Genomic DNA, 70,872 nt, shown 5'->3' on the forward strand with positions numbered 1-70,872 from the left:
TCTAGGTAATAGGTTAGCCCCAAAAATCATATAAAATAGCATATAAATGCATATAAAACATCCAAGGTTGATAATATAATAGCATGGAACAATCAAAATTATAGATACGTTGGAGACGTATCAGCATCCCCAAGCTTAATTCCTGCTCGTCCTTGAGTAGGTAAATGATAAAAACAGAATTTTTTGATGTGGAATGCTACCTAACATATTCATCATGTATTTCTCTTTATTGTAGCAAGAATATTCAGATCCATAAGATTCAAGACAAAAGTTTAATATTGACATAAAAACAATAATACTTCAAGCATACTAACAAAGCAATTATGTCTTCTCAAAATAACATGGCCAAATAAAGCTATCCCTACAAAATTATATAGTCTGGCTATGCTCCATCTTCACCACACAAAATATTTAAATCATGCACAACCCCGGTGACAAGCCAATCAATTGTTTCATACTTTTGATGTTCTCAAACTTTTTCAATCTTCACGCAATACATGAGCGTGAGCCATGGACATAGCACTATAGGTGGAATAGAATGGTGGTTGCGGAGAAGACAAAAAGGGAGAAGATAGTCTCACATCAACTAGGCGTATCAACGGGCTATGGAGATGCCCATCAATAGATATCAATGTGAGTGAGTAGGGATTGCCATGCAACGGATGCACTAGAGCTATAAATGTATGAAAGCTCAAAGTTAAACTAAGTGGGTGTGCATCCAACTTTCTTGCTCACGAAGACCTAGGGCATTTTGAGGAAGCCCATCATTGGAATATACAAGCCAAGTTCTATAATGAAAGATTCCCACTAGTATATGAAAGTGACAACATAGGAGACTCTCTATCATGAAGATCATGGTGCTACTTTGAAGCACAAGTGTGGTAAAAGGATAGTAGCATTGCCCCTTCTCTCTCTCTTTTTTATTTGGGCCTTCTCTTTTTTTATTTGGGCTTCTTTGGCCTCTTTTATTTATTTATTTTCGTCCGGAGTCTCATCCCGACTTGTGGGAGAATCATAGTCTCCATCATCCTTTCCTCACTGGGACAATGCTCTAATAATGATGATCATCACACTTTTATTTTCTTACAACTCAAGAATTACAACTCGATACTTAGAACAAGATATGACTCTATATGAATGCCTCCGGCGGTGTACCGGGATGTGCAATGATGCATGAGTGACATGTATGAAAGAATTATGAACGGTGGCTTTGCCACAAATACGATGTCAACTACATGATCATGCAAAGCAGTATGACAATGATGGAGAGTGTCATAATAAACGGAACGATCGAAAGTTGCATGGCAATATATCTCGGAATGGCTATGGAGATGCCATAATAGGTAGGTATGGTGGATGTTTTGAGGAAGGTATATGGTGAGTTTATGGTACCGGCGAAATTTGCGCGGTACTAGAGTGGCTAGCAATGGTGGATGGGTGAGAGTGCGTATAATCCATGGACTCAACATTAGTCATAAAGAACTCACATACTTATTGCAAAAAACTATTAGTTATCGAAGCAAAGTACTATGCGCATGCTCCTAGGGGGATAGATTGGTAGGAAAAGACCATCGCTCGTCCCCGACCGCCACTCATAAGGAAGACAATCAATAAATAAATCATGCTCCGACTTCATCATATAACGGTTCACCATACGTGCATGCTACAGGAATCACAAACTTCAACACAAGTATTTCTCAAATTCACAACTACTCAACTAGCATGACTCTAATATCACCATGTTCATATCTCAAAACAATCATCAAGTATCAAACTTCTCATACTATTCAATGCACTTTATATGAAAGTTTTTATTATATCCCTCTTGGATGCCCATCATATTAGGACTAAATTCATAACCAAAGCAAATTACCATGCTGTTCTAAATACTCAAAATAATATAAGTGAAGCATGAGAGTTCATCTATTTCTATAAAATAAAACCACCACCGTGCTCTAAAAAGATATAAGTGAAGCGCTAGAGCAACAACAAACTACTCTGAAAGATATAAGTGAAGATCAATGAGTAGTCGAATAATTATGCAACTATGTGAAGACTCTCTAACATTTAATAATTTCATATCTTGATAATTTATTCAAACAGCAAGCAAAACAAAAGAAAATGGCATTCTAAGAATGGCAAACATCATGTGAAGAAGCAAAAACTTAGGATCAACCGAAACTAACTGATAGTTGTTGAAGAAGAAAGGTGGGATGCCAACCGGGGCATCCCCAAGCTTGAGCTTTTGTGTCTTCTTAATTCCTCTCATATCACGGTCTCCCTAAATCTCAAAAGCTTCATCCACACAAAACTCAACAAGGACTCGTGAGATAAGTTAGTATAAACCATTGCAAAAATCTTATCATACTCTAATGTAGCAAATCACTAAAATTATTATTCAACATTTCATACTAAATTCCTCTGCATATTTAATAGTCCTATCGTCAAATAGAATCATTAAAGAAGCAAACATATGCAAACAATGCAAACATAACAGCAATCTGCCTAAACAGGACAGTCTGTAAAGAGTGCAGCAAGATCCATACTTCCCTAACTCCAAAAATTATGAAATAAAATTCCCAATGTATTAAATTTATCATAGCTTAATATGCAAAAGGTTTCAACATTTTATCACATTCTGACTTTTCTAGGGAATTATTGCAACAGCGGTAAACTTTCTGTTTTCAAACAGCAACATGTGGACTTCTAAAATAGGCATAGTAAAGGCTATCGATGTCACTTTTATTGAAATAAAAGATGCAAAACATTTTTCTAAATAACAGAAAGCAAATATTGACAAAATAAATTGATGCTCCAAGCAAAACACATATCATGTGGTGAATAAAAATATAGCTCCAGGTAAAGTTACCGATGAACGAAGACGAAAGAGGGGATGCCTTCCAGGGCATCCCCAAGCTTAGGCTCTTGGCTATCCTTGAATATTACCTTGGGGTGCCTTGGGAATCCCCAAGCTTAGGCTCTTGCCACTCCTTATTCCATAGTCCATCGAATCCTTACCCAAAACTTGAAAACTTCACAACACAAAACTTAACAGAAAACTCGTAAGCTCCGTTAGTATAAGAAAATAAATCACCACTTCAAGGTACTGTAATGAACTCATTCTTTATTTATATTAGTGTTAAACCTACTGTATTCCAACTTCTCTATGGTTTATAAACTATTTTACTAGCCATAGATTCATCAAAATAAGTAAACAACACATGAAAAACAAAATCTGGCAAAAACAGAACAGTCTGTAGTAATCTGGATCAAACGTATACTTATGGAACTCATAAAATTCTCAAATAACTTTCTGGACCTGGGTAATTTATATATTAATCATCTTCAAAAATAATTAACTAAATAGCACTCTCCAAATAAAAATGGCAGCAGTTCTCATGAGCGCTAAAGTTTCTGTTTTTTTACAGCATGATCAACAAGACTTTCCCCAAGTCTTCCCAAAGGTTCTACTTGGCACAAACACTAATTAAAAGCATAAAACCACATCTAAACAGAGTCTAGATGAAATATTTATTTCTAAACAGGAACAAAAATAAATTTGGGTTGCCTCCCAACAAGCGCTATCGTTTAACGCCCCTAGCTAGGCATGATGATTTTAACGATGCTCACATAAAAGATAAGAATTGAAACATAAAGAGAGCATCTTGAAGAATATGACTAGCACATTTAAGTCTAACCCACTTCCTATGCATAGGGATTTTGTGAGCAAACAACTTATGGGAACAATAATCAACTAGCATAGGAAGGTAAAACAAGCATAACTTCAAAACTTTAAGCACATAGAGAGGAAACTTGATATTATTGCAATTCCTACAAGCATATATTACTCCTTCATAATAATTTTCAGTAGCATCATGAATGAATTCAAAAATATAACCAGCACCTAAAGCATTCTTTTCATGATCTACAATCATAGAATTTTTATTACTCTCCACATAAGCAAAATTCTTCTCATTCGGAATAGTGGGAGTATCATAAGAGACTCGAATACTATAAATTGTTTCCACATTAAAAGAGTAATGTTCAGAGAAGGGGTAATCATAATCATGATAAGTTTTATAAATATAACCACTACTTTTTATAACATAAGTATCATCACAATAATCATCATAAGTAGGAGGCATGCTATCATCATTATAAATTTGCATATCAAAACTTGGGAGACTAAAAATATCATCTTTATCAAACGTAGCATCCCCAAGCTTGGGACAAACATTAACTGCAGAAAATATATTCTCAAAAACATCATATTCATCAAACATAGCATCCCCAAGCTTGGGCCTTTTCATATCATAAGAATAATCACTCTCATCATTAATAGTATGTATAGCACCAATAGTATAGCAATTATCATATTCTTCCAAGCAAGTGCCAAAAAGATTTTCAAGATCATAAGAAGTATCATTATATTCCACAATTATATTTTCAAGAGGCACAATAGTAATAGGAGCACCATTATTTGGGAGGGATACCTTTTTACCTCTCTTCCTTTTTCTTTTCTTCTTCTTCACCACATCATGTGTGGGTTCAATCCTCTTTTTGGAGCTCCTTATTAATGAGATTGGTTGAATAGGAGGCTCCTCCTCGTTACTTGATTCATCATAATAAATAATAGGAGGATATTGGGAAGTCTCTTCCCTTTCATTACTATTCTCTCCATCTTCTATTTGTTTTCTTTTCTTTATGTATTTGGCAACATAAGGATTTTCAATACAATTCACCGCACAATACATATAAATTTCCTCTAGATCAAAATGAAGAACTCTATCAAGGGCAAATTTTGGAATATCCTTAGTTATACGTTTCATTTCTTCATAACCCAAGAGAAAACTAAGTTCATTATGATGTGCAAGGGAAATAAAGTCATCAGAATTTTTGGACACGATACGATCATGAAACAATTTGCATTGGGTATTGAAATGATCATGTTCATCGCAAAGTTCACAAGTATGGCTAATAAAATTTAAATTTTCAGCACAAACTTCTAGCCTTTCTTGCAACCATTTAGTTTCTAAATGCTTATGCCTCTTGTAATATCTATCTTCCCTATTTGGTGTATACTTGCAAACCCAATGCACTCCACAAAAATTGACATGTTTATAGGAGACATTTTCATCATAACTAGCGCAATCATCATTAGTATCATGGATATTCAAAGAATTCGTACTAACAACATTGCAATCATGCTCATCATTCAAAGATTTAGTGCCAATTTTTTTATAGATTTCTTCTTCTAGCACTTGAGCACAATTATCCTTTCCATAATACTCACGAAAGATATTAAAAAGGTGAAGCGTATGAGACAAACTCAATTCCATTTTTTTATAGTTTTCTTTTATAAACTAAACTATTGATAAAACAAGAAACTAAAAGACTCGATTGCAAGATCTAAAGATATACCTTCAAGCACTCACCTCCGCGGCAACGGCGCCAAAAAAGAGCTTGATGTCTACTACAAAACCTTCTTCTTGTAGACGTTGTTGGGCCTCCAAGTGCAGAGGTTTGTAGGACAGTAGCAAATTTCCCTCAAGTGGATGACCTAAGGTTTATTAATCCGTAGGAGGCGTAGGATGAAGATGGTCTCTCTCAAGCAACCCTGCAACCAAATAACAAAGAGTCTATTGTGTCCCCAACACACCCAATACAATGGTAAATTGTATAGGTGCACTAGTTCGGCGAAGAGATGGTGATACAAGTGGTATATGGATAGTAGATAAAGGTATTTGTAATCTGAAATTATAAAAACAGCAAGGTAATTAATGATAAAAGTGAGCGTAAACGGTATTGCAATGCGTTGAAACAAGGCCTAGGGTTCATACTTTCACTAGTGCAAGTTCCCTCAACGGTACTAACATAATTGGATCACATAACTATCCCTCAACATGCAACAAAGAGTCACTCCAAAGTCACTAATAGCGGAGAACAAACGAAGAGATTATGGTAGGGTACAAAACCACCTCAAAGTTATTATTTCCAATCAATCCGTTGGGCTATTCCTATAAGTGTCACAAACAGCCCTAGAGTTCGTACTAGAATAACACCTTAAGACACAAATCAACCAAAACCCTAATGTCACCTAGATACTCCAATGTTACCTCAAGTATCCATGGGTATGATTATACGATATGCGTCACACAATCTCAGATTCATCTATTCAAACCAACACAAAGGACCTCAAAGAGTGCCCCAAAGTTTCTATCGGAGAATCATGACGAAAACGTGTGACAACCCCTATGCATAGGTTCATGGACGGAACCCGCAAGTTGATTACCAAAACATACATCAAGTGAATCACATGATATCCCATTGTCACCACAGATACACATGGCAAGACATACATCAAGTGTTCTCAAATCTTTAAAGACTCAATCCGATAAGATAACTTCAAAGGGGAAACTCAATCCATTACAAGAGAGTAGAGGGGGAGGAGAAACATAAGATCCAACTATAATAGCAAAGCTCGCGATACATCAAGATCGTGCCAAATCAAGAACACAAGAGAGAGAGAGAGAGAGATCAAACACATAGCTACTGGTACATACCCTCATCCCCGAGGGAGAACTACTCCCTCCTCGTCATGGAGAGCACCGGGATGATGAAGATAGCCACCGGAGAGGGATTCCCCCTCCGGCAGGGTGCCAGAACGGGTCTAGATTGGCTTTTGGTGGCTACGGAGGCTTCTAGCGGCGGAACTCCTGATCTATTGTGCTCTCGGATGTTTTTAGGGTATATGGAGATATATAGGCGGAAGAAGTACGTCAGGGGGGCCACGAGGGGCCCACGAGGGTGGAGGGCGTGCCCCCTGCCTCGTGGCCTCCTTGTAGGTCCCCTCACGTGCACTCCAAGTCTTCTGGGCTTCTTCTGATCCAAAAATAAGTTCCGTGAAGTTTCAGGTCAATTGCACTCCGTTTGATTTTCCTTTTCTGCGATACTCTAAAACAAGGCAAAAACAGAAACTAGCACTGGGCTCTAGGTTAATAGGTTAGTCCCAAAAATCATATAAAATAGCATATAAATGCATATAAAACATCCAAGGTTGATAATATAATAGCATGGAACAATAAAAAATTATAGATACGTTGGACACGTATCATAGGCCGCGCGCCCCTCCCCCTTGGGTCCGAATTGGACTAGGGAAGGGGGCGGGGCGGCACCCCCCCCTTCCTTCTCCCTCTTTCTTCCTTCCTTCCTCTCCTACTCCAACTAGGGAAAGGGGGAATCCTACTCCCGGCGGGAGTAGGACTCCCCCTAGGGCGCGCCATAGAGAGGGCCGGCCCTCCCCTCCTCCACTCCTTTATATACGGGGGAGGGGGCACCCCATAGACACACAAGTTGATCTCTTAGCCGTGTGCGGTGCCCCCCTCCACAGATTTCCACTTCGGTCATATCGTTGTAGTGCTTAGGGTAAGCCCTGCGTCGGTAACTTCATCATCACCGTCATCACGCCGTCGTGCTGACGAAGCTCTCCCCCGACACTCAGCTGGATCTAGAGTTCATGGGACGTCACCGAGCTGAATGTGTACAGATCACGGAGGTGCCATATCTTCGGTACTAGGATCGGTCGGATCGTGAAGACATACGACTACATCAACCGCGTTGTCATAACGCTTCCACTTACGGTCTACGAGGGTACGTGGACAACACTCTCCCCTCTCATTTCTATGCATCACCTAGATGGATCGAGCGTATGCGTAGGAATTTTTTTGAAATTACTGTGTTCCCCAACAATAACATGTATATCAAATATACCTTTCACTTTGCCATCCTTCTTATCCGCCAAATACTTGGGGCAGTTCCGCTTCCTGTGACCAGTCCCTTTGCAGTAGAAGCACTCAGTCTCAGGCTTAGGTCCAGACTTGGGCTTCTTGACTTGAGCAGCAACTTGCTTGTCGTTCTTCTTGAAGTTCCCTTCTTCCCTTTGCCCTTTTTCTTGAAACTAGTGGTCTTCTTAACCATCAACACTTGATGCTCCTTCTTGATTTCTACCTCTGCAGTCTTTAGCATTGCGAAGAGCTCAGGAATTGTCTTACCCATCCCTTGCATATTATAGTTCATCATGAAGCTTTTGTAGCTTGGTGGCAGTGATTGAAGAACTCTGTCAATGACACTATCATCAGGAAGATTAACTCCCAGTTGGGTCAAGTGGTTGTGATACCCAGACATTCTGAGTATGTGTTCACTGACAGAACTATTCTCCTCCATCTTGAAGTTATAGAACTTATTGGAGACTTCATATCTCTCAATTCGGGCATTTGTTTGAAATATTAACTTCAACTCTTGGAACATCTCATATGCTCCATGACGTTCAAAACGTCGTTGAATTCCTGATTCTAAGCCGTAAACAATGGCGCCCTGAACTATCGAGTAGTCATCAGCTTTGCTCTGCCAGACATTCATAACATCTGGAGTTGCTCCTGCGGCGGGTTTTGCACCTAGCGGTGCTTTCATGACGTAATTCTTCTGTGCAGCAATGAGGATAATCCTCAAGTTACGGACCCAGTCCATGTAGTTGCTACCATCATCTTTCAACTTAGCTTTATCTAGGAACGCATTAAAATTCAAGGGAACGATAGCACGGGCCATTGATCTATAATAACATAGACATGCAAAAATACTATCAGGTACTAAGTTCATGATAAATTAAAGCTCAATTAATCATATTACTTAAGAACTCCCACTTATATAGACATCTCTCTAGTCATCTAAATGATCACGTGATCTATATCAACTAAACCATGTCTAATTATCACGTGAGATGGAGTAGTTTTTAATGGTGAACATCACTATGTTGATCATATATATTATATGATTCACGTTCGACCTTTCGGTCTCAGAGTTCCGAGGCCATATCGGCATATGCTAGGCTCGTCAAGTTTAGCCTGAGTATTCTGCGTGTGCAAAACTGGCTTACACCCATTGCATGTGAACGTAGAGCTTATCACAACCGATCACCACGTGGTGTTTCGGCACGACGAACTGTAGCAATGGTGCATACTCAGGGAGAACACTTATACCTTGAAATTTAGTGAGAGATCATCTTATAATGCTACCACCGTACTAAGAAAAATAAGATGTATAAAAGATAAACATCACATGCAATCAAAATAAGTGATATGATATGGCCATCATCATCTTGTGCCTTTGATCTCCATGTCCAAAGCACCGTCATGATCACCATCGTCACCGGCTTGACACCTTGATCTCCATCGTAGCATCGTTGTCGTCTCGCCAACTATTGCTTCTATGACTATCGCTACCGCTTAGTGATAATGTAAAGCAATTACATGGTGATTGCATTTCATACAATTACATGGCGATTACATTTCATACAATAAAGCGACAACCATATGGCTCCTCCAATTGCCGATAACTGTTACAAAACATGATCATCTCATACAACAATTTATATCTCATCATGTCTTGACCATATCACATCACAACATGCCCTGCAAAAACAAGTTAGACGTCCTCTACTTTGTTGTTGCAAGTTTTATGTGGCTGCTACGGGCTTCTAGCAAGAACCGTTCTTACCTACGCATCAAAACCATAACAATTTTTCGTCAAGTGTGCTGTTTTCACCTTCAACAAGGACCAGGCGTAGTCAAACTCGATTCAACTAAAGTTGGAGAAACTGACACCCGCTAGCCACATGTGTGCGAAGCACGTCGGTAGAACCAGTCTCATGAACGTGGTCATGTAATGTCGGTCCGGGCCGCTTCATCCAACAATACCGTCGAATCAAAGTAAGACGTTGTTGGTAAGCAGTATGACTATTATCGCCCATAACTCTTTGTGTTCTACTCATGCATATAACATCTATGCATAGAACTGGCTCGGATGCCACTATTGGGGAACGCAGTATTTCAAACAATTTACCTACGATCACGCAAGATCTATCTAGGATATGCATAGCAACGAGAGGGGGAGGAGAGGTAGCCGGCCCAAAGGGGGCGCGCCAGGTGTGGGGAGTCCTACTAGGACTCCCTAGTCCAAGTAGGATTCCCCTCTCCTTTTTCCTTTTTCGGAATAGCAAAGAGGGGAAGAGAGGAGGAGTAGGAGAGGGAAAGGGGGGGCGCCACCCCCACCCCTTGTCCAATTCGGATTGGCAAGGGGGGCACCTCCTTGGCCGGCCCTCTCTCCTCCACTAAGGCCCATGTGTGGCCCATTAACTTCCCGAGGGGGGGTCCGGTAACCCCCGGTACTCCGAAACTTATCCGATACTTCCCAAAACGATTTCGGTGTCCGACTATAACCTTCCAATATATGAATCTTCACCTCTCGACCATTTCGAGACTCCTCGTCATGTTCGTGATCTCATACGGGACTCTGAACAAACTTCGGTCATCAAATCACATAACTCATAATACAAATCGTCATCGAACGTTAAGCGTGCGGACCCTACGGGTTCGAGAACTATGTAGACATAGCCGAGACACATCTCCGGTCAATAACCAATAGCGGAACCTGGATGCTCATATTGGCTCCTACATATTCTACGAAGATCTTTTATCGGTCCAACCGCATAACAACATACGTTGTTCCCTTTGTCATCGGTATGTTACTTGCCCGAGATTCAATCGTCGGTATCATCATACCTAGTTCAATCTCGTTACTGACAAGTATCTTTACTCGTTCCGTAATGTATCATCCCGTGGCTAACTCATTAGACACATTGCTTGCAAGGCTCATAGTGATGTGCATTACCGAGAGGGCCCAGAGATACCTCTCGATACACGGTGTGAGAAATCCTAATCTCGATCTATGCCAACTCAACAAACATCATCGGAGACACCTGTAGAGCATCTTTATAATCACCCAGTTACGTTGTGACGTTTGATAGCACACAAGGTGTTCCTCCGGTATTCGGGAGTTGCAGGATCTCATAGTCAAAGGAACATGTATAAGTCATGAAGAAAGCAATAGCAATAAAACTAAACAATCATTATGCTAAGCTAACGGATGGGTCTTGTCCATCACATCATTCTCTAATGATGTGATCCCGTTCATCAAATGACAACACATGTCTATGGTCAGGAAACTTAACCATCTTTGATTAATGAGCTAGTCTAGTAGAGGCATACTAGGGACACTTTGTTTGTCTATGTATTCACACATGTACTAAATTTCATGTTAATACAATTCTAGCATGAATAATAAACATTTATCATGATATAAGAAAATATAAATAACAACTTTATTATTGCCTCTAGGGCATATTTCCTTCACAAAATACATTGATTATACTTGGCCTATGAACAACCTTCGCAACTTCGAGATGTACAAAATCTATTTGGTATGGTCAACCTCTTGTAGCTTCCAATAAACCAAATCTACATGATATGACCAGACTAGTAGCTCCAACCTGAATAAAAGAAATAAAAGGATAGGGTTCACACATATTTGCTATTTGATCCTCCGGGTAATATACAATCATTAATTAATTAATCACTACTTGGCATTATTTCTTAAAAACTACCATGAATCAACTAGTGTCGGAGCTTGAAACAGAAAGCTCAGTGGGCTAGATGGGCCATGCTATAAGAGATTTCTCTTGGCCGGCGTTGCATGACCATGGGTAAACGTTGAGGTGATTACACTTGGGTTGGGGGGGCATGGCAGGGGTTAGTCCTCACCTAGCTCCGTCACGGGAACAAACCATTGATTGTGTGGCTATGAAGTTTCAACATACTAGGATTGAACTTTGGATTTGACGCCATGTGCATCTAATTACATCCCATCAACAACGAGGCGATTGTGACGAGTTCTTATGTTAAGCTCCATCACTTCATTCTTCAGTAGGGGTTGTACGAGGATCAATGCTACATCTCTGAACATTTTAGTTATGGGGGAGATGCTGTACGAGTGAATGCGTGTGTGTCTAAATTATACTCTGTGTTTTCATAAAAATATATATAAGTAATTAGACCAGGGAAAGCAAACCATGTTGCACTGGTTTACCATCAAGAAACCACTTATAATAGACTATAAGAGCATCTCCAAATAGATTGGGCAAATATGGCTCCCCATCTGTACGCGGGCAGCAGAGGCTCAACACCCATTTGCCCACCCGTGTAACAACGCCCCACTTTCTAGCCCCAAATCCATACACATCCATGCACCGCCAATCAACACAAACACACATGCGACATAGCACATGCATAGTATGGGAACATATCATATATCAACAACAAAAGAACATAGGAGTTCATACGACTAGGATCATAATGCTATATTATATGACTAGAAGGAGGAGCTGGAGGAGGTCGGAGGAGGAGGAGTTGGAGGAGCTAGAGGAGGAGGGGAGTCCGGCGAGGCGCGGGCTTTGGCAGCAGTGGCACCTTGTTCAACCATGAGCTGCTCCGACGCCTCGATGCCTCCCTAAATGCCTTGGCATTCTTTTGACTACAACGATACGCGTCTGTGTCCTTGGCGGTCAAGGATCGGGCTAGGACGCCGCAGACCAACCACTTCGCCTTGGACTTAGAGGGCACAAAGACTGTCATGGAGTGTCTAGATTTGACCCGAGCCACATTCTTGGTGCGGCGAGCAGCCCACGCCTCGGACTTGGGGCACCACACAAGGCACAATGGATGCAGGAACACCCACCATCATGCCCGTGGGGACAAATCGGGGTTGCAAGAGCCTCGTCAGGCCCCTGGGGATGACATAGAGCTCGATAAGCCGCGATGGGTAACCGTTGATGAGCCAGGGTTGAGGAGGTGTTTTTTTTGCCATGTAGTGTCCGGCCTACAAATAGGGGTAGTTTCGACGGTCCGGTTGGAGATGCTCTAAGGTGTGCAAGGTTAACCCAACGTGGATTGGCCAACGGCTATGAGTAGCCGATAAACCACACTGTCTAAATTTTCCATTATCATTCCTTTTTTCGCATTTGTTTGTTCCCATGTGTAACATTGCTTTCAGGGGACAATGACAGGTTGGCTTACACACAAGGTGAGTGGCAAATGATGATGTGCTTGAAATATACATCACAAAATTGGCACATTTAGTTAAGCTGGGCATCAATATTTCAAGAGCTGAACCATTTCCCTTCGGATCCATGGTGAAATGTTTGCTAATTTCATAGCCTTGCGAACTACTACCTCCGTCTCAAAATATAAGATATTTTTGTAGGCTAAGGAAAACTCTAGCTGATCCCCTAAAATTAGAGGATGATTCGACCCGAGTAAACCTTTGGTGGAGTATATTTACTCCACTAAGTTTTGGGCGCCGGACCTAGCCGGCCCCCGAAGTATAACGGAGTATAATTTTGTTTTTCTAACTTATTCATTTTTAGTTTACATTTCAACTACATATTAGCACACATATAGAAACTAAAGATAAATATGAAGGTTCAAGCAAATCATGAAAATAGTTTACAAACCGAATTACTTAAATTTAAACACACCAAATGGTTCAAATGTAGCAAATAACATGAGAAAACACAACTAGGAAGTACTATGAAGTTGGCAGTGATACTCAATAAGATCTTCTTGGAGATGAGTATGAACTTATCAATTCTCGATCCTGCGATGCCCTTCAAGGGATGCTGGATCCTATTAGGATCATACTTTGGCTCAACAGGAGTCTCATTGGTCATGTACCGAAAGTTCTCAGGCATATCCCTCTCATATTCAATGATCATGTTATGCAATATGATGCAACAAATCATGATTTTCCACAGAACCTTTCGAGATCCAGTACTCGGCAAGGCCACAAACAATTGCAAAGCGCTTCTGAAGCACACCGAAGGCTCTATCCACATCTTTCCTAGCCGCTTCTTAACATTGGGCAAAGTGAATATTTTTGTTACCTTTTGGACGCAGAACTATTTTGATAATGTGGCCCATGGGGGATAGATGTCATTCGCAAGGCAGTAACCCATCGAGTAGTTGTGACCATTTACCCAATAGTTGCAAGCAGGAGCATCTCCTGTAATAAGCCTAGAAAACAATGGTGATTTCGACATCACATTCAAGTCATTGTGAGAGCCAGACAAACCAAAGAATGAATGCCATGACCAAAGATCCTTCGTTGCAACTGCCTCAAGAATGATCATTGGATTGTTGCAGTGGCCTTTTTACTAACCCTTCCACCCTACAAGATAATTCTTCCATGTTTAGTGCATATAGTGAAGTAATCCAAGCATCCCTGGTCATCCTCTTGCTTCACTCCCTGTCATCAACCTCTGGGTATCTTCCTCATTGGGTGCCCTCAAGTACTCCGGTCCAAAAATATCGACCACTGCTTTAGTGAATCTTCGAACAACCTCCAAGATTGTGTCTTCACAAATGTGGGCATAGTCGTCAATTGCATCGGTCGAACACCCATATGCCAAAACTCGAATAACCACAATGAACTTCATCAGAGGGCTTGCATTTATCTCTCCGCATGCATTTCTCCGAAGCTTGAACCGGTCATCATACTTCTCAACTGCTTTTGCAATGGTCGGAAAAAGACTTGTGTGCATCCGAAAGCGCCGGCGAAAGTACTTCTCCGGATAGGTTGGATTTGGATCAAAGTAGTCTCTCATGATCTTGGCATGGTCCTCCACTCTATCAATGTTGATATGTATGCGGCCAACGATCCTCCCCTAGGCCGCCGAATATTATCATTGAAAATCATGTCAAGAAAGGTTTCAAACTCTTCGTCGTCTTCTTCCTCTTCGGATGACGACAAGTCCTCGAAGACCATCTCCCTCAACCTCTTCATCTTCAATCCAAATGGCTCGGTTCAAAACGAAATGAAAAAGAACTCGCTTAGGCAAATCGTCGAACACTTGCAAGGCGGTGGTGGTGCACCGGCCGGCTGGCGTCGTTTAGGACAAACTAGCGTGCGAGAAAGCGTGGGAATGACCTGCAATGGTGCCCAAGCAAGGTCAGGTGAGGCGGCTGCCAAAGAGGAAGACAATTCGAAGCAATCCGACGAATCGGCTATGGCGACTGCTGCGGCGGCGTTTCATCTTGATTCCGGCGACGACAACGGGCGGCGAACGGGCTTGGAGTCAGATAGAAGGGCGGAGAGGGCCAAGGGAGGCAATGAGGTAGCGGTGGACGGTCGCCGGGAGGTGCGACGGCAAGGAGGCAATGGCGGGGGGAGAGGCGCGGGAGAGGTTGAATTTTTCCTCTGAACGGTAGCGGCCGAGTAAATTTAGGCGCCGGATAGAAGGCGGAGTAAAAATTATGCTACTCTATTTGGCTTAGGGGATCGGCTAGGTGCCGGTTAGAGGAGTAGAACCGAAATTTTATTCTTCTAAAGCCGGATAGGGGATCGGCTAGAGTTGGCCAAAACTATTACAGTATTTCTTAAAAGAGAAACAAGCAGGGGCTCTGGCCTCTTATGTTGGTACTTGGAAGCTTCAAGTTTGTGTACTAGCAGACAATGCTTGAGCACAGAAATGCTCCTTCTCCTTCCGCAAGACGACTTAGCTGGCTTCCAAAAGACCTGGTGCCTAGTTCTGGCTGGCGTCCAACTTTATCTTGCACTTTGGTACATTTTTCTTTTCAAAAAGGAGAGAGCCCCCAGGCCTCTTTTGGTCTTTTTGGTACATGTTAAGGCCAGTTTTTTGTGTTGCTGCTGGTACACGCAACGTCCAAGCGCAATGCTCCTTCGCTGGCTTGTTCCCTTCTCAGCTGATTGGTTCCGTGTCTCTGGTATGAACTTCAAACTGCCCGAAAAAATGCTGATTTTGTTTTCATTTCTCTCTAGTTATATGCTCAAGTGAACTACCTCCTCTCAACCTTCATTTTTTGTTGTAAAATGTTGTTGGCCCGTTCACCTTCTGTTTTGTCGGTTTTCAGGGGTTTTGTTGTTGTAATTATGTTTCATCTGGTAATCAAGCAATCAAATGAGTATTATGCAAACAAGTTATACTTTGGATGTTCAACACAAGATAAAATATGTACAGACCGCATGCATGTCTAGAAATCCATTTCCCATTTAATATGTAGTATTTCCTCTGAAGTGTCTCAACTTTATAGTAACTTGTATTAAAGTTAAGACACTTATTTTGGGACGGAGGAAGTAATAAATAACCTCTCCATCTGCAAAGCAATTCTCTGTTTCGCTGTGTTAACACTCATTTGATTGAGTAGTGAGTGGAGTACAAACCATAGCCGAGCCTTTATGCATACAAACTGATGATATCCACCGTTTCAGATGAGCATATCTCCACGACGTCTTCCTGCCATGTATTCTCACATGATTTGGTGAAGTGTAGCCGTCGACTATCGAAATCGTTAACACAAGACAAAATTAATCTGTCCCATCTTCACAACCCTGCCCACAAATTGGGCTAAGCAGATGTGTGGAGCAAACCGAAAACACAGACAGTGGCCCCTCAAATAGGATAACATTATAAGCACATGTATCATGTACAGTATCGGCTAAGAAATGCAGTAGTCCTCATTTCCCGTATTATCCATCGCACTGTGCGGTTCCAAATTTCCGGTCGAAATGTTGACGCACATCCTAAGAAATACTACATGAGAACTCAGCAAGTGAAACTGAATCATGCCTCGTAGAAGTAAGGTAATAGAATGCATGCCAAATGATAGAAGCTATGCAGACAGACGACCCCCAAAAAATAAATCCTTACTGGGACTAGTTAGTAGTCTGGTTAACCAAGCCAGGTAGCAGTACAACAATTCTATCACTAATTAGTTACTCCCTCCATTCCATAATTCTTGTCGTGGTTTTAGTTCAAATATGAATGAACTAAAACCACGACAATTATTATGGAACGGAGGGAGTATAAATCAACCCTACAACAGTCTAAGGATGACTTGCAGAAAACCTTATATGTATAGTTATTGCTGTTCAAAAATGCTTCTCTACCATTTAAAGTACACCTGAATGAACAGCAATGGGGTACATAAAAGCAGTTGATAAGCTCAGTGCTTGTGATTTCCCACAAACTGCAATCTTCAAACGTTATAATGAGGTGCATTAATTTCACATCAGTGAAGATTGTTAATATCAGAATGAACTACTACTATTACAAGCACATAATGGTAATCGCTGACCTTTACAAAAACACAATGAGTTGTCTCATGTAAGCATGCCAGCACATGTGCATCATAGATGTAAAAGGCAGTGCATGCGCAAAGGAAGACACTAACAACGATTGATGGAAATGATTGTAAAAAGGATTTGCCTGGACAACAAAACTTACCATTCAAGTTATCCTAAAATCAAAAATCATCAATTAGCTGGTTCAAGTAAGCATGCCAGCGCATGCACATCCTTTGGAACGGTGGAACCTAATTGAACCAAATTCCACTGTGAGAAACATCATGAGCAGTAGCCTAAATTTCTATCCGTTAATCACCTAATAACACGTTAAGAAAATAATTTGAAAGCTAGCCAGTTTTCACTGTGTTACGGAGTCAAAATAATGAAAATGTACACAAGTTTTCACAGGTTTCTAGAGAAACCACGGTCAGGGGTAACTTGGTATAATCCATGGATGTTATATTCATATGTTTAGATTGAACATTGCGATGGAGTGCATCAAGATACACACTCTGTAGTCCTACATTGCGAAAACTAGTCAAAATATGCACCAACTCTTAGCACAATATGGGTTTTGGCCATGCCGGTATACATTGTTGAAATTTCCAGATTGTACATAATTCTGTCCATCAATTGATTAATTCAAACACCGCTGTTAGCTATGCATCACCACCACTCTTCATCGCTACTGACAGCCAAAATCAAATTTCTGAAAAATTAGATTCTAGTGAGTTCTGTGATCACCTGCAGAAGACCTGTGCATCGAGGTCCTTCCTGATGGCGTCCGCTCGGAACCTCTTCTTATCATCGTCCCAGAACTTGACCTCCAGCATGCAAGCAAATTAGTTCGTTGTAGCCTTAACACAGCCCATTTCAACAGTTGAAGTCAAGGAGCAAACCAAACTGCGAGGAATTGTGAACAGCTGACAGTGTGACATCCAGTGTTGATTTTCACAACTACAAACTTGCAGTGGAGTCAAAAGCAACCGGAATGTATTTTCTTCCTCTCCAGAAACTGGTAGGATCACTGGCTTTGAATAGAGGAAAAAATTCAGTTACAAGTGACCTCCTTTTTTAAGGAACGAAGTCGAAAAACCCATTCAACCTGGTTGGTTTGTCGAAACACAAACACCAAAAGGAAATCGAAAACTGATATCACATACAAACGTGTCAACTCAGTTGTTACATTTGTATCCTGGGGTTCATGCTCCAGCAGGTCAACCAGAAAGCAGAAACAAAAAATAACAAATCGCATTCTTCACCATATACAGAGACCAAGACTGAACTTGTCAAGAACCAGGTCCCAAAACCGCAATACAGACTACAGTGCACACCCCCCCCCCCCCCCCCTTCCAAAAAAAGTAAACACGTGGTCATATTTCAAGTACAATACATTACAACAGATCACTAAACAAGCTCACCGGTCACCGGGCATTAATGCGCAGAGCTCCTGGGCTGGCTCGAGGGTCCACCTCCATAGAGCGTCTGATACACCGGTCGGATCCTCACAGTCAGGATCACGCTCAGAAACGTTCCCAAGCATGCCATGCCTGACAGCACAAAGAATGTGAGCCTGAAACAGCTGGGGCCGTAGCATACCATGACATGGTCAGAGCCCGCCACTGCCGCGACGCTGTGCTGTTTTGCCGCTTCATGATCGTAGACATACCCGGCGAGGCTGCTAAACACGAGCGCGCCAAGCGGGTTCGCCAGCAAGATGAAATTGTAGATCTTCCCAAACTGCTTTAGCCCAAACAGCTCCGATGACGTCGACACCATCACCGAGAAATGGACACCGTAGCAGACGCCGAGTATGGCAACGGAGATGTAGAGCGTGGCTTTGAGACCCAGCGCGAAGACTAGGTAGTTGACTATCATCACCACTTGGGTGCATGTGATCAGTACTGTCCGTGGAAGTGTCCTTGACCTGGAATATAAGCTTTGGTTAACCAACCGCAGGATGAAAAATTAAATCAAATTTAAAATGTGAACAAATGCATTCAACCGTGCATTGCATCCAAACAAGAAAGTTTCTGGTCGTATATTTATATTTCATACACAGTTGGGGCTGGGAACCTTTTTACTGTTCGAGTCTGTCAGAAAAAAAAAATAAGGGAGAGAAATATTGTCAACCCATTGTTTATTGGCTTGTAATCTGAAGCTGGAATGGAGGCTTTAGTAATTCAGTTAGAGAAACAGTTTGATCCATAGCCCACGGCAGACATAACGTGTTCCTTTTTAATATAAGAGGTCAACTCATTCTTTATTGGCTTGTAAGTTGAAACTGGACTGAAGGTTCTAACAATTCCATTAGGATAATGGCAGAAAAATATTTTTGTTTGAAAAAAAATCCATTGGTTACCTAGCTAACTTGGCATGCCACACTGTCCAAAAAACAAACAATAAACAACCACATGACCAAAAGAACTCCATGAAACTGGTAGAGCAACTATGTAGACCAACTGTTGCTTGGACAGGTAGATGAAAGTACACCTTGTTTGGCAATTCAATAAATAAGAGATTCCATTACCTGACAAAATAATCAGAAACAGCACCGCCTCCTAAGCGGCCAAAGAAGTTGCCCAAACTGAAGAGAGAGACTGATATAGTAGTGCCAACAACACCTGCTGCAGTTCCAACTTGTGCTAGATTGTTAAGAACAGTGACTCCAGACCCAACACCTATAAAAAATACTGCAAAGAGCAGCCAGAAATCTGCCTTTAGCAGAGCTTCACGGAACCGGAAGTCCTCTCCCCTTTTTGGTCTTCTTCTCTTCTGCTTCACAGCCCCTTCACCTTCAGCTAAGAGAAGATCAATATCTGCAGCATCCTCATCTTCAATTTTGCCGAAGTTCTGTTCCGAGGAAGAAGGCAGAAGAAATGGTTCTGTGTGATCACTGTCAGCAGCAGCAGAAGTGACTTTCCTTGGGACGCTTCGAAACAATGTCATCTTCACGGGTATCGCAAACGGCGCAAGAATGAGAATGACCATAATAGCAATCAAGGAATAGTTCAGAGCAGGGGTGAGAGTCACAAAACGATCCAATGTCGTGGCGCAGACAAGATAAACCCCAAGAAGAGCACTGTTGATCTGTACGAACAGGAAGTGAACTCTCTCCGAAGAATTCTCCACCAGAGAAGGCTCACAAGGCCTCACAAAGTACATCGCCAGAAGGCACACGATGGCAACTCCCAGGGTGAGAAAAAGCAGGAGGTTTGCAGCTGAACCGTGAAGCGCACCGGTGTAAATGGCAGTGTAGACAGCCGCACTCAGACCAGAGTAGCCCTTGAGGATGCCGGCAACAGCCCCTCTGCTGAGTGGGAAGTTCCTCATGTTGGTTACTAATGCGGCGGTCGACATCCACGCACCGCTGTTCGAACCCATGCATAATGCGATCCATATCTGCAATAGGGCCAAAGCAAAGATTGGCACTAGTAAATTTCCACTATATGGTGATCAAAGTAAAGAAAAAAAAAGCTAGCCTAGTAAGGTCAATCTTCCGCGTAAATTAAGTAAGATGTCCTCAATATGTGGCTCTTGAGGTGATGAAAGCTTCCATTTTGTAAAGAAAATTATGTGGCCATCAGGCTATGCGCATATCGCCCGGCAAATGAAGCCAAAATGCAGGTGATACTTTTTCGCCCAATTGCAATCGAGGATTAACTTTTCGCCAACAGTTGGTATAGGTTTTGTTTGTGGAATCTTAGAAAGGGACACTTGTTTAGCTGGTCCCAACTAAGCATAACGCCTTTCCCCTAATACTATCGATTTGTACAATGTAACCCAGCAGAGCAATTGAAGTGTAAGATTTCACGATCTGGAACCGATCTACAGTAGGGATTAATCTAGTAAAAGGGGATCTCATCGGGGAGCTCACTCACCAGCCAGTAGGGCAGCGCCGGGGCGACGCCGGAGACGGCGAGCCAGGCGACCCCGTAGCCGAGGAGGCCGGAGGCGGCGGCGACGAGCAGGAGCAGGGCCGGGTGGAGCTTGTTGCAGACGACGCCGGGGAGGAGGCCGAGGCTGTCCCCGACGTTGCAGGCAACCCCCAGCAGCGCGACGCGGCTCTGGTCGGCGCCGAGAGCCACCTTGAGCGCGTGCGAGTAGAGCGCGAAGGCGGAGCTGGTCCCCGCCGACGCCTGCAGCCACACGGCCGCCCCGAGCCCCAGCCACGGCGGCCTGCTCCCCGCCTTCACCGCGCCCGGCATCCTCCTCCTCCTTCCCGGACGCCGCCTCGCCCGCTCGCTCGCTCCCGCGCTCTCGCCGTCGCTACTTTCTTTCCGGGGGAATAAAGCTCTGTCGGGTGATGGATGGCGAGTCGGTGGCGACGGTGGCGGGTTTTAAAGGGGGGTTTGGGTGGGGGGCGGCGTCAGGCGTGGCAAAGGACTACGCAGGAGCCGCTGGCGAGGAAAGCGTAAAAAAAGCCATGGATTTGAAGCGGCGCCGATGGCGACGGCCGGCGCGGCGGCCGGGCAAGGCTCGAAAATGAATCTGCAGCTGATTTCCGGCCGGGTGTCCGCATAGGCGTAGCGCCGCGTAGCCCCTCGCCAGCTCGCCACGACGGCTGGGGGAGGAAGTCGTCTTCTTCCTCTCGCGGTGGCGGTGGTGGTGGGGGCGGCGGATTCGATTTAGTCCATTGATGAGTAATCTATTCCTCGTAGGAAAGATTTCACGCGCTGTGTTGTTCAGATAAGGAAAAATAGTGGACTTTTTGCAAAGGAAAAATGGAAAGCAAGCAGTTGACCCGACGGAGGCGGTGAACTGCTGATGATCTGTCGCAGGATCGGATCGTCTTGGTGCGTGTCGTCCGTTTTTGAAGCTGGGTTCATTGAACCATCGATAACGAAACCGTCTGGCAGCAATTTCAGTTTTTGTGTCATTTACAAATGTTAATGTTGGGGCATCTTCAACGCCGGCCCTTAAATCGTCCGCAACAGTCCGGATATATTTTGTCATCCAACACGGTCCCGTGTCGGTTCGCTCGGTGGTTAGGACATGTTTTTTCTCCGCAAACTTGAGATTAACTGTGAGGCTTTGTGGTCGTTCGGACAGTTGTCATGTCCGCGACTGACTACCCTGGCCTACCAAACAACCCCATCCATCTCTCCCGCGCTTTACGTTCGATGCGCGTGCCGCATCAATGCCGGACCGGAGCACCTAGTGGCCAACATTAATGCCGCATGATGTGACTGGACGGGAGGGTAGTGCTGATAGATGCGACCTTTGGAGAGTCACCGCTTCAATGCGGACACAGCTTCCTGAGGAATCAACTCTAGCCGCTGCGCCACATTGAAGCGGCTCATCGTCCGTTCGCATGATCTGGACAAGGCTATATAAGTCGTGCTTTGGCGCCGTCCACATCGCACTAAACATATCGCTTCGCACGTCCTCGTCCTCACCACCCCTCTTCCTCCACAACTTCAACGATGGGCAGGTCGGCCTCGACGTCGGCAGGCGGCAGCTCCGAAACGGGCTCCGGAGATTCATGGCGATGCCCTCAAACTCCGAGGCTGTCGTCCTCATCGGTGGCCGATTCCTCGGTGAAGTATGGCGATAAGGAGGACCAGTCGCGGCAACAGAAGACGGGGACACAGGGCGCACTCTACGTCATGACTAACAAGAAGTACCAGCAACAGATGAAGGTCAAGCTCCATCGCTCCATCCTCCACGCCAATGGCCCGGGCAACGTATTTTGGTCTGAGGATCAAAGGACATTCATTCTCCTTGGTCCATCGCCAAAATTATATTATAGTAATAACATGCTGCCGCCGGTCCGCCTCGTCTTTTGTGGACTTAGGGCATGGTGCCCTAGCCGATGGGAGGGCTCTGTTTTAAAATATTTATTCAAATTTTGTTAGGGTTTATGTTATTCTTAGAAAGACGAGACGACGACAACTCTTTGAAGATGGAGTAAATTTCTTCCCGCCTAGCCCCTGTCTCGGTGATGTGTCTAGCATCGTTGGTGGGCATGTGGAGATATCTCCGGGCGGATATGTCCTTGGTGGATTTGCTCGGATCTGCTCATAGTTCGTACACGTTGGTGCGTCTTTGGGTTCAATCCTTCCGATCTACGCTACTCTTCATCGGTGGCGGTTGCTGTTCTGCCGCACTGTTCCTATGGGGGCTTAACACGACGACTTTCCGACTGTCTACTACAACAAATTTTGCATGACTCCATCGAGTGAGGGGCGATATCGGAGGCGCGCCTTCGGCTCACTTCAGTGCATGTAATCGTCGCTGGGTGGTCTACACATCTGGATGTAATTTTTATGATTTTTGGTGTTCACCGTACTGCCTTGATGGAAGATGAATAGAACGAAAATTTTCTTACAAAAATAAATAAATACATGCTCAGTCTTTTTTTTCCTTTTGGGACAACAGCTTCAGGTTGTGTACTGTTCCGTTGGTCGCGTGGTCTAAACTTTTCTTCCGCTCAAAACACAAATCGCTACTTTTATTTTCCTTAGAGGCCCAGCTTAGCTGGTGGACCGAGGACGAGGACACCGATCGGGTCGCCGTTATTTAGTACCACACCGCAAGCTTGGGACGCAACTTGGCTGCTTAAATACGCTGGCACTGACCCTGTTGTCACCAACGATGCGGTCACGAATCAGTTAGCGCTGATCTAACGGGTCTGCGGAGGTAAAAGGCCAACGTATGACTATTGGGTTCGCCTAATGCTATACGATCCTCAGATCCGTGTAGACGTACACGGTTGGTCTTTTTGTGTTTCCAGATCATTTTGATTTTTTTATCTCTCGCTACTTCAAAAATGATGACTTTTCTTCTTCCATATGATATTGCCTATTTTTCACTTGCTTCTCCTAAACTTTTTTAAAGACAATATTGCCTATTTTTTTCTCTTAGCTCTGCCAGTTCAGTCGCTTCTCTTAGTTCTTTTTAGTAACACTCTTAATTTTATCCTCTTGCTTCTTCTAGTCATGTTTTTGTTTATTCAAATGATTTTATTTTCTTCTCTCACTTCCCCAAAAACGATTATGATGATTTTGATTTCTTTTATCTCTTCTCCCCCAATAGCTTACGATGATATTAATTTTTCAATTGTTTTCCTTGCTCCACGCAATTGTGTAGATGGACGAGAACCTTTCTTTTCTTTAGCTTCTCCCAATTATGTGGATCCCACGGTGCGATGCAACACGTATGGACGAGCAACATATGTTTTTCCCTACCTTCGTTCTTTGCGGTGGTTCGGTTTTCTCTTTTTCATTCATCCAGATAATTTTTTTTTTGACCTGCTGACCGTAGAGCAATCGTTCTACGGTGTTTTCATTATAATCGCAAAAATATATACATCAAAAGTTTACATTTAGTAGCTCAACCAATACCAGCTCTAGGAAACATCATAATGTAAAAATTAAAGAAAACTATCTATCCATCTCTGAATCTTGTTGGCCTTGGACATTTTAGCTTTGTACTGTGCTTTGATCAGTCCTTCCTTCAAGTAATACTTCCAACCCTGTATATGAGCAGCTGCATCTCTGAAGATCAATTTCAATTATGAATGAAATGAGTCAGTGTCACGTCTTCTTTTCTCTTGCTTCTCCCAATCATGTAAATCCAGTGGTGCGATTCAACAAGCAAACCCCGTAGATCCTGTGGTGCGATGCAACAAGTATGGACGAGCAACATATGCTTCCCCCTACCTTCCTTCTTCCTAGTCCTAGTGGTTCGTTGTTCTCTTTTTCATTCATCCAGATAATTTCAATTGTGAATGAAATGAGTCCGTGTCACGTCTTCTTTTCTCTTGCTTCTCCCAATCACGTAGATTCAGTGGTGCGATTCAACAAGCAAACCCCGTAGATCCTGTGGCGCTATGCAACAAGTATGGACGAGCAACATATCTTTTCCCATACCTTCTTTCTTCACGGTGGTTCGGTGTTCTATTTTTCATCATCCAGATAATTTCAATTTTGCAAAAATGAGTGCGTGCCACGCCTTCTTTTCTCTTGCTTCTCCCAATCACATAGATCCAGTGGCGCGATTCAACAAGAAAACCCTGCAGATCCAGTGGTGCGATGCAACAAGTATGGACGGGCAATATATGTTCTCCCCTACCTTCTTTCTTCGTAGTGGTTCGGTGTTCTCTTTTTCATTGATCAAGATAATTTCAATTTTGAAAAAATGAGTCTGTCCTACGCTTCTTTTCTCTTGCTTCTCCCAATCCCGTAAATTCAGTGGTGCGATTCAACAATCAAATCCAGTAGATCTTGTGGTGTGATGCAACAAGTATGGACGAGCAACATATGTTTTCGCCTACCTTTTTTCTTGGTAGTGGTTAGGTGTTCTCTTTTTCATTCATCCAGACAATTTTAATTTTGAAAAAAAAAGTCCGCGCCACGTCTTCTTTTCTCTTGCTTCTCCCAATTCCGTAGATCCAGTGGTGTGATTCAACAAGCAAATCCCATGGATCCTGTAGTGCAATGCAACAAGTATGGACAAGCAATATATACTTTTTTGACCTTGTCTTCTTTGCAATGGCCCGTCTGTGTCAGTTTTTTTTCATCCATACAAATGATTCCATTTCTGAAAAAAAAACTAGTCCACCACCACGTCTCTTTTCTCTCGCTTCTCCAAACCGCGCCGATCAACCGGTACAATGCAATGAGTATGGACAATCGATAAACCCAACGAGCGAACGTGCGGCACTCATCTCTCGGCGTGAAGTCTTGGCACCGTCTGATTGATCAGGTCATGTTGCTCACGTAGGCTCAGAAACACGAGGATACGAAGACATCGCGTTATGCATGTGTCGTGGAGTACTACTGTAACACCCTCGATGCGACTATAGCTCCCACGTGTCGAGGCACGACTTAGAGACATAATCGCATTGAAGGCATATGTCGCAAGTTAGGCAATCTTCACAGCATCCCATGTAATATGAATAATAAAGGGGAGAACATAGTTGGCTTACACTCGCCACGCCAATCAAGTACATTAATAACATTACATCATCCAAAACACTCATGGCCCGACTACGGTGCCAAAATAGAAGAGAACCCAACATGCGACACGGTCCCAATCACCCCCAACTGGGCACCACTACTGATCATCGGGAAAGGAAACGTAGTAACGCTGAGAGTCCTCGTCGAACTCCCACTTGAGCTCGTACTCGTCACCTGGAGCGGAATCACCTGGACCTGCATCTGGAGTTATAGTATCTGTGAGCCACAGGGACTCAGCAATCTCGCACCCTCGTGATCAAGACTATTTAAGCTTATAGGAAGGGTAAGGCAATATATATGTGGAGCTGCAGTAAGCGACTAGCATATATGGTGGTTAACTTATTCGCAAAAGAGAGCGAGAAGAGGAGGCAAAGCGCGAGCGAGAAACTAGAGAGCAACCTGCGCAAACATTACTCCAACACCGTGTCCACTTTCCGGACTCCGCCGAGAAGAGGCCATCACGGTAACACACACGGTTGATTCATTTTAATTAATTAAGGTTCAAGTTATCTACAACCGGACATTAACAAATTCCCATCTGCCCATAACCGCGGGCACGGCTTACGAAAGTTCAATCCCTGCAGGGGAGTCCCAACTTAGCCCATGACAAGCTCTCACGGTCAACGAAGGAATAGACCTCCTCCCAAGACGTTCCGATCAGACTCGGTATCTCGGTAACTCAAGACACTTCGACAGGTTAAAACAAGACCAGCAACACCGCCCGAATGTGCCGACAAATCCCGATAGGAGCTGCACATATCTCTTTCTCAGGGCACACTCAGATGAGCGCTCCATACAACTAAAACCAAACCTCGAGTTTCCCCGAGGGGGCGCTGCACAGGACTCTAGTTTGGACCAACACTCAGAGGAGCACTGGCCCGAGGGGGGTTTAAATAAGATGACCCGCGGGCTCCGAAAACCCGAGGGAAAAAGAGGCTAGGTGGCAAATGGTAAGACCAAGGTTGGGCATTGCTGGAAAAGCTTTAATCAAGGCGAACTATCAAGGGGTTCCCATTATAACCCAACCGCGCAAGGAACGCAAAATCCGGGAACATAACACCGATATAACGGAAACTAGGGCGGCAAGAGTGGAACAAAACACTAGGCGAGAGGCCGGGCCTTCCACCCTTTACCAAGTGTATAGATGCATTAAGATAGCAAGATAATATAATGATATCCCAACAAGCAAATAAAAGATGTTCCAATAAGGAACGGCCTCCAATCTTCACCTGCAACTAGCAACGCTATAAGAGAGGCTGAGCAAAGCAGTAACATAGCCAATCAACGGTTTGCTAGGACAATGGTGGGTTAAAGTTTCAACATGGCAATTTGGGAGGCTGACAAGCAAAAGGTAGGCATCGTAGCATTGGCATAGCAAGAGCGAGCAAACTAGCATAGCAAAGATAGTAGTGATTTTGAAGGTATGATCATCTTGCCTGCACAGTTGTCAGAGGTGACTGGATCCTCAACAGCAAACTCAACGGGCTCCTCATTAGCGAACTCGTCTCCCGGCTCTACCCAAACAAGACAAACAAGCAACAAGGATACAATCAACCACGTGCAAGACCAAGCAATATGATGAAATGATGATATGCTATGCGGGATGCGATGCGGGATGCAAAATGCAAGATATGACAGGAAATGCATGAACCTGGCCTCAACTTAGAATTCCAAGGGTTCCACTGGAAAGATGAGATGAAATCGCTTGAAAACGATATAAAGAACGCCGGAATCGGAGTTACGGTTTGGAAATGGCAAGCGTTTTAAGAATGACACCGGTCTGCGATTTACAGCAAGTAGGCATCTAAATGCAATGAGATGAACATGCTACAGCCACCAAACATGACAACAAAATACATGGCATGGATGCACACAAGATGCTTAACAAAAGACTAGCACTGAGCCACGGCCAATTCATCCATTATGAGGTTCAAACAAGCATGGCAAAAACGCAAATGCAAAACAGATTCCAGACTTAGTGAAATTAACACTTGTCTAAAATTTCAGATCACGAAGCCCTCTTCGGAGCAGCAAAACAACATGATACATGACCTGATTATGACAAAGAAGAACATGGCATGGAGCTACTCAACAAGCTTAACAAAAGTCCCTAAGTGACCTGGGGCCAAAAGGGATCACAAAATATACTAATAAGCACACGAACATAGCTAAAACACAATCAGTTTTCAGACTTAGTGAAAACTGAGACATGCTGAAATATAACTCACGAAGGCATGTAAACGAGCTCGATGCACTCACCACGGTGCAAGTCATGGCAAGGCAGGCATACATCCATTAAGAAGGCACAAAACAAAAGCTATACATGGCAAAAACAATGGCATAGCATGCACGGATCAACTACAACAACATCGGCAAAATCGCAAACGAGTTGACGATCTGCCCAGATTCACCACGAAGCAAAAGTAGAGTTTGATTGACTCAAGCTAGGGTGCTCCATAATTGCAAACAAAGACATGGATTGATAGAGCATAACATGATTAACAAAACTCCTTTACTGATCATCCTCAAAAGAGGCACGGATCACTAGGAAACAAGCTGAACATATGGCATCATGAACTAAATAATCCCAGACTCAGTGAAATTACTAAGTCCCTGAAAACCGATTTACCGGGTGCCTCACTTTGCAAGTTTGCACAAGTCACCACACACATCCTAAAAATGCATGGGTTGCACCTCTGGAAAGAAGAAAAAATCCTTAACAAAACATATGAAGGACTCACAGGCATATCATGCACACAATAATCATGGCAAAAATGACAAAAGTCTAAGATGAACTAGCAGATCTGACAATTAACTCACGGAGCCTCCTTCTAACAGCATTTCGGGCATCAAGATGAGCTCAAATGAAAATGATGCAATGGAATGAAATGATGTACTCGTCGAGACGAACATTTTGATATACTATATATCCAAAACGGAGCTACGGATGCAAAGATACGGCCGGTCAAAGTAGTCATAAAAATTAGGGTTAGGGACGAAAAAGTCAACCGAAAATATCTCCAGATCCAGATCTGGAATCACTGTTCATGGGCACGGACTTTGAGGTCGCCGGATTCTTCGCCGGAGTTCGTCGTGGATCGTCGGAGCTTGGAGAGGAGGAGGCCGGACGGCGGGGAGGGGCGGCGCCGGCTCGGGCGGCGTGGTGGCGGAGGTCCGCGGCGGCGGGCGCGGATGGCGGCGGCGCCGGCCGGCGTCGGGGCGCAGGCTCCGGCGTGGAGCCGCGGTGGCGCGGCGGCCGGTGGGCAGCGCGCGGCGTAGAGGACGAAGGCGGGGTGGCGGCGGGAGGTCGGCCCGGGAGCGCGGCGTCGGGGGCCGGCCTCGGGCCTGGCGGGCCGGCGGCGGTGGATGCGGCTGACGGCCACGTGGCGCGTCGTGGTTGGCTGGGCGCGGCGGGGCGGACGCGTCCGGTCAGGCGGCGGACATGTCCGTCGGTGGCGGGGGAATTTTAGGGTTTTGGGGAGAGGGAGAGATCCGAAATCGGGGGGTGTCTATTTATAGGCACAAGTGGAGTTAGGAGAGTCCAAATGAGGTGCGGTTTTTGGCCACGCGATCATGATCGAACGCTCTAGGACATGGAGCAGAGTTTGGTGGGTTTTGGGCCAAATTGGAGGGGTGTTGGGCTGCAACACACATGAGGCCTTTTCGGTCCCTCGGTTAACCGTTGGAGTATCAAACGAAGTCCAAATGGCACGAAACTTGACAGGCGGTCTACCGGTAGTGAACCAAGGCCGCTTGGCAAGTCTCGGTCCAATCCGGAAATGTTTAATCCCCACACACGAAGGAAAGTTAGAAATGACCACCGGAGGAGAACGAAGCGCCGGAATGCAAAACGGACAACGGGGAAAATGCTCGAATGCATGAGATAAACACGGATGCAAATGCAATGCACATGATGACATAATATGAGATGCAAGGCAAAGACAAAAACACACGGAGACAAAGACACGAACCCGAGAAATAAATATAGCTTAACGCCGGAAACGGCAAGAGTTGGAGTACAAATTGGGAAAGTTATATCCGGGGCGTTACAACTACAATCCTTCCCATTAATTAGGGTGCACACAATAAAATAAAATCTACTAAAACAAGACCGGAGCAACCTAGGTGGCTCAGTCTTTTTTTAGAAAAGGATCGAATCTATTATAAAGATTCATCGAAACTACAAAGCACCTCAAACATAATAAAAATTACATCGAGGTATCGAGGTCCATAGACCACCGAATAACCATTGGCGCTGCCAGAACGAGCCATCGATGCACTGCTGTTGCCGCTCCCATACCGGAACCGGCCTGACCTTGTCAATGACGGTCGAGAAGTCTTCGCGCACGTGCCCCTAAGACATAGCACCTTGGAGCCGCAATCGTCGCCGTTGAATTCTTGAATCGATCTGAAGAACCAGACACCAAATATCGTCATTGCGTACGCACGACGAGAAACTCTGACCTCGTCACCCCAAGGAGCTAGCAGGAATCTTGCCCGAGCTTCGTCTAATCCGTCCCAACGGATGAACTTGAGGAGGATCAAAATCCAAAAGACTAACTCGAAGAAGGAGCGCCGCCATCTGTCCGAAAGCTGCCCCTGCGAGGACTAAAACCCTACCGATCTGCTAGCAGGAGCCGAGACACCAGGATTCTCCTCCCTGCCACCGGCCACCGGAGCGGCAGGGTGGAGGAGGGCGAATCCACGAGCTCACCAGTGGAGATCGGGGAGAAAGACTTTCCTAAGTCTTCTTGGGAGTTCGGAGATCAGGCGAGAAAGGCTTAGCCCCTGCGAGGACTAAAAACGTGCCCGGTCCTTCTTTTTTTTTCCCCTTGAGACAACATCTTCAGGTTGTGTACGGTTCCGTTGGTCGCGTGGTCGAAACCGTCTAAACCCCACCGCGCAGCGCAGCGCTCGTTGTCACCCAAAGTCGCTACTTTTCTTCCGCTCAAAAAACTTTTTTTAGTTGTTGATTGTTTTTTAGATGGCTAACCATTTATTCCAAGCGGGAAAAGCTTTTTTTTAGTTGATCTTTGGCTCAAAACACAAATCGCTACTTTTATTTTCTTTAGAGGATTGTACTCTTGAAAAAATTTCTTTAGAGGCCCAGCTTAGCTGGTGGACCGAGGACGAGGATGGCCCAGCGGGCGTTCAGCTGCTGGTGCGCCAGAAACAAGCAAAACGAGGACACCGATCGGGTCGCCGTTATTTATAGTACCACACCGCAAGCTTGGTAGGCAACTTGGCTGCTTAAATACGCTGGCACTGACCCAATTGTCACCAACGATGCGGTCACGAATCAGTTAGCGCTGATCTAACGGGTCTGCGGAGGTAAAAGGCCAACGTATGACTATTGGGTTCGCCTAATTCCTAATACGATCGTCAGATCCGTGTAGACGTACATGGTTGGTCTTTTTGTTTTTCCAGATCATTTTGATTTTTTTATCTCTCGCTTCTTCAAAAATGATGACTTTTCTTCTTTCATATGATATATTGCCTACTCTTTAGCACCTTTTTTCTAGCTTCTCCCAATGATGCTCTTGATTTTTTTCTCTTAGCTCTGCCAGTTCAGTCGCTTCTCTTATTTTTTTTAAGAACACTCTTAAATTTTTTCCTCTTTCTTCTCCGAGTCATGTTTTTGTTTATTCAAATGATTTTGATTATTTTTTTCTCTCGCTTCCCCCAAAAAATTTATGATGATTTTGATTTTTTTTCTCTCTTCTCCCTCAATAACTTATGATGATATTATTTTTTCAAATTTTTTCCTTGCTCCACCCAATTGCGTAAATCCAACAGTGTGACGCTATAAGTATGGACGAGAACCTTTCTTTTCTCTAGCTTCTCCTAATTATGCAGATCCCACGGTACGATGCAACAAGCTTGGACGAGCAACATATGTTTTCCCCTGCCTTCTTTCTTCGTAGTGGTTCGGTGTTCTCTTTTTCATTCATCCAGATAATTTCAATTTTGAAAAAACTGAGTCCGTGCCACGTCTTCTTTTCTCTTGCTTCTCCCAATCACGTAGATCTAGTGGTGCTATTCAACAAGCAAACCCCGTGGATCCTGTGATGCGATGCAACAAGTATGGATGAGCAACATATATCTTCCCCTACCTTCTTTCTTCGCAGTGGTTCGGTGTTCTCTTTTTCATTCATCTAGATAATTTCAATTTTGAAAAAATGAGTCCGTGCCACCTCTTCTTTTCTCTTGCTTTTCCCAATCCCGTAGATCCTGTGGTGTAATTCAAGAAGCAAACCCCATAGATCCTGTGGTGTGATGCAATAAGTACGGACGAGCAACATATGTTCTCCCCTACCTTCTTTCTTCGTAGTGGTTCGGTGTTCTCTTTTTCATTCATCAAGACAATTTCAATTTTGAAAAAATGAGTCCGTGCCACGTCTTCCTCTCTTGCTTCTCCCAATCCCATAGATCCAGTAGTGCGATTCAACAAGCAAATCTCGTAGATCCTATGGTGCGATGCAACAAGTATGGACAAGCAATGAATACTTTATTTGACCTTCTCTTCTTCGCCATGGCCCGTCAGTGTCAGGGTTTTTTTTCATCCATACAGATGATTTCATTTTTGAAAAAAACAAATGCACCACCACATCTCTTTTCTCTCGCTTCTCCAAACCGCGTCGATCAACGGGTACAATGCAACGAGTATGGACAATCGACAAACCCAACGAGCGAACGTGCGGCACTCGTCTCTCGGCGTGACAGCTTGGCACCGTCTGATTGATCAAGTCATGTTGCTCACGTAGGCTCAGAAAAGCGAGGATACGAAGACGTCGGGTTATGCATGTGTCGTGGAGTACTACAATGCTCTATTATAAAGATTCACCGGAAGTACAAAGCACCTCAAACATAATAAAGATTCACCAGAGGTCCATGGACCACCAAACAACCATTGCCGTTCCAGAACGAGCCGCCGACGCGCTGCTGTCGCTGCTCCCATACCGGAGCCGGCCTGACCTCCTCAATGACAGTCGATAGGTCTTCGTGCACGTGCCCCTAAGACCTAGCCCCCCGGAGCCGCAATCGTCGTCGTTGAATTCTTAAATCGATCTGAAAAATCAAACACCAAATGTCATCGTTGCATACGCACGACAAGAAACCCTAACCTCGTCGCCCGAAGGAGCTAGCAGGAATCTATACAAGAGCTCTGTCTAACCCGTCCCAACAGATGAACTTAAGGAGGATCAGAGTCCAAATGACTAACTCGAAGAAGGAGCGCCACCATCCGTCCAAAAGCTGCCCTTGCGAGGACTAAAACCCTACCGATCAACTAGCAGGAGCCGATACACCAGGATTCTCCTCCCCGCCACCGACCGCTGGAGCAACAGGCAAAGGAGGGCGAATCCACGAGCTCGACGGCGGAGATCGAGGGGAGGAAGGCTTTCCCAATTCTTCTTGGGAGTTGGGAGAGAGGAAAGAAAATTCACCTAGGTGGCTCAATCTTTTTTTTTTTGCCGGTGACCTAGGTGGCTCAATCTATTCCTGGTCAACCTAGGCGACTCGGGCTGCGGCCTTCTCATGTACTCTACGCTCGTGGCATATATGAAGAGAAAATAGGAAAATAACACCTACAAGTCATTAAGCATCGAAAATAGTGATATTTGCACTAAAAAAAGAGAATAGTGATATTTTCTACTGCACGAGGCCCATACACAGTGACTGGGATGAAACAACCACATATAGTCCAACATTTCATTGAGGATTTACATATACTCGCAGCAGAGGATGTCTGTACGGCATAAATAATGGAGGAAATGGATTCAGAATACTGATGAGTGAAATTTCACATTTCCTGGCCAAGGCAACACTGCTCGAGCATTACAAACCCTTCATTTTTTTTCCTCCACCAGCTCAATGCAGCGGTGAAGTACGAATTGAACAGGATTTAACAAGCACAACATCTGATTTTCATCCTCACCGCCGCCTTTCTCGAGTTCCGATTGAATCCCTGTAATAATTAATCTTAGTGGGATCAGCCACTCTGAGTACACGGCTCGTATTTTTTCATCCCGCAACATTTTGGCTGATCTGGATCCTAATGATAAAAAAAGGGAAAACTTCTGTTAACACACAAAATGTTGGTCGATTCCAGGATTCGCTCTGCCAAGAGCAATACATCACGGGTTTGCAAGAACAGTTACCTCTTGAATCTATTATCAGAATCAATCTGAGCAAGTTCAGAGCAGATAATACCTGCTTACAGACAGAGAATGGGGACCACATCAGATTGTTTTATAGGCATAAAGTATAGAATACTAGCTAAGTGAAATTAGCAGGACAAGAACAGGAAAATAAAAGTAGTTTATCAGCACTTTTGAAAACGCATGCTTGGAGAAATGACGTCAATGCTCAAAATATCATCATAGACAGTGGACTGGGCACCCCTCAAAAAAAAGGACAGTGGACTGGGAACTGTTTTATCCTTACTGCCTACTGTAGGTGCTATCAACTGCTATCTCTGATCATTTTCCTTTTCATCTCCCTTTAAATGCAGACTTTTCCACCAAGCGTGATGTGAAATATTCTGGGCCAAGCTGGAAGGATTTAAGGAGGCTATCAAGGAGGCGTGGAGGTGCAGTCCAGCAACCGCTGACCCCTACAAGCGTTCTGGATCACTCTTTTTAGAAACGCGGCAAGCGATTGCCAACGCAGTGATTCTGCGTTTAGATGCTGCTCAGCACTCAAGGCTTCAGTTCCCGGCGGAAATATGGTTGAGAAGATCCTTGAAGCTTCCATTCTCGGCTTGTCTTCGCTGGAACGCACGATTGCCTGACGGTGTTCTAGATTGCAGTGGCTACAGGAAGGAGATGCTAACACCAAACTTCTACACATAGTAGCCAATGTGAGAACTTAATCAAGCTCTCATCTCCCTGGTCTCCAAGAGCTCTGACGCCATGAGGTAGGAGATTACCACACGATTAGCTTAGTACATAGCTTCTCTAAGTTGTTGGTGGTGCGGCTTCAGCCCCACAGTGAGCTTGTTAGTGCAAAGCAATCAGCGTTAAGCCGTTAATTAAGGGTCACGATCTGCATGATAACTTGATCCTGGTCCGGTAAGTTGCGCACAAACTTCATAAACGAAAGGCTAAAGGTGCTTCTTAAGCTCAATATTTCCCGCGCCCCTCCTAGTATTTCTTGTTTGAGATCCTACGTCCGAAAGGATTTAGGGATAGCTGGAGAACTTAGATCGCCATTCCCCTCTCTTCTGCCAGCACCCGTATCGTCGTGAATGTAAGTGTGGGGCCAAGGTAGTGCATGCTTGTGGTTTGCATCAAGGTGACCCAATCACCCCCTCCTCGTCATTGGATGGAGGCGTTGACAGCCATGGTTATCAAGGAAGAATCAGCGGGCATCATTAGTTATATGCCGGGCTGTTCTCCGCTTCAGAGGCTCTTGATTTACGCTGATGATGTGGTCCTCATCAGGCCAACTTCTCTTGACTTTGCCTTCGTCAGAGAAGCTTTGCCAATTTTCGGTATGGCCTCTGGTCTCTGTATCAATTATGTCAAACCATCAACGATCCTTATCAGATGAGAGGAGCAAGAACAACTTCTGGTTGCTTCAGCCTTACCCTGCCAGATTGGGAATTTCCCTTGCAAACATTTGGGATTGCAACTCTCAGTAGGTTAGCTTACCAGTCTGAGTGGCACCCTATCCTAGACAAAGGTGCCAAAATCACAAGGACAAAGTGGTGGAAGCTCAAAGGGGAAGCACAGCAAACCTTAAGGAGAGGATGATTGCAGAAGGACCATGGGGTGAAGAAGGAACAGCAGACAGCATGTGGGTGAAGATGGCTTTTTGCATTTGGAAGGTAGCTAGGGAGGTACTTGGGGTGACGAAAAAGGTAAGAAGCAAGAACTTAAAGCCACGTGGTCGTGGAAAAAGGATGTCGAGGCTATCAAGGAGGGGGAGTGCTACAAAAGTTGGCACCATGAGCACTAGCAACATGGAGGAATACAGAGAGGCCAAGATAACAATTTTTACCCAAATCTCTGCTTACTTATTCACCCAAACCAGGTCAATCTGGTCTTTGCAGTCTTCAAACATACTAAATTTACACAACTAATCCTCTATCATAAGTCACTCGCAGACGAATGTCATTGACACACGGCAACTTTCTGTGAAAAATAAACTGAAGCACGAAAGTTACCATGCTTGCCAACTAAAGTTGCCATCCTCGCGTCACTAAACTTGCCGTCGAAAACGTTCGGAGTTGCCCTGTGCTCATACCTGACGTGTCACACTTATCAGGGTCCTTAAATTTGTCCACCCAGCTTATGCCTATTTAGTGTTTTATTGACTTGCTTTCACCTATTTTTGTGTCTAACTTTCAACAGCAAATTATAAAGTAAGCATAACACAGCATAGTTTAGCAACCACAAACTGAGCCAGCATTTAGGAAAAGATGTGCTGCTGGTGTGTTACGTATTTGAGTTTGTGCAATGAAGACACTGACGTCCAATTACTGATTTGAGGAAGCTAACCCACCAACTTTTCAACGTTGAGCAATCAAGGCTTCCCACCAACCACCTCTGTGTACAGCTTTAAACACAGCAAGGAACAAAAGAAAAGGGTACCTCTTCACTGTGATCACGAAGACAAGGAGGACCACCTTCTGGAGGCCTCAAGATCAGCTCCACTAACTCAAGCACCTGAGAAGCCCAAGGTGGTGATTCCCCAGCATCTTGTGATCGATCAGATCCATTAACCTGATCAGCTCGACGGCTCTCTCTCGAAACTTCATTCTTCACCAGATCTAAAAGAATTGCAGTCTGAAAAAACAATAAACAAAGTAAACATAAGCCAGGATTTGAAGGATGGAGTTCAAAAATGAAGTTCATATCAACAAGAAACATGTCCAATAAGATAAGGCTGCATGAAGGAACTGAGAAACTGGAGTCCATAATGCTGTAGTATGATTATTTATTTATTCTCTCTTTTGCCTACATATGCATCTCATGCATCGACAAGTTGGTGCTCTCAAACATTCCAAAGAATAGTGGATATGAGAAGTTCTCTTACCAAGGAGGGGAACATACTATTCTCGATGAGGGCCTGTAAGATATCAAATCTCTGAGTGGATGGCACCGCTGAAATAACCTGATAGGATTTATAGTGAACACATGTACATGTTAAAAAAAAGGGACAGTGCCACAGTAGACTACAGACTACAGAGGGTTATGCAAAATTTGAATACAACCAATTTTGCTGTATTACTATGTCATGAGCATAAAATGGCAACAATTAAATTTTCATATTTATTCCACAAGAAATTACATGAAATGAATTTATGATCTATTGTGAACGAAAAATAATGAAAACAGAAGCTTGGCAGACTAAATAATATTCTCTTTGCACACACAATGTGAATTTTAAGATACATACCCTTTTCAGGGCAGAAAAGGCTTTCTTCCGCATCAACGTATCTGGGGCAGCTATCATGACTCTTTCAATGGCCTGTGGAAATACTTATAATGTTAATACAATATTTGCGAATATATCAACTCATCTCTAAGAAAGTGCAAACATTACCTTGAGTGTGGCAAAAATTTGAGTGGAATATGGGAAATCTACATGATCGTTGGTTTCCTCACTACACTTATCATCAACTAGAGTCAACAATAAGTCCAGACTGTGAGATTTGATTGCCCATGAGTAATTAACTGAAGACAAAACGTATCTAAACATGTTAATTGCTTCCCATTTCCTAATACAATTGTCTTGAACTTCTTTCAGAGCTGATTCAAACTCTGCTCCAGCATATTTTGACATGTCATCATGCATAGATGTCCACACAACTGTAAGAGAGCTCAAGAATGTGACCAAACAGCTTCTAAATAATAGTGGAAGTGATGTGATAGGAAAGATTATCAAACCTACAAGACTTGCACCGTCCATAGCAGAAGAAAAGCAGTCCAGAAAATTGTCGTCCTCTTCTACATCATTTCAGACATATGCATCAGTTAGCAATGAAGCAAACATAATATACAACTATTCCAAGGAACCAGAAAAATGGGAATAATTTGGATGAGTCACCTTTAGAAAGCTTAGTGGTGGTTGAGGTCACATCATTACCAGTTAAAAGACCCAAATAGGTGAAGCCGCAAAACATAAGAAATTTAGAATATTGAAGAACAACTGAACCACAAGTAGATAGAATATTCTGATGTTTGCTTTCTGATGATACAAGAGCCTGCAAAAGAGCCTTGTATATCAAAGTGATGAACATACATGGATATTCTAGAAATAACATCCATTTTGTACTCACTATGTTTTGAAGGGCGTATAGACCAAGTATAGAACATAACTCTTCCTTCCTGTGGTTTACCTTTTAGTGAACAAAAAAAAACTCAGAATCAATAGAACAAATGAGATGGTCAACAGAATTGTATTTAAATCAACAAACCATTGTTTTGCACATTTCTTGTATAGCATTGCCAATACGGAGGGCTGCACTGAACAGATCAACAGTACTCATTCTATGTTCCCCATCATATTCTGATAAATTAGCATGCATAACTCGAAGGATGGCAGGAAGTACGACCTTTACTTGCTCAATATGTCTCCTCTGAATCAAAGTAAGTGCTAGTCGAAAGAACAATTAGCTATCAAGAACTCAAATCCATATGATGTTAATCAGTAAAAAAAATAGACGGCAGGTGTGCAACATATCTCTAGCATGTACTCCCTCCATTCCTGAAAAGTAGGCATAATTTTCTTTTGTCAAAATTCCTGGAAAGAAGGAGCAAGGGTAGTTTAGCACTAGGCCTCCCAAAAATACCCCTTCTCTATAATTTGTGCACTGGTGGACTAAACAATGGATGTAATTATCACTGCTCGTCAATCAGCCGTACATGGCCATGGTTCGATGAGGAGACGCTAAGTGTCCAGCCAGGATAATCTACAAATGATCTTGCTCATTAATGAGGGCTAGGTAAGATGGGAAACAATTCAGATGCACAGCACCTCCATGATCTTAGCAAAACAAAAAATTACGCCTTGTTCCTGGAGTGGAGGGAGTATATATCTAACCTATCCTATGTACAGACAGAATGTAAGGAGGGTATCAGGCTGAAGTTTCAAGGCAAGAAACTGTTGCCAATTAGCAGAACAAATAATTAATGTGGAATCTGTAGAAGTGTTAATATAAGATAATGTACATACTGCTGGCAAGCCCATCTAGTAGAATAACAAGGTATGCTGATCCATTAAATGCCACTGGTGTATCTAATGCCTGCATCAACATAAAGGTAATAGTATGAACAAAATGGGTGAGCAGGTAACAGTAAAGAACTGAGCATCAGCTAGAGAGAAAGAAAAGGATGATGATATTAGCATTTTGAGAATATGAGAAGCTGCTTAAGAATGACTGGGTGCTAAAGCCCAGTGCACCAGATACTTCATAGATCTGGACACACAGCATCAATTCATAACCAAAGAGTTTAAAATTACCAGTGTCTCTTTAAGGAAAAGAAAAAACATATAAAGCAATCATCTCAGAGCCCAGGCAGGTATCAATCACATAAGTACAGAAATCAGCATAGGCACAAAATTAAACACAGAATAGCTACGCCAAAATTTCACTCCCTTACAAAATCTACAGTCAGAACTTAGATTAAGTTTGTGCAGTGATGCTCCTACTTATCCCCCCCCCCCCCCCCCCAACCTTTTACAAACATATAATCTTCCATTGAAAGGGTAAAAGGAGCTTCAAGTTTCCAAGTGTGGGAACTGCTTATTTATTAATTACGGAACTGACCTCGCAGAGGATGCAGAGCATGTCCCTTGGGCTGCAATTCGATGCAAAGAACTCAATGATTGCTCTGGCAATGTCCCGGCAATTCCCCATCCGAGCACCCAGCTTCGCCACTGGCTTGGGAAGCTCTAGAGACAGCGCGTCAATGGCCATCTATCACAGCATAGCAGCGGAATCAGGAGGATAAAACGGAACGCAATTTCAGCGGCCGAAGACAAGAACAGTCGAAGGCACCGTGGCACTCTGTCGGACCTGATTCGAGGACGGGCGCGAGAGGAACGCGTGGACCTCGCGGAGCATCTGCTCGGAGAGCGCGGCGGACGCGTCGGCATCGGACGGGCTGAGGATCTCGGCGACGGCGGCAGCGGCTGCGTCGGAGGAGGCGGTGTCGCCGGACTCGAACGCCTGGAGCAGGGCAGGAGCTTACGGTTTGGGGGGGAGGCGTGGAGAAGTGCCGAGTTCGAGATGGTTAGTTGGGCGACCAGTTACCTCGGAGAGGGCGGCGAGTGCTTCCCGTAGGCGCGTGAGGGTTGGGCTGGAGGAGGGTGAGTCGCCGTCGGCGACGTCCACGGCGGCGGCGGAGGGTTCGTCCCTCGCCATGGAAGCTGCCGTGGGTGGGTTGGAAGGTGCAGTGGAGGTACGGCTGGGCCTGGGGTTGTCTGGTTACCGATCCGGGTTGGGCTCAACCAGGCCTATTCCTCAACTTGGGCTGCCTCGCGTCCAAAATCGCGCAGTTATCGCCTTTGCACTTTCCATGGGCCGTACGTGCTGGGCCCAAAATGTGCCCAATACGAAACGACATCGTTGCAGAGTTCGCGCAGGAAATCGATCATGGCACCGCAGGGATCGGATTCCAAACCCGAGTCGAGCAAACGCAGAGCTCACGGCCACGTACGCACTTCCATCTATATATAGTCCACACGGCCCCATCGATCTCAACTCTCAAGCAACCTAGAAGCTAGAGAGATCGAAGCTGAATCTAAAGCTTCGTCGAGGACCCAAGTCTTGTACCTCGCCTTTGAGAAAAGATGCAGATCTTCGTGAAGACCCTGACGGGGAAGACGATCACGCTGGAGGTGGAGAGCAGCGACACCATCGACAACGTCAGGGCCAAGATCCAGGACAAGGAGGGGATCCCGCCGGACCAGCAGCGGCTCATCTTTGCCGGGAAGCAGCTCGAGGACGGCCGCACGCTCGCCGACTACAACGTGCAGAAGGAGTCGACGCTCCACCTCGTGCTCCGCCTCCGCGGCGGCCTCTCCATCAAGGTCAAGACGCTCACCGGCAAGGAGATCGAGGTTGACATCGAGCACACCGACACGGTCGACCGCATCAAGGAGCGCGTCGAGGAGAAGGAGGGCATCCCGCCCGTCCAGCAGAGGCTCATCTTCGCCGGCAAGCAGCTCGCCGACGACAAGGCGGCAAAGGACTACAATATCAAGGCCGGCGACGTGCTCCACCTCGTCCTCGCCCTCAGGGGCGGTGCCTGCTACTAGATACATACAGTCTTGGGTTTTACCTACGAGAGCTTGAACTATCTAGCTAGGGTTTAGCTGTAGTTTTTATAATTTGTTAAGTACTGTAATTGTTTTTTACGAACATTGTTACGTAATGGTTTTGGGGCTATATAACTGTGGTTGGAAGTTTATGAATATTGTTTGAGTCCTTTACGTGTAAGCTGCAATGCTGTATCTCTGCATCTTTTTGCTACCCAAACACTGCTCTCATTGCATGCCGAAATGAGAAGCGAAGATATGAATATTTTTTTTTGGCCAAAAATAGCCTTGCGTGACTTGCACTAATCGAACAGAACCTATCATATATGAATAGGGAAACACTTCTTCTAGATCGACTGATCTTTACACCGTCTCCCCTCGGACACAAAAATCTCTCTTCTACCTTTTTTCTCACCCCACCAAACTGCCGCATGGTGATTTGCGTGATGACGTGAACCAAAGGCCAATGCTAGGAAACTGAAGATGAATAAATTCAAGTTCCTGTGTATTGTGAGTGTGATTTATATGGCTTATAGTAGTTGTTGCCAGCCTGGTTCAGTTGTTTGCAAAGTGAGACAGAAAATGTTGTACTCAATGCTCTGAAATGAATGTAAAGTCTGAACTTTGTTCTGAATTTGTTGCCTGCTCAAGTTCTATGTTTCAGTTTGCAGAGTTATGCTCATAGGCTGAGGTGAGCCGAAAATTAGAGATCTTGGCTCCTGATAGTGATCCTTCGAGGTGAATAGATAATTCAAAGAAAGAGAGCAAACTGGACACTTTTACACTTCAGAGCAACTCACCAGCTCAGACACTAGTTCAGCAAAAGCTTCATTTTTACCAACAACAAAAAAAAAACTAGTTTCAGTCAATATTTCATTTTCACTTCATTTTGCGCGTTTTCGGTATGCAAGTGTCGGTTTCAGTATGCTAGTTTCAGTTTCAGTTTGGACACACTTTGCACGATTCAATTTCAGTATTTGACCCACTCGCATTCACGCACCTACTTTGCATTCACCACGCCCTCCCCACTAGCAGTCACCACTCTCCCGGCTCTCTTCGCTTTTGCCGCTCGCGAATGGCGATGGACGCAAGCCTGCGATGGAAGCGGAGTTATGCACCGACGATGACGTGAAGCTGGCGGAAACAAAGGAGATTTGCCCACGGTTTCTAAAAGCATCTACAGTCGCGATGTGCAAATCCAAGCCCTCAAACCCCCGCGAACGCGGACACTGACCGGACACGTCTTATTTGTTGACTTATACATCCACATTCCTTATATCTGAACCCTCAAACCATGCAAAAGCATGCAACGCTACGTAAAAGATGATCATCACACGCAGTTCATCAGATCATCATTTCATCGCCAGACAAAAGGAGCATAGTTCATCGGAGCAGTGCAAATCCATACTACAAACTAATTAAAACATAGTTAAAATATAAACACAAGGGCGAAGGGCGGAGGAAATCACCATTTCCTCGCCGGCCCCTTCACCTTCCGGTCCTCGATGCGGCTATGCCCCTACTCCGTGTAGGCGTCGGCGTGCGGTGGTCCGTCGTCGTCAGAGCTGGAGGTGGAGCCGCTCGTTAAGTCGGAGTCCGAGCAGCAGCTTCGGCCCGACAGACTGCGGAGCAGGCGGTCCTGTTCCTTGCATGGCGGGCCGCCTTCCCGCTGTCCCCTTGCTTGCCTCGCGCTCCAATAACTCGATGACGAGTCAAAGTGCTTTGCCATTCTCGCAGCGGAGGCACCGCGCATCCATCTCTGCTGTTGTGAGAGAGCGGTGGAGGACCGACGCGAGGAGTGCGGCATTGGGATCGACCGTCGCGGTCGCGCGTGACTGTCGTGCGGTCAGCGTCTCCCTCGCTGTCGCCCTCTTGCCTGTTGCCGCTCGCGGCGGGCTGCTCGTGCCTCAGACTCGGGCGTCCGTGCGCGCCGGCACCTGCGCGGGCACGAGGTCCGAGTGGTGCACCACTTCCGGAATAGGTGGAGGTTGTCGGCGTATCTGAACGACAGGAACGGAGTGGGCAGAGCTGCACGCCGGGCGGAACGTCGCAGGTGCTGCATCGACGGGCTACAGGCGCTGAGGAAGAAGACATGTCGCTGCCACTGCCGCTGCTGCCTTGGTCGAGCAGCGACTGCCTCAGGGCGATGCGGAGGGCGACCTCCTCCGCATCCATGGTCGAGGCGTCGGATTCTCCGCCGGAGCCGGCGCTGCTTCCGTCGTCGGCCATCGGGTCGAAGTGGGGGTCGAAAGTGGAGTGAATAGGCACGGGGGTGAAGTGGAGTTCGGATTGACCGGTGTCTAGGGTTTTTCCGGATGAGAATATCTGTGGGTTCAGAGTGGGCCAAGCCGACATGGAGGACGCGCCTAGACGCCCCCATATCGGCCCTATATTTGGGCTGGATACGAGGGGTGCCGGTCATTCCGGACGTTTGAGACCCGTTTAAGGAACCCGTCTGGGTCAGTTTTTCACGAGCGGACAGTGACCGGGCGGCCTACCGGGCGTTTGAGACGGGTTTGAGAGATCCGGCTGTAGATGCTCTAAGTGTGAACGCTCTGGTCCAGCACGCGGTGGGTCTGCGCGCGGGTTGCAACGAAGGAGGAGAAAGTTTGGATGTTTGGCAGCGAGGAAATGGAGTCTTCGCATCCCTGGCGACGAGCTCGCTGGTCAATACATGTGTCTGTAACTTTTGTCTTTTCACTCTATAATTATATCATTATTGCATAGTTTTGGCATCTACTTTTAATTAATTTTTTTGATTAAATCTATTATTTAAGTGCTCAGTTGTTGTTGTTTTGCTGTTTTTAGACTTTTCAGAAAAATCAATTTTGCAAGGACAATTTTTTATCTTCAGAAAATTAGTTTCGAAAGTTTTTAGACGAGACGAAGTTGGGGACACATGAGTCAGTAGAGGACCACGCGCGGGACCCAAGGTGGTTTAGGTTTTAGGGTTTAGAATTAGGGTAGAAATCAGACGAAACGATGATTTGAAGTTTCAAAAAAATCTCAACAAATACGGACGTTAAGGCCCTATTCGGTAATGCTTCGCTTTGGAAATCTGCGAAGCGGGTAAATGGCAACTCCACCATTTTGACCTACCGCTCCGCCAACTCCGTTCGGGGGGCTGTGGAGCGGAGCAATGCCGAACAGCCCCTAAAAGGGTGATGTTTCATTGCCGGGTGAAAGTTCAAGTTCAAACAGCTATGAAAGAAAACCAAAATCAGCATTGAATTATCGAATTTGTTTATCTGTAGCTCACATCTCGTGCTACGTTTCAACATGAAATTTCACGTGGCAATAGGACATCACCTTTTTTTAATGTGAACTGAGGAGTATAGCTGACACGTTGGTTCTGAAAGCAATGGCCGTATCCACGTATCCACGTAACAAAAAACAAAGGCAAATCATGGCCGTATCGGCGACCTCACCTGTCAGTTGCAAATGCGGCAGCAGGAGGATGCTTGCACGTGAGGGCAACCAACCTTATCTCCACGTCACCGTCACGTCGCTTACACGTCAACGCATATCTCCTTCTCGATTCCTTGCCTTGGCGGCCTCGCCGTCCCAGCTCCCAAAAGTCCCCGGCTACAGCGTGGTAATCACGCTCCGCCCCCTACACAACCAGAAAATACACGATCTCTCGTCACGAACAACTACAAAAAGAATTCCGTAACAAAAGTGCATACATACACGAGATGATGGGCGGGGGAGTCATCTCATCACATCACCACCGTCACATGACACTATTTTTTTCTCCGGCAAAGGGTGAACTTTATTCACTCTAAATGATGCTATTGGTTGAAAGTATGGAGTTTGCCATGATTCGGAATAATCTCATAAGCACATTCGACATTTTTCAGAAATAAAAAAGATGCTCGCGAAAGGTTACAGCTGAAATATAGTATATGTCCTGTGTGAGAACCGTGACATTGTTTACAAGATCATCTATTTCTAAATAGAGGGACTACAAGAGTACTCGAAATGAAGTGATGGACACCATAATTACGTAAAACTGTGAATTGCACACATTCAAAAATATGCGAATGGATGGTTTTACCTCTAATCCACCAGCTATTGAACCGCAGATTTGATGTCGTACATCTTGTTGCAATTAATTATTCTTCACATGGGAAACAATCCTATTAGCAGTTCCAGAGCTAGACCGAAAACATTGAGGAGACTAAAAATACAAATAAGCAATTAAATGTATATTTAAGTATCTTTGTAGAACGAGGGGTGGGGGAGCGATGGCTCACTTTGATCGTAGGGAACCTCCACCATCACCCTTTGGGCAGTCCGGACAAAAATCAGTGACCCAATAGGCCTCCCAAAATCTCCCCTATATGCCGGATAATTCAGACCGCCCTAGTCCTAGTCCAAATGTGAGACCTTGTCCGGGCATGTCCACCATGTCGACCTAGACATTTTTCGGCCCAACGAAGACCCCACAAAATCCCCTCCACCCCATCCACGGGCAAACCTTAACCCTAGCTCACTCTCACTCTCCTCTCATGCCCTCTCCTCTCTACAGTCCCGTCCCCGCCACATACCCTAGCCATCCCCGTTGCCATGTCTGAATCTAGATCCAGATCAAAGAAGATGGTGTCAAATGGGACCTCCTCGCGGTGGATGACGATGAGGAGCTCGTCGATTGGATCGCCCTTTGTTGGTCCTTGGTCAAGACGTGGAATTTCATTCCTGCGCGGATCCAACAACCACGAGTCTTCCCTGCTGCCTTGGCATGGGTCTAGCAGCGGTGCTGTGTCCAACTCACTCTCTTGCGGATTCAGTGGTAGCGCTACCGGTGGCTCATAGTGTCTCATGTCCAGCGGGAACAAGTCGTCCACGCCATCCTAGCGGTGGTTGTTGACCCGCCGCCCTCCCTCATCGTCTCATCTTCTTTGAACGTGGCTCGAGCGGATGCAACGACGACATCGGCTATTGTGAATCTGCGGCGCGGGCAACCCGCCTCAAAGCTAGCGGCATCACATCACTTTCAGCTCCAGTGCGGGTGTTGTCCGAATCCGACAAGGACCCCGATTGTTGACCACCAAAGAATCGACGCCAGCCGCCGTAGCCGCAAGAACGCCAAGATGCTCCCAAAGAGCCTGTGATCGCCATCGCGTCAACTCTACGAGAAGCAAGCTTGTGCCTCCTGACCCCTCGAGAGGGACCGAAGGACTACTCAGACGAGTCCAAGGACGCCTCTGATGGCCCTGGCGATGTCCCCTACGCCGCCTTCGAGCTCTGCTACCACTACGAAGAAGGAAAGGGAAAGGGAAAATGAAGATCCTTTGACTTTATTTTGACTATAGTATGTCATAGTGGTATAATGTGTTGTGTGCTATGTCCTTTTGTTGTCAAACTATGTATTATTTTGTCCTATGTATGAACTATGTGAAGTATGTTGAATGTGATGAGTCATGTGTCATCTGTTTTGATCAATGTTGCATGGCTTGCATGCATCCGGGGAGGGGGTAAAGGGGGCCACCCTTGTTGAGTCGGACAAATGATGCTCTTCATTAGGGAGACATGTATGTGATTTTACCAGTCTTGTGTTTTAATCTTTGTTATATATCATGTGAGTGTGTGTCTATATTATACTCGGTGTTTACATAGTAAAGACATGTATAAACTCATAAGATGGCGTGCATTTTACGTTACACAGCCGTTTTATTTTTAAAAACATGTGAACACGTGGATTCGGGAGGCAAAATTGATATCACATATTTACAGGGGCCCAACTGGAAAATGCGCCTCCCGTTAGACCCCCATTAAAGCAACGTCCCAACGTAACGGCACCGACTAACTTCGGCTTCGCATTCCCACACCAACACCTCACCGCCCGACGTCGCCATGGCCACCACGTCTCGCTCCGGCCGCCACGGCTCCGACGACGAGGAAGACTCGACGCCGGCGATGCGCCGCCTCCGACGCCTCTCCCTCCACCTCCTGCAGCCCGCTCCCGAGGGGGGCGACTCTCTGGTCCCCGCCGCGTGCGCGGGCAAGCGGCGGGCGGGGGGCCTGGACGCGGACGCGGCCGCGCTCACGGCGTACCTCCGGGGGCGGCACCGCGCGATGCAGGCGCGGGTGTACGAGTTCTACGTCGCGCGGCCGGAGCTGCAGACGCCCGTGGAGCTGCCCATGGCCGCCCACCGCGACCTCTGCTTCCGGCAGATGGCGGCGCTCGTCCGGGAGGCCGGGGTGCGGCCGCTCAGCCTCATGGCCGCCGACCCCGCCGAGTACTTCGCCGTCATGGAGGCCGTCGGCGGGGTCGACATCTCCCTCGCCATCAAGGTCGGCGTGCAGTACAGGTTGGTTCGCTTCTTCTTCTCTTTTTACCGCGCGTTGTAGTTAATTACTGGTAAATCAGTATTTCCCTCCCAAACAAACTGGTAAAGAACACAGCTTGATATCTGAATCGCTTCCATACGTTTCACATGGGGATTGTTAGCTGGTGGTCAACGAGAGGGCTTACATAATTGCTTGATGGGTGTGGGATAGAGTGTACACCTTTCCCTTGCTTGATGTGATGCTTCGAGGGGAACTGCGAGCTACATCCATGTATCAATTGGTAATTTGACTGTCGGTATCATCAGTAACTAAAATCGTTTTGTTTTACTCTTTTGAATGTTAGTAACACACCTCACCAGTCATCATACTGATCTCTGACCGTACTGAGATGATCGCATTCGCGAGGATTCTAGCATGTTAGCATCGTTAATGTGATCTGTGAGTGTGGGGCTTGGATCCGTTGGTAGCTTAACTGAAACCTAATTCATGTACGGCTAGCTTGCAATTGCACTCCTTATTGAGGCAAGTACTTGTGACTTATGAGTGACAGTGACTCTGAAAACAGAGGCAAGTACTTTTCGCTGCAATAGTGTGGACCTGATTGATTGTTACGATGAAAGAAGCGGCATTAGCTCTTGACTACGATGGTTGGTTGCGACGCAACTTCGGTTATGGTTATGTTGGGATTCATTTGATTGCCTAAAGCTACAGGGATGCTTGCGTGCACAACTTCTATTGTGAAATGTCAAGCGTTTTGTGTCCCCATTTTTTGTAGTCACGATAATTTTGTTTCGGGTTTTGGGGTTATTTAGGATATACATGCATGTGGAGTTTGGTTGGTGGTTCATTTCATACAACCTCAAACACTGCAACTTTGTGATTCTGGAATTTCCCTTTTTTTAGTAAGATGGGAGTTTGGTTGGTGGAGTTTTCCTTGTCTGTCCACTGTTATATATCCACTAACTTGTCTGCTTGTTAACGCAGTCTTTGGGGGGGTTCTGTAATAAATTTGGGAACCAAGAAGCACAAAGAAAAGTACTTCGACAAAATCGACAATTTGGAGTATCCAGGCTGTTTTGCTATGACAGAACTGCATCATGGTTAGATTATCTATTTAATTGTTTCATCAGTATTTCTGACTTCCTGTTTGGTATTTTGATTGATTTGCGGTTTAACTGTCTGTTGGGACTTGTACCCACCACCTAAAACACTGTTTACAATAGTTTGAAAAGATCCTTTTTCATTTCTGTTTGTTGCTTTTCGACAGGATCCAATGTTCAAGCCCTACAGACCACTGCTACATTTGATCCAGTTACTGATGAGTTCATTATTGATACCCCAAATGATGGAGCCATTAAGTGGTGGATTGGCAATGCAGCTCTTCATGGAAAATTTGCTACTGTTTTTGCGAGGTTAATTTTACCACTTCAGGGAAAAGCAGGGGAGCCTGCTGACATGGGAATTCATGCATTTATTGTCCCGATTCGGGACCTTGAAACCCATGCTGTTCTTCCAGGAATCGAGATCAATGATTGTGGGCACAAGATAGGCCTAAATGGTGTAGATAATGGTGCCCTGAGATTCTGTTCAGTTAGGATACCCCGTGACAACCTTCTGAACCGATTCGGCGATGTGGCGCGAGATGGAAAATACACAAGCAGTCTCCCCACGATTAACAGAAGATTTGCAGCAACCCTTGGTGAGCTTGTTGGGGGGCGAGTTGGTCTTGCATATAGCTCTGTGGGAGTACTCAAAGTTGCAGTAACCATTGCTGTTAGATATGCTTTACTGCGTCAACAGTTTGGTCCACCTAAGGAGCCTGAAATCAGTGTGCTGGATTACCAGTCTCACCAGCACAAACTAATGCCTATGTTGGCATCAGCGTATGCATTTCATTTTGCTAGAGCGTATCTGGTAGATATGTACTCGGAAATGAAGAAAACCAATGACGAGGATGTTACCGCTGATGTCCATGTACTTTCATCTGGGTTGAAATCCTACATAACTTCATACACAGCAAAATCTATCAGCATATGCCGAGAATCGTGTGGTGGCCATGGGTATGCTGCTGTAAATCGTTTTGGTGGTCTGCGGAATGACCACGATATATTTCAAACATTCGAAGGAGACAACACAGTTCTGCTGCAGCAGGTACCAATCGGAATCCTCTACAAAGCTCATTACGTAATATTTGATGGGCAGGTTCTTTGATAGGTTTTTTTTTTTGCGGGGACAGGTTCTATGATTGTTGAAAGGGTAATACTGTATATCTTAGGAAAACACACGTAATTGCATATTGTGAATAGAAGTTTGGGTGAATAATTTCATGTGATATGAAGTTACTTATACCTCAAATATTGTACCTCTTATCACGATGCTATGTATTGTAGGTTGCTGGAGATCTCCTGAAGCAATATCAACAAAAATTCAAGGGAGGAACACTCTCGGTCACCTGGAACTACTTGAGAGACTCCATGAACACCTACTTGTCTCAGCCTAATCCCGTTACTGCTCGGTGGGAAGGGGAAGATCATCTCAGGGATCCTAAATTTCAGCTGGATGCATTCAGAGTGAGTCCTGTCTTCGTTATTTATAATATCAGTAGCTATTGGATAGAAGTCTTGTACTGATTGCGTATATAAACTCTCTTCTCAGTACCGAACATCTAGACTACTGCATAGTGTTGCTGCTCGACTCCAGAAGCACATGAAGACACTCGGAGGTTTCGGTGCGTGGAACAGATGTTTAAACCATCTGCTCACACTCGCAGAGTCACACATTGAGTCTGTCATCCTCGCGAGGTTTATAGAAGCAGTGAAGAGGTATCGTTTTTGTGCCGTTACCTGACCTCAGTTACATTGTTCTTACCACCATTGCTTACTAGCTAGTTAGCTGCACATATTAGTTTAGAAATAATATTTTGTTGAATAGTTACTACGAATATTTGTTTGCTTGAGACTTGCTATCGGTGAAAGCACTGGAATATCCTCCTGTCGCCCTGACTGCATTTTTCAACCCGTCGATCATGATTATTTGTGCTTGAGTTGTAGAATGATCCCTTGAAAAATCCTTCTGCTGCCCTTTGTATATTGTTATAGTTCTCTTGCTGGCACCCTTGACTTCTGCCACTGAGCACTCCTTTCAGTGTTTGAGCCATTATCCTCATTCTGTTGTTTAGCTGAACCATGATGCAAATTAAAGTTAAATTACCAAAGCCTACTCACAATTAAGATGTTGTGCGTAACCCTTTTCACTTTATCCGGTGAAGTTAAAGCAACAACAATGACTTATGATTTGTCTATGCAGTTGCCCCGACGAAAAAACACGAGAAGTACTGAAGCTGGTGTGTGACCTTTATGCACTTGAAAGGATCTGGAAAGACATCGGGACATATCGGAATGTAGACTATGTGGCGCCAAACAAAGCCAAGGTTTGTACTGCTTGTCAACCCCATGGCACACAATTGCAATTTCAGTTCTTACCTTCAGACCAGAACCAGAACCAGGACCTGATGCTATGCTCCTCTGTATTCTTGCAGGCTATCCATAAACTGGTAGACTACCTCAGTTACCAGGTGAGGCTTGTGGCTCGGGAACTTGTCGACGCCTTCGATGTCCCAGATCAAATCATCCGCGCCCCAATCGGCATGCAATCGGAGGCCTATGCTCAGTATACACAGGGTGTCGGCTTCTACAGACAACCAACATAGACCTACCATTCTGCTGCAAGCTCAGACCGTTAGGCAAGAAGCTATATAGACAAACTTATATCATATACCCAACAGAGTGAGTCAAAATCAAGTGTACAATAAGCTTTATCCCAAAAAAGTGTATAATAAAAATGAGATGTGTATAAGTGATAATATTGTGAATAAATTTTGTCAGACTTTGTTTTGGCAGCATGGCTGTGAATAAAGCTCATATGTGAGAAATTCTGTAGCTACAATGTCTGATTAATTATCTCTCTTCAGTCACGTGACAAGACTTGATGTCACAAGGGAAATGCCAGAGATGAATAAGGAAGCTGAAATGCCTAACACTGATGCATAATTGCAGCACTAATACTTAGTCATACATATGTATTGTACTCCGATAACTGGTGTAAAACTGGAGTTACTGACAGATCACTAATACATCCAGCTTCCAGTTCTCTTGTTCGATACAATACGGCACACATAAATCATAAGGAACTTCCGAGAGCTAGAGTACAAAAGAGACAAAATTATAATGTTACAAAAGACAGGATCATATCACTTCATCTTTTCAATCTGAATCCGAATCGTAAGCAGTGGAAGATCTAACCCTCCTATCCTTTGACATGTCAGTCTCATCATCTTCGTCATCATCGTCTTTCTTCTTTTCCTCAATTATACCTATATTTGCAGGGTGTTAATATATTTGTTATTTCGAATTGTGAAGGAATGCTGCATGAAGAAGTTAACAGTATCTCTACCTTTCCTCTTCAGTACATTTTCCAAAGCCCTGGTAGAAAAATCATCTTTACTTCCAAGGTCATCGAAACCAACCAACCGATCAAGAGCAATACCCTTCCTAAAATACAAAAGTGCCGCAAAAACACTTAATTAGAATGACCCTCGATTAAATTTGACATGATGGCGTATAGGAATAAAGAGTACAAAACAAGTTAGAAGGCTCATTATCTAATGATGGAATAGGTAGAATCCATGAACAATGTATGCACTTACTTGAACAATATAACACATGGCAACGTTTTGATTGCTAGTTTTGCCACAAAGAAGGGAGCATTCTGCAGTAGTTATCAACAAATCAGCATCCATCGATGTAGTAAAAGCAGAAGTAACTTAAAACTAACAGCGATATACGAACTTCGGCATCAAGCTTGACGAATTTAGTTCCCAAATAGACCGGTGCAAGTGCCTTCAAATGCTTATCCATGATCCTACCAAAGATTTATATCATTATCAAGTGTGAGACGCAGATCAGCACCTTACTAAATCATCACGGGCAAGAGGCATTATATACATAAAAAGGACTTATGGCTTACTTGCAGCGGTAAAATTCACGATGGTAGAAATGACAGATGACCTTGTCACCACGAGTGACCTCTCCTAAGAAGTCCCCTTCAGTTATTTCCCTGTATTCACCATGACCTTGCCTCTTTAGCACCTCACGCTTCTCGACCTCTCTCTGTTGCATAGAGAAAAATGAGGTACTTAATGGATGATGTGGCACTTATACAAGCTTCTCAAGCGTGAGATGCAGATCAGTACCTTAAGAGCAGCAAGCCGTTCAGCATGCAATTTCTCAAGCTCTGGGTCCTACAAAGCAGTTCCGTAATGTAATGGCGTCGCGACAGATACCAAAGTTCTTGGTGCTCTACACTAAAGATATACGGAAGACGGTAAGCGATGGTTAGAAGTTCAACTCACATCCAGTAACTCATCAAGATCGACTTCATCATGGATCGCAGGTGCTGCTTGAGCCTTCTCTTTAGCTATAACTTCCTAAAATGGTGTCTGTGTCAGTATCGCAAAAGGAAAAAAGATGAAACAAAGAGTAGTGTTATTCTGGCTCCTCCAGTGGATTTGGTAAAAAAATTGCACAGGTTCAGAGCCATCCAAGATAGAGGCCACCAGCTTACAGCATGGTGAAACTCATGAAAAATAACTACATTTGAGAATCAAAAGCAGCCCTTTATCCCCATTATGCAAAGAAACAGAAAACATTAGTACTGCATGATTCCCAAGCATTATACTAGATGTAACCATTTTGCTAGATTCCCGGAGCAGGGCTGTCCACTTCCACACGAGCTAACATGACCCACTCGCCGAATCTTAGGCTCTCAACAGCGCCCGCCGTTTGATTCCGAAGGCCAAGAAATGCAAGCAGACGAAGGAACTTGTCCCAAGATCCAGGGGGGTGGGCACCGGGCACGGCTCGGCCGTCGCTGGATCCTCGGCCGCTCCGACGGCCCGATCGCCGGATCAGACGAGAGGTGGGGTAACGGCGACGCGCAAGGCGCGGAATCTCAGATTGGGGAGAGGTAGGGGACGTCGGGGGCGAGGGAGAGTCACCTTCTTGTAGTCGCGGGCGGCGGCGGCCAGGACGTTGCCGAAGGCCAGGCCTTGGAGCTTCGACTTCACCTCGTCCGGATCCATCTCTCCTGCTCGCGCGGGTTCGCCGCTTCGGCTCGAGCTCGCCGGAGATTTGCTCCGGTTCGGTGCAGGTGGCGATTGCGGTGTTGTGTTTTTCTTTTTTCGAGTAAAGATTGCGGTGGTGTTGTGTTGTAGCGCCGCCGCCGCAGCAGCAACAGATTTACTTTCCTCTGCGAAACTCGGCCCATCAGGCCTACTACCAAGGGCATCTCGGACCCGCAAACCGCGCCCGCATCTGTACGGGCCGCAGTTGTCTAAAAAAAAAATCTGTTCGGGCCGCGGAAGCCGTGGGTCTATATCGACCCGTGGCGCAGTCCGGATACGATTTCTCTTGTAAACTGAAGATGAAGTGGGGAAGTCCGGAGAGGGAGTCCACATTCAAAACATAGGACTCCAACACCACCGGCCCAGCCAATCTCTCCTTCCGGTCCCATTTCCTTTCACTTCCTCCTTTTCTCCTTACTTTGCATCCGCACCCTCCACCTCCGTTGCCGCTGTTGTACGTCTCCGGCCGCCATAGAGGTATTGCCGGGCATCCGCAACCAGCACCGACGTGCCCGCTCGCCGTTACGACAGAGCTTTCCACCCTAGAGCCATTTGTACCCAGGTATACTCCGCCACCTGTCGCCGATCTCCATGGCGGACACCACGCCCGGCAGGTGTTCGATCAAATGCCATTGAGCTTTTTTTCAAATGATATGTCGTTTTTTAGAGTTCGAAGAATTGTGAGCTACTCGACCATGGAGGATGAGTTGTTGTGCGATTCGTGGCTGGCCGTATCCGCAGATTTCGTAGGAAGAGCAGAGGGAGCCCTTCTGGGAGCAAGTGCATGAAAAGCTCCACGCACAAAAGCACATTGCGCCCTACGACATGTACATTAACTTAACGTCCAATTATATCTTAACGTCCAATTCAAACACAATCAAACTCCGGGATACCAATTGTTACATTTCTGATGAATTAACTTCTCCTTTGTGAACCTCCCCATCAACACAATTGAATGATGAGTAACATCTGGATGCTTCAGAGTGTGTGAATGTTCAGGGCCTGAAATATGAACAAACTCTTGTGGGTCTTCAGCATCACACCCTTCATTTTTTGCAGGCACATCATCTGGGAAATGGAACTGTGACAAAAAAGCATCACTAAAGAAAACAATATGTGCTCATAAAGGAAAAATGTTGGTACTTTCCTTATACTTACTCATTAGGCTCCTCTAAATCAATTGGGTTGTTAACTTCAACGTGTTCCTATTCTTCATATTGTTTCATAGATAGAACCAATAAAAGAATCATCTTTTGTATTAAATCTGCACCTGGGTGTACACAATAACAACTACATTCAACATCACATCCAACGAGAATACCTAAAAATATGATATTTTCATACTCCCTCTGTTTCAAAATAGATGAGCCAACTTTATACTAACTTACTAACTTTAGTAGCTTAAGCATGATTGTTGTACACTTCTGCTACCTCTCACAGAGATGGTGGAAAGTGCTGGCTTTGAAGCAGTTGGGTGAATGTCATAGAAGGATCGAACAAATTTCTTTCTAATATAGAACTTTCAGAGCAATACAAGATTACGAACCAATGGATTAAGCCAGATTAAACTTGTATCGGCACCAATAAAGGCAGCAAGAGATTTGTGTTAACAACGTAAATACAAATTACTCACATGTTCGAACTCATCGCCCCGCCGAAATAAGGATCCATGTCGCAGCCGCCGCAAATTAGACCTCCCCAAGCCGCCAGACGTCAAGTTAGGTCACATCGACCCGTGCTGGGAAGCCGGTGATTTTGAGATTTTATCGGGCCCATGTGCTATCGATACCGTATTGCTCGCTAGACAATTTTTTCTGTACACGTTGGCCATCGAATACAACACGAATCTCGTTACTTCATCATGCGAGAGCAACGTACCCGGTAAAAACCGGTTCCGCTATAATTTCATTTCTCCACGACAGCGGCAGTGTGGGGCAAAATTTCATGTTTTAACCCTTTTGTGAAAGTTAATCGAGATTTGACCTCAGTTTGCAAAAAATTTGAGATCTGGCCCTTTTGCTATCGTCGGGATCCATGACGGTAGGAAACAACCCTACCGCCAAACAGGCTGGCGGTAGGCTGTACAACCTTACTGCCAAGGTGCCCGGCGGTAGGCACGAGTACGCACTGTGTTTCATACTTAGGAAAAGTTTACGGTAGGGTGTTAGGCTGTATGCTGTTATAACCTACCACCATGGACCTTGGCGGTAAGAAAATGATCAGATCCCGGAATTTTTGCAACCTAGGATTAAATCTCGATTGAATTTCGCAAAAGGATCAAAACACGAAATTTAGCCGCGGTGTGGCACACCGTTGCCGGCAAACCAGATCCACCCTCACGCTCGCTCCCCTCCAACCGTCCACCAACCTCCTCCCCCCAATCATGCTCACACCACGACGCACCTTCGCACATCGCTCCACACCAGTCACCAGCAGCCAGCCATTTCCCCTGCTCCTGTTCTAGCTACTAGCTTTGTACTAAACCCTCGTCCCGTGCACGCCGTCACGCCGCTCGTGCGTCCCACCTGCACACCCCCAGCACGCCTGAGCGAGCGAGGGAGGGAGGGATGGACTGGTACGAGTGGCTGCGCAGGGCGGGGCTGGGCGAGGACCTGGCCGCCGAGTACGCGCTCCTGTTCGCGCGCAACGAGCTCGGCGCCGCCGACGTGCGCCACCTCGACCACGCCTTCCTCGCCACCATGGGCGTCGCCGTTGCCAAGCACCGCCTCGAGATCCTCAAGCTCGCCCGGAGGGAGTCCTCCGCCTCCGCCGCCATCACCGTCCTGCCGTGGCGCGCCACCAGGCTGCTCGCCGCCGCCGCGCAGCGGTCGGCCCGCTCCCTCGCCGGCTGCCTCCGCTCCGCCGCGCGCCGGGGCAGGTCCAAGGCCGCCGTCGCGCCGCGCCCGCTGGCGCTCTGCCACCAGGGCGTGGCGGGGCCGGCGCGGTGGAAGGGCGCGCCCACGGCCGCGGACGGCCGCGGGGTCACGAAGAGGAAGCTGGCGGCCCTCCTGGCTCGCGTGGGCAAGCCCATGCACACGCTCACCAACAGCGCCGGACGAAAGGGGACAAGGAACTCCGCGGCGCCGACGACGTACATGGCCACGGCGATCGCGGCGAGGTGCTTCACCAGCACGGAGACCTGCGGCAGCGACTACGACGCCGACGACGACGAGGACGAGGACGCCGAGACGGACGACGGCGGCGGCGAGGACCCGGAGACGCCGTGGGAGTCCATGTTCGAGGATCTGAAGCCCACCTAGGCGAGCCGCGCATGCGTGCGTCAGAAAAAGACACGTCCATCCATCCATCCAATCCATCAACGGCGCACCGGCCAGCCAGTGGCTCAGTGGTGGTCACTGCACTGCACTGCACTACTAACCGCTCGCCAGTGGCGCCGCTGCTACGTCTGTAAGACTGTGTATACTTCCGCGCCCTGTAAAATCTTGTGTCGTGTGTTTAATCTACCACTAACAGCGTTGCAATGCATATTTGAGCTCATTTTGTTTGATTTTGAGCATATTTGAGTAGAGTAGCATTTCGTTGTTTTTGCTTTAAATAGTGAGCAGTACTACATGGTATTGGATGTAGCACATTAATACAGTTATAAGTGTGGTTTTAAGTACGAGCAAGAGCATCTGCCAAGGACAACTGTATGAGTATAGGGCCAACAGTATTATTGATAGTGTGATCTACCCATGTTCACACGCAAAACAAGCCGGGGGGTGGCGACAAACGGAAAGTTCAGATCTGAGCAATTTGGCACTGTGTTGACTAGTGCATCGGTTATTGGTTGAGTGGACGAAAGGCACTGACAGTCTTTTCATCCATCGAGGCAGGCAACGCCTCGTGCTGCGCAGAGATAGATCTTCCCGGCTTCGGTGAAGTTTTTTTAGCGAGAGAGATCTGCCGGCATCCGTGCCGCTTACTACGTGTCCTACTCTGAGTGTCTCTTGAAATACAAAATAATCACAGTAAGGACTAAATGTAGGGAGGAGGGTTTGGAGCACGGACCAAGATCGTCTGACGTACTGCACCCTTGACGTGGGGCCACTGACGTGTGGGCCCGGAGCCACCTGTCAGTGTGCCAACGACACGTCAGGGGAGCCGCGTCCTTGGAGCACTCGGGTGGGCGATCTTTTTCTCTTCTTCCTATGAAAGAAGAAGGACCCTTTGGCTAGGGTTTCTCATGCCTCCCGTCGGTGCCGCTGTTGGTCTACATCGTCTCATGTGGTTTTAGGTCATAGAAGGCGTGGTGGATCCCGGCCCTCGCTGGGGGGGGGGGGGGGGTTATTTTTTCATACTTTTCTGAGTTTTGTTAGGGTTTGTATTCTGCTTAGAGAGGCGAGGTGGCGACAGCTCTCTGAAGAAGGAATAAAGTTCTCCCCACCTAATGCTCGCTCCGGTGGTGTTTCTAGCAACATCGGAAGGCGTGTTGAGGTTTCTTTTCGGCGGATCTCACGGGATTCAGACAGTGCTTGTCTTTGGTGGATCCACGTGGATCATGTCTTCGTTCGTCTGTGTTCGTGTATCTAAAGGTTGGATCATTCCGATCTACACTTCTCTTCATCGGCAGCGGTTGCTGTTTTGGTGTCCTGGTCCTTTCGATTGCCCACGTCTCGACATCCTCCTTCGGGGTGCCGGGGAGGTAGCCTGCGCCGGCAATTCAACACACCTCGGCCCCACCCACTTCGTAGACAGAATTGTCACGTGAGCAAGGAGCTAGGCAAAAATACTTTTGCCATAATCTGAAGTGGACCTCACAACCCAGGAAGGCCTCGCAAAGGGCAACAAAACCTGCTATGTGGAGATCGGGATTTGGGGTCAGATGGTGGAGTTGGATCCCGTAGAACACCAAGAGGCCCCTGAGGGAGGGGTGGATAGGGAAGCCGAGGCCTCGAAGAAGGAAGGGGACAAAGCAGACCCGCTCCTCTCCATGGGAATCGAGTTGGGTAGTTATCATTGATAACCCCTATGTCCATGGACTATAGCCCCGGGCGAAAGGATACGAAATTTGGATCGGGGCAAGTACCCTTGAGTGGCGAGGCGATTGAGCTTCATTGGGGTAACAGAGCAACTCTTCCAATCTCCTTGGTGGCGGTCGTGCCATCAGGGCGCTTCGATGAGCCAGGGGCATCTGGCATTCTTGTACCCATGAAAGCAAGGCCGGAGGGAGAAAGTTGCTAGCGATAGGGGAAGAAGCAGGCAAGGTTAAACAAATCGCCTCCCCCTTCACCATTTATTTACCACAACGGAACGTTTGAGTCCCCAATAGTTACTCTGCATGTTCCCCATGCGTCAAGCATTATTTAAGGAACATAGATCGAGGGAGGATCATCGGGCCCACCACATCCCCCATTAGCGGGCATATCGAGGGGTTGGGCCAAAAGATCACCAAGGGTCATAGGAAGTTCTCAAAAAATAAAACTTCCCTCCCAAGGAATTGACCTTAGAAAATTGTCATATTATTCTTGAAAACATTGTGCTGGTTACACGATATCTCGAATAACCAAGGCTCATTAAAAGCCAGGGAAAGGGGGTCTTGTTGAAAGATATCTCCCGTTACCTTATGAAGCACATGGTCGCAATCAGGAAGGCCAAAAAGACCTTGGATCCGAGCATGACCTCGGAATTAGAAGCCAACGTGGAGGATAGAACTCGCCTACAAAGCCAAAGACTCAAGCTTGCAAGGTTATCCCAAGGAAGATGCTCGATGTCCTCGGCTTGAAGGCTAGTCCGGGGGGCTATTGTTAGTGTCCTGGATTAGGGAGTGCTTGCCACGTCACACTAGTAGAAAACAGGGCTTTGGTCACGGGGCAATTTTCACATTAGTCCCGGTTCAGTCAAGAACCGGGACTAACGTGAGCATTTATCCCGGTTCGTGCGGCTAAGGCATTAGTCCCGGTTCACCTGGGCCCTTTAGTCCCGGTTCGTGGCACGAACCGGGACTAAAGGGTGCGATGCCCATTAGTCCCGGTTGGTGGCACCAACGGGGACTAAAGGTTAGACCTGTAGTACCGGTTGGTGCCACCAACCGGTACTAATGGGTTTTGAGGCATTAGTACCAGTTCATGGCACGAACCGGTACTAAAGGTCCCATTTTCAAACTCTCCCCCCCTGTGGACCGCCTTTTCAGTTTTAGAAAAAAGAAAAGAAAATGATGGAAATGTCAATAAAATAAAATAAAATAAGTTTCCCATGTGATATGTGGTCTACTTGTTGGGAAAATTTACAAATATGAATTTCGACTTTATTTGCAAAATCTCTCTGGAATTTGTAAAATGGGCATAACTTTTGCATACGAACTCGGATTAAAAAAATTTATATGAAAAATCATCTACTCGAAAAGTTACATCCGAATTTAACGAGGGGAACCCCGTTAAACATTTTCAAAATCCTCAAGAACCTAACAGAAAAAGTTACGGGGCTTTTAAGATCTAGAGTGGAAAAAATCGAAAAAATTACTAGTCAAATCTGGTCAAACAGTGGTCAAACTGTCGTCAAACAATGGTCAAACTAATTATTCTAGAATATTAGTGTTACTAAATAATTATTTCAGTTATTTTGAATTTTGGTCAAATCTGGTCAAACTGTGGTCAAACTAATTATTCAAGAAATATTAGTGTTACTAAATAATTATTGTTTTTTAAAACAATAGTTTCAAACTCAAACAGTGAAATGTGTCACTTCATGCTCAAGCAAAATTCATGAAGGTTAATAGGATTGACATCTTACTATTGTCAGAAAAACAACAAGTGCAGACTTGGAAACGAGAGAGAATTGAACCCGGAAGTTAAGCGTGCTCAGACTGGGGGAGTGGGAGGATGGGTGACTGTTCGGGAAGTTAGATGATTTGGAATGATGAGAGGATAAATTGAGCAGTGATGAGGGGTGGTGATTACACACTAGAGGTTAAAATAATTCAAAAATTTGAAAATAAAAAAAATTCAAAAAAAATCATAAAATTTCCTTTAGTCCCGGTTGGTGTTACCAACCGGGACTAAAGGTGGAGCTCCACGTGGCCGCGCCCTTTAGTCCCGGTTCGTGTAAGAACCGGGACTAAAGGGGAGAGGCATTAGTACCGACCCTTTAGTCCCGGTTCGAAAACCGGGACTAAAGGGGCCTTACCAACCGGGACAAAAGCCCATTTTTCTACTAGTGTTAGCCCGTCAGTTATGGGCCGGTACTGTTGGGGAACGTAGCATAAATTCAAAATTTTCCTACGTGTCACCAAGATCTATCTATGGAGTCATCTAGCAACGAGGGAGGAGTGGATCTACATACCCTTGTAGATCGCGCGCGGAAGCGTTCAAGAGAACGGGGTTGATGGAGTCGTACTCATCGTGACTCAAATCACCGATGATCCTAGTGCCGAACGGACGGCACCTCCGCGTTCAACACACGTACGGAACGGAGACGTCTCCCACGCCTTGATCCAGCAAGGAGGAGGGAGAGGTTGAGGAAGATCCAGCAGCACTACGGCGTGGTGGAAGTAGCGGGATTCCAACAGGGCTTCGCTAAGCGCTGCGGGAGGAGGGAGATGTGTCACGGGAGGGAGAGGGAGGCGCCAGGCCTTAGATTGGTTTGCTCCTCCTTTTCCCCACTATATATAGGGCCAAGGGAGAGGGGGGAGGCGCAGCCCTTGCCCCTTCCTCCAAGGAAGGGTGCGGCCAAGGGGGGGAGGAGTCCATCCTCCCCAAGGCACCTCGGAGGTGCCTTCCCCCTTTAGGACTCTCCCCTTTTTTCTCTCTCTTGGCGCATGGGCCTCTTGGGGCTGGTGCCCTTGGCCCATGTAGGCCAAGGCACACCCCCTACAGCCCATGTGGCCCCCCGGGACAGGTGGCCCCACCCGGTGGACCCCCGGGACCCTTCCGGTGGTCCCGGTACAATACCGGTGACCCCGAAACTTGTCCCGATGGCCGAAATAGCACTTCCTATATATAATTCTTTACCTCCGGACCATTCCGGAACTCCTCGTGATGTCCGGGATCTCATCCGGGACTCCGAACAACATTCGGGTTACCGCATACTAATATCTCTACAACCCTAGCGTCACCGAACCTTAAGTGTGTAGACCCTACGGGTTCGGGAGACATGCAGACATGACCGAGACGTTCTCCGGTCAATAACCAACAGCGGGATCTGGATACCCATGTTGGCTCCCACATGTTCCACGATGATCTCATCGGATGAACCACGATGTCAAGGACTTAATCAATCCCGTATACAATTCCCTTTGTCTAGCGGTATTGTACTTGCCCGAGATTCGATCGTCGGTATCCCGATACCTTGTTCAATCTCGTTACCGGCAAGTCTCTTTTACTCATTCCGTAACACATCATCCCGTGATCAACTCCTTGATCACATTGTGCACATTATGATGATGTCCTACCGAGTGGGCCCAGAGATACCTCTCTGTTTACACGGAGTGACAAATCCCAGTCTCGATTCGTGCCAACCCAACAGACACTTTCGGAGATACCCGTAGTGTACCTTTATAGCCACCCAGTTACGTTGTGACGTTTGGCACACCCAAAGTATTCCTACGGTATCCGGGAGTTGCACAATCTCATGGTCTAAGGAAATGATACTTGACATTAGAAAAGCTTTAGCATACGAACTACACGATCTTGTGCTATGCTCAGGAATTGGCCTTGTCCATCACATCATTCTCCTAATGATGTGATCCCGTTATCAACAACATCCAATGTCCATGGTCAGGAAACCGTAACCATCTATTGATCAACGAGCTAGTCAACTAGAGGCTTACTAGGGACATGGTGTTGTCTTATGTATCCACACATGTATATGAGTTTCCTATCAATACAATTATAGCATGGATAATAAACGATTATCATGAACAAGGAAATATAATAATAATCAATTTATTATTGCCTCTAGGGCATATTTCCAACAGTCTCCCACTTGCACTAGAGTCAATAATCTAGTTCACATCGCCATGTGATTAACACTCACAGGGCACATCGCCATGTAACCAACATCCAAAGAGTTTACTAGAGTCAATAATCTAGTTCACATCACTATGTGATTAACACTCAATGAGTTCTGGGTTTGATCATGTTGCTTGTGAGAGAGGTTTTAGTCAACGGGTCTGAACCTTTCAGATCCGTATGTACTTCGCAAATTTCTATGTCATCTTGTAGATGCAACTACTACGCTACATTTGGAGCTATTCCAAACAACTGTTCTACTATACGAATCTAGTTTACTATTCAGAATAATCTGGATTAGTGTCAAAGTTTGCATCGGCGCAACCCTTTACGACGAACTCTTTTACCACCTCCATAATCGAGAAGATTCCTTAGTCCACTAGTTACTAAGGATAACTTTGACCGCTGTCCTGTGATCCATTCATGGATCACTCTTGTACCCCTTGACTGACTCATGGCAAGGCACATTTCAGGTGCGGTACACAGCATAGCATACTGTAGAGCCTACGTCTTAAGCATAGGGGACGACCTTCGTCTTTTCTCTCTATTCTGCCGTGGTCGAGCTTTAAGTCTTAACTTCATACCTTACAACTCAGGCAAGAACTCCTTCTTTGACTGATTCATCTTGAACACCTTCAAGATCATGTCAAGGAATGTGCTCATTTGAAAGTACCATTAAGCGTTTTGATCTATCCTTATAGATCTTGATGCTCAATGTTCAAGTAGCTTAATCCAGGTTTTACATTGAAAAACACCTTTCAAATAACCCTATATGTTTTCCAGAAATTCTACATCATTTCTGATCAACAATATGTCAACAACATATACTCATCAGAAATTCTATAGTGCTCCCACTCACTTCTTTGGAAATACAAGTTTCTCATAAACTTTGTATAAACCCAAAATCTTTGATCATCTTATCAAAGCATACATTCCAACTCCGAGATGCTTACTCCAGTCCTTAGAAGGATTGCTGGATCTTTGCATACTTATTAGCATCTTTTCAGGATTGACAAAACCTTCCGGTTGTATCACATACAACCTTTCCTCAAGAAAATCGTCGAGGAAACAATATTTTGACATCCTATCTGCAAGATTTCATAAATAATGCAGTAATCGCTAATATAATTCCAACAGACTCTTAGCATCGCTACGAGTGAGAAAGTCTCATCGTAGTCAACTCCTTGAACTTGTCGGAAAACATCTTAACGACAAGTCGAGCTTTCTTAATGGTGACATTTACCATCATTGTCCGTCTTCCTTTTAAAATCCATCTGCACTCAACAGCCTTACGGCCATCAAGTTGTTCTGCCAAAGTCTACACTTTGTTTTCATACATGGATCCTTTCTCGGATTTTATGGCCTCGAGCCATTTATCGGAATCCGGGCCCACCATTGCTTCTCCATAGCTCGTAGGTTCATTGTTGTCTAGCAACATGACTTCCAAGACAGGATTACGTACCACTCTGAAGTAGTACGCATCCTTGTCATCCCACGAGGTTTGGTAGTGACTTGATCTGAAGTTTTATGATCACCATCATAAGCTTCCACTTCAATTGGTGTAGGTGCCACAGGAACAACTTCCTGTGCCCTGCCACACACTAGTTGAAGAGACGGTTCAACAACCTCATCAAGTCTCCACCATCCTCCCACTCAATTCTTTCGAGAGAAACTTTTCCTCGAGAAAGGACCCGATTCTAGAAACAATCCCTTATTGCTTTCGGATCTGAGACAGGAGGTATACCCAACTGTTTTGGGTGTCCTATGAAGATGCATTTATCCGCTTTGGGTTCGAGCTTATCAGCCTGAAACTTTTTCACATAAGCGTCACAGCCCCAAACTTTTAAGAAATGACAGCTTAGGTTTCTCTAAACCACAGTTCATATGGTGTCATATCATCGGAATTACGTGGTGCCCTATTTAAAGTGAATGTGGTTGTCTCTAATGCCTAACCCATAAACTATCGTGGTAATTCGATAAGAGACATCATGGTATGCATCATATCCAATAGGGTGCAGTTATGATGTTTGGATACACCATCACACTATGGTGTTCCAGGCTGTATTAGTTGTGAAACAATTTCCACAATGTCTTAATTTTGTGCCAAACTCGTAATTCAGATATTCATCTCTATGATCATATCATAGATCTTTTATCCTCTTGTCACGACGATCTTTCAACTTCACCCTGAAATTACTTGAACCTTTCAATAATTCAGACTCGTGATTTATCAAGTAAATGTACTCAACATCTACTCAAATCATCTTTGAAGTAAGAACATAACGATATCCACTACACGCCTCAGCACTCATTGGACTGCACACATCAAAATGTATTACTTCCAACAAGTTGCTTTCTTGTTCCATTTTACTGAAAACGAGGCTTTCAGTCATCTTGCCCATGTGGTATGATTTGCATGTCTCAAGTGATTCAAAATCAAGTGAGTCCAAACGATCCATTTGCATGGAGTTTCTTCATGCATATACACCAATAGACATGGTTCGCATGTCCCAAACTTTTCAAAAACGAGTGAGCCCAAAGATCCATCAACATGGAGCTTCTTCATGCGTTTTATACCGATATGACTTACGTTGCAGTGCCACAAGTAGGTGGTACTATCATTACTATCTTTTGGCATGAACATGTGTATCACTACGATCGAGATACAATAAACCATTCATTTCAGGTGCAAGACCATTGAAGGTATTATTCAAATAAACAGAGTAACCGTTATTCTCCTTAAATGAATAACCGTATTGCGATAGACATAATCCAATCATGTCTATGCTCAACGCAAACACCAATCTCGATGGTAGAGGGAGCGTGCGATGCTTGATCATATCAACATTGGAAACACTTCCAACACATATCGTCAACTCACCTTTAGCTAGTCTCCGTTTATTCCGTAGCCTTTTGTTTCGAGTTACTAACCCTTAGCAACCGAACCGGTATCTAATACCCTGGTGCTACTAGGAGTACTAGTAAAGTACACATCAACACAATGTATATCCAATATACTTCTATCGACCTTGCCAGCCTTCTCATCTACCAAGTATCTAGGGTAATTCTGCTCCAGTGGCTGTTCCCCTTATTACAGAAGCACTTAGTCTCGGGTTTGGGTTCAACCTTGGGTTTCTTCACTAGAGCAGCAGCTGAATTGCCGTTTCATGAAGTATCCCTTCGTGCCCTTGCCCTTCTTGAAACTAGTGGTTTCACCAACCATCAACAATTGATGCTCCTTCTTGATTTCTACTTTTGTGGTGTCAAACATCGCGAATATCTCAAGGATCATCATATATGTCCCTGATATATTATAGTTCATCACGAAGCTCTAGCAGCTTGGTGGTAATGACTTCGGAGAACCATCACTATTTCATCTGGAAGATCAACTCCCACTCGATTCAAGTGATTGTTGTACTCAGACAATCTGAGCACAAGCTCAACAATTGAGCTTTTCTCCCTTAGTTTGCAGGCTAAGAAAATCGTCGGAGGTCTTATACCTCTTGACGTGGGCACGAGCCTGAAATCCCAATTTCAGTCCTTGGAACATCTCATATGTTCTGCGATGTTTCAAAAACGTCTTTGGTGCCTTAACTCTAAACCGTTTAACTGAACTATCACGTAGTTATCAAAATGTGTATGTCAGATGTTCGCAACATCCACAGACAACGTTCGAGGTTCAGCACACTGAGCGGTGCATTAAGGACATAAGCCTTCTATGAAGCAATGAGGACAATCCTCGGTTTACGGACCTAGTCCGCATAATTGCTACTATCAACTTTCAAGTAATTTTCTCTAGGAACATATCTAAACAGTAGAACTAAAGCGTGAGATACGACATAATTTGCAAAATCCTTTTGACTATGTTCAGGATAATTAAGTTCATCTTATGAAATCCCACTTAGATAGACATCCCTCTAGTCATCTAAGTGATTACATGATCCGAGTCAACTAGGCCGTGTCCGATCATCACGTGAGACGGACTAGCCAACGTCGGTGAACATCTTCATGTTGATCGTATCTACCATACGACTCATGCTCGACCTTTCGGTCTTCTGTGTTCCGAGGCCATGTCTGTACATGCTAGGCTCGTCAAGTTAACCCTAAGTGTTTTTGCTGTGTTCCGAGGCCATGTCTGTACATGCTAGGCTCGTCAACACCCGTTGTATGTGAACGTAAGGATCTATCACACCCGATCATCACGGCGTGCTTCGAAACGACGAACTATAGCAATGGTGCACAGTTAGGGGAGAACACTTCTTGAAATTTTAATGAGGGATCATCTTATTTACTACCGTCGTTCTAAGCAAATAAGATGTATAAACATGATAAACATCACATGCAATCAAATAATAGTGACATGATATGGCCAATATCATATAGCTCCTTTGATCTCCATCTTGGGGCTCCATGATCATCTATTACAAGAACATGATCAATCTCATACATCACATATATCATTCATCACATCCTCTTGGCCATATCACATCACATAGCATACCCTGCAAAAACAAGTTAGACGTCCTCTAATTGTTGTTTGCATGTTTTACGTGGCTGCTATGGGTTTCTAGCAAGAACGTTTCTTACCTACGCAAAAACCACAACGTGATATGCCAATTGCTATTTACCCTTCATAAGGACCCTTTTCATCGAATCCGATCCGACTAAAGTAGGAGAGACAGACACCCGCCAGCCACCTTATGCAACTAGTGCATGTTTGTCGGTGGAACCGGTCTCACGTAAGAGTACGTGTAAGGTTGGTCCGGGCCGCTTCATCCCACAATACCGTCGAATCAAGATAAGACTAGTAACGGCAAGCATATTGAACAAAATCAACGCCCACAACTACTTTGTGTTCTACTCGTGCATAGAATCTACGCAATAGACCTAGCTCATGATGCCACTGTTGGGGAACGTAGCATAAATTCAAAATTTTCCTATGTGTCACCAAGATCTATCTATGGAGTCATCTAGCAACGAGGGAGGAGTGGATCCACATACCCTTGTAGATCGCGCGCGGAAGCGTTCAAGAGAACGGGGTTGATGGAGTCGTACTCGTCGTGACTCAAATCACCGATGATCCTAGTGCCGAACGGACGACACCTCCGCGTTCAACACACGTACGGAACGGAGACGTCTCCCACGCCTTGATCCAGCAAGGAGGAGGGAGAGGTTGAGGAAGATCCAGCAGCACGACGGCGTGGTGGAAGTAGCAGGATTCCAACAGGGCTTCGCTAAGCGCTGCGGGAGGAGGGAGGTGTGTCACGGGAGGGAGAGGGAGGCGCCAGGCCTTAGATTGGTTTGCTCCTCCTTTTCCCCACTATATATAGGGCCAAGGGAGAGGGGGGAGGCGCAGCCCTTGCCCCTTCCTCCAAGGAAGGGTGCGGCCAAGGGGGGGAGGAGTCCATCCTCCCCAAGGCACCTCGGAGGTGCCTTCCCCCTTTAGGACTCTCCCCTTTTTTCTCTCTCTTGGCGCATGGGCCTCTTGGGGCTGGTGCCCTTGGCCCATGTAGGCCAAGGCACACCCCCTACAGCCCATGTGCCCCCCCGGGGCAGGTGGCCCCACCCGGTGGACCCCCGGGACCCTTCCGGTGGTCCCGGTACAATACCGGTGACCCCGAAACTTGTCCCGATGGCCGAAATAGCACTTCCTATATATAATTCTTTACCTCCGGACCATTCCGGAACTCCTCGTGATGTCCGGGATATCATACGGGACTCCGAACAACATTCGGGTTACCGCATACTAATATCTCTACAACCCTAGCGTCACCGAACCTTAAGTGTGTAGACCCTACGGGTTCGGGAGACATGCAGACATGACCGAGATGTTCTCCGGTCAATAACCAACAGCGGGATCTGGATACCCATGTTGGCTCCCACATGTTCCACGATGATCTCATCGGATGAACCACGATTTCAAGGACTTAATCAATCCCGTATACAATTCCCTTTGTCTAGCGGTATTGTACTTGCCCGAGATTCGATCGTCGGTATCCCGATACCTTGTTCAATCTCGTTACCGACAAGTCTCTTTTACTCGTTCCGTAACACATCATCCTGTGATCAACTCCTTGATCACATTGTGCACATTATGATGATGTCCTACCGAGTGGGCCCAGAGATACCTCTCCGTTTACACGGAGTGACAAATCCCAGTCTCGATTCGTGCCAACCCAACAGACACTTTCGGAGATACCCGTAGTGTACCTTTATAGCCACCCAGTTACGTTGTGACGTTTGGCACACCCAAAGTATTCCTACGATATCCGGGAGTTGCACAATCTCATGGTCTAAGGAAATGATACTTGACATTAGAAAAGCTTTAGCATACGAACTACACGATCTTGTGCTATGCTCAGGATTGGGTCTTGTCCATCACATCATTCTCCTAATGATGTGATCCCGTTATCAACGACATCCAATGTCAATGGTCAGGAAACCGTAACCATCTATTGATCAACGAGCTAGTCAACTAGAGGCTTACTAGGGACATGGTGTTGTCTTATGTATCCACACATGTATCTGAGTTTCCTATCAATACAATTATAGCATGGATAATAAACGATTATCATGAACAAGGAAATATAATAATAATCAATTTATTATTGCCTCTAGGGCATATTTCCAACAGGTACGAGGACCCATCGAAGACTGATGAGTGGGCTATGTTGGCTTTGGCCCTCGGTGTAATCAACATGAAAATATCCTAGCTTGGCGTACACTTCAAGCATATTTGAATGATCGGCATGCTTATCCCTACCTAGATTGTAACCGACCATGTGTAAGCCCTAGGTACCCTCGGCGTCTATAAGCCGTGGGGCTTAGTCTGTAGAGGCACGGCTGCAAGGTTTAGAGCTTAGAACATCTTCATACGATCTCGAGGTAGATCATACTGTACCTTGTACCCCATCACAATCAATGTATAAGAAGTAGGACATAGGCTTTTACCTCATCAAGAGGGCCAGAACCTGGGTAAAACATCGTATCCCTATTTCATCTATTACCATCTAGCTCAGATCACCAAGCTTGGGACCCTTTGTTGGAAATATTCCCTAGAGGCAATAATAAATTAGTTATTATTATTATATTTCATTGTTCATGATAATCGTTTATTATCCATGCTAGAATTGTATTGATAGGAAACTCAGATACATGTGTGGATACATAGACAACACCATGTCCCTAGTAAGCCTCTAGTTGACTAGCTCGTTGATCAATAGATGGTTACGGTTTCCTGACCATGGACATTGGATGTCGTTGATAACGGGATCACATAATTAGGAGAATGATGTGATGGACAAGACCCAATCCTAAGCCTAGCACAAAGATCGTGTAGTTCGTATGCTAAAGCTTTTCTAATGTCAAGTATCATTTCCTTAGACCATGAGATTGTGCAACTCCCGGATACCGTAGGAGTGCTTTGGGTGTGCCAAACGTCACAACGTAACTGGGTGGCTATAAAGGTTCACTACAGGTATCTCCGAAAGTGTCTGTTGGGTTGGCACGAATCGAGACTGGGATTTGTCACTCCGTGTAACGGAGAGGTATCTCTGGGCCCACTCGGTAGGACATCATCATAATGTGCACAATGTGATCAAGGAGTTGATCACGGGATGATGTGTTACAGAACGAGTAAAGAGACTTGCCGGTAACGAGATTGAACAAGGTATCGGGATACCGACGATCGAATCTCGGGCAAGTATCGTACCGCTAGACAAAGGGAATTGAATACGGGATTGATTGAATCCTCGACATCGTGGTTCATCCGATGAGATCATCGTGGAACATGTGGGAGCCAACATGGGTATCCAGATCCCACTGTTGGTTATTGGCCGGAGAGGTGTCTCGGTCATTTCTGCATGGTTCCCGAACCCGTAGGGTCTACACACTTAAGGTTCGATGACGCTAGGGTTATAGGGAATAGATATACGTGGTTACCGAATGTTGTTCGGAGTCCTGGATGAGATCCCGGACATCACGAGGAGTTCCGGAATGGTCCGGAGGTAAAGATTTATATATGGGAAGTCTTGTTTTGGTCACCGGAAAAGTTTCGGGTGCTATCGGTAACGTACCGGGACCACCAGGAGGGTCCCGGGGGTCCACCAGGTGGGGCTACCTGCCCCAGAGGGCTGCGTGGGCCAAGTGTGAGAGGGGACCAGCCCCAGGTGGGCTGGTGCACCCC

General features: G+C 45.5%; 5 protein-coding genes and 1 pseudogene across 8 annotated transcripts; 3 read left to right on the forward strand and 3 right to left on the reverse strand.

Annotated features, from left to right (window-relative positions):
• Positions 1 to 18,169: 18,169 nt before the first annotated feature.
• LOC125520069 (protein NUCLEAR FUSION DEFECTIVE 4) lies at positions 18,170 to 21,774 on the reverse strand. Its single transcript, XM_048684867.2, has 3 exons — positions 20,913 to 21,774; positions 19,562 to 20,433; positions 18,170 to 18,958 (listed from the first exon to the last, which is right to left on the reverse strand). Exons 1-3 carry the CDS (start codon positions 21,237 to 21,239, stop codon positions 18,466 to 18,468), a joined length of 1,692 nt encoding a protein of 563 aa, XP_048540824.2. The 5' UTR covers positions 21,240 to 21,774; the 3' UTR covers positions 18,170 to 18,465.
• An 11,816-nt stretch (positions 21,775 to 33,590) lies between these two features.
• Positions 33,591 to 40,418, reverse strand: ALF4 (aberrant root formation protein). 4 transcript variants are annotated; one of them, XM_048683721.2, is made up of 14 exons: positions 40,258 to 40,418; positions 40,021 to 40,173; positions 39,772 to 39,921; positions 39,177 to 39,246; positions 38,419 to 38,462; positions 38,281 to 38,340; positions 38,049 to 38,205; positions 37,889 to 37,948; positions 37,545 to 37,810; positions 37,398 to 37,469; positions 37,035 to 37,112; positions 36,590 to 36,784; positions 34,154 to 34,205; positions 33,591 to 34,047 (listed from the first exon to the last, which is right to left on the reverse strand). In XM_048683721.2, exons 1-14 carry the CDS (start codon positions 40,366 to 40,368, stop codon positions 33,842 to 33,844), a joined length of 1,674 nt encoding a protein of 557 aa, XP_048539678.2. In that variant the 5' UTR covers positions 40,369 to 40,418; the 3' UTR covers positions 33,591 to 33,841. The 4 variants fall into 4 exon arrangements, with proteins under 4 accessions (XP_048539678.2, XP_048539677.2, XP_048539676.2 ...); XM_048683720.2 differs by having other exon boundaries at positions 38,049 to 38,217; XM_048683719.2 differs by having other exon boundaries at positions 38,419 to 38,597.
• Positions 40,419 to 40,735: 317 nt separating this feature from the next.
• On the forward strand, positions 40,736 to 41,451 carry LOC125517980 (ubiquitin-NEDD8-like protein RUB2 pseudogene; annotated as a pseudogene).
• A 5,609-nt stretch (positions 41,452 to 47,060) lies between these two features.
• LOC125525032 (acyl-coenzyme A oxidase 2, peroxisomal-like) lies at positions 47,061 to 51,531 on the forward strand. The gene is made up of 7 exons (XM_048690054.2): positions 47,061 to 47,578; positions 48,543 to 48,658; positions 48,826 to 49,709; positions 49,949 to 50,128; positions 50,214 to 50,380; positions 50,865 to 50,988; positions 51,097 to 51,531. Exons 1-7 carry the CDS (start codon positions 47,121 to 47,123, stop codon positions 51,265 to 51,267), a joined length of 2,100 nt encoding a protein of 699 aa, XP_048546011.1. The 5' UTR covers positions 47,061 to 47,120; the 3' UTR covers positions 51,268 to 51,531.
• A 46-nt stretch (positions 51,532 to 51,577) lies between these two features.
• LOC125525033 (thioredoxin domain-containing protein PLP3B) lies at positions 51,578 to 53,856 on the reverse strand. Its single transcript, XM_048690055.2, has 8 exons — positions 53,614 to 53,856; positions 52,969 to 53,043; positions 52,810 to 52,857; positions 52,584 to 52,726; positions 52,406 to 52,478; positions 52,264 to 52,325; positions 52,011 to 52,108; positions 51,578 to 51,930 (listed from the first exon to the last, which is right to left on the reverse strand). Exons 1-8 carry the CDS (start codon positions 53,695 to 53,697, stop codon positions 51,821 to 51,823), a joined length of 693 nt encoding a protein of 230 aa, XP_048546012.1. The 5' UTR covers positions 53,698 to 53,856; the 3' UTR covers positions 51,578 to 51,820.
• A 2,191-nt stretch (positions 53,857 to 56,047) lies between these two features.
• On the forward strand, positions 56,048 to 57,245 carry LOC125520889 (uncharacterized). Its single transcript, XM_048685930.2, has one exon. It carries the CDS (start codon positions 56,307 to 56,309, stop codon positions 56,997 to 56,999), a length of 693 nt encoding a protein of 230 aa, XP_048541887.2. The 5' UTR covers positions 56,048 to 56,306; the 3' UTR covers positions 57,000 to 57,245.
• The last annotated feature ends 13,627 nt before the right edge of the window (positions 57,246 to 70,872 follow it).

This window comes from Triticum urartu, chromosome 7A (genome assembly GCF_056163025.1).
Source record: "Triticum urartu cultivar PI428250 chromosome 7A, HENAU_Tu73, whole genome shotgun sequence".
In the NCBI taxonomy this organism is placed as follows: domain Eukaryota; kingdom Viridiplantae; phylum Streptophyta; class Magnoliopsida; order Poales; family Poaceae; genus Triticum; species Triticum urartu.

What these genes read in the sequence shown, in the direction of transcription:
- LOC125520069 (XM_048684867.2), bottom strand. Translation starts at nt 21,239, where the DNA reads ATGCCGGGCGCGGTGAAGGCGGGGAGCAGGCCGCCGTGGCTGGGGCTC. An exon ending in CGGCGCTGCCCTACTGGCTG is followed by an intron (nt 20,434 to 20,912) that starts GTGAGTGAGCTC and finishes GCCCTATTGCAG; the next exon opens with ATATGGATCGCATTATGCAT. An exon ending in GTTTCTGATTATTTTGTCAG is followed by an intron (nt 18,959 to 19,561) that starts GTAATGGAATCT and finishes CTTATATTCCAG; the next exon opens with GTCAAGGACACTTCCACGGA.
- LOC125525032 (XM_048690054.2), top strand. Translation starts at nt 47,121, where the DNA reads ATGGCCACCACGTCTCGCTCCGGCCGCCACGGCTCCGACGACGAGGAA. An exon ending in ACACAGTTCTGCTGCAGCAG is followed by an intron (nt 49,710 to 49,948) that starts GTACCAATCGGA and finishes TATGTATTGTAG; the next exon opens with GTTGCTGGAGATCTCCTGAA. An exon ending in TTTATAGAAGCAGTGAAGAG is followed by an intron (nt 50,381 to 50,864) that starts GTATCGTTTTTG and finishes TTGTCTATGCAG; the next exon opens with TTGCCCCGACGAAAAAACAC.
- LOC125520889 (XM_048685930.2), top strand. Translation starts at nt 56,307, where the DNA reads ATGGACTGGTACGAGTGGCTGCGCAGGGCGGGGCTGGGCGAGGACCTG.
- ALF4 (XM_048683718.2), bottom strand. Translation starts at nt 40,368, where the DNA reads ATGGCGAGGGACGAACCCTCCGCCGCCGCCGTGGACGTCGCCGACGGC. An exon ending in CGCGCCCGTCCTCGAATCAG is followed by an intron (nt 39,922 to 40,020) that starts GTCCGACAGAGT and finishes ATGCTGTGATAG; the next exon opens with ATGGCCATTGACGCGCTGTC. An exon ending in CACCACTAAGCTTTCTAAAG is followed by an intron (nt 37,949 to 38,048) that starts GTGACTCATCCA and finishes GAAATGATGTAG; the next exon opens with AAGAGGACGACAATTTTCTG.
- LOC125525033 (XM_048690055.2), bottom strand. Translation starts at nt 53,697, where the DNA reads ATGGATCCGGACGAGGTGAAGTCGAAGCTCCAAGGCCTGGCCTTCGGC. An exon ending in ATCTTGATGAGTTACTGGAT is followed by an intron (nt 52,858 to 52,968) that starts GTGAGTTGAACT and finishes ACTGCTTTGTAG; the next exon opens with GACCCAGAGCTTGAGAAATT. An exon ending in AACGGCTTGCTGCTCTTAAG is followed by an intron (nt 52,727 to 52,809) that starts GTACTGATCTGC and finishes TCTATGCAACAG; the next exon opens with AGAGAGGTCGAGAAGCGTGA.